The 60,948-nt window shown below is 39.1% G+C and overlaps 1 protein-coding gene across 1 annotated transcript; it reads right to left on the bottom strand.

Moving 5' to 3' along the window:
* Window positions 1–2,967: 2,967 nt before the first annotated feature.
* Window positions 2,968–41,698, bottom strand: Gars1 (glycyl-tRNA synthetase 1). The gene is made up of 17 exons (XM_076836027.1): window positions 41,393–41,698; window positions 34,328–34,429; window positions 33,505–33,607; window positions 31,980–32,121; window positions 30,472–30,560; window positions 30,027–30,103; window positions 24,488–24,633; window positions 22,066–22,215; window positions 17,984–18,146; window positions 16,960–17,124; window positions 14,902–15,009; window positions 13,378–13,523; window positions 10,613–10,698; window positions 8,583–8,692; window positions 5,834–5,927; window positions 4,889–5,079; window positions 2,968–3,261 (listed from the first exon to the last, which is right to left on the bottom strand). The coding sequence occupies exons 1-17, from the start codon at window positions 41,624–41,626 to the stop codon at window positions 3,136–3,138; spliced, it is 2,232 nt and encodes a 743-aa protein (XP_076692142.1). The 5' UTR covers window positions 41,627–41,698; the 3' UTR covers window positions 2,968–3,135.
* Between the last annotated feature and the right edge of the window lie 19,250 nt (window positions 41,699–60,948).

Raw genomic sequence — 60,948 nt, 5'->3', positions numbered from 1 at the left:
AGTTGCTGATGTTGGCTTTAAACTTGTGATCCTCCCGCCTCAGCCTCCGAGCTGCTGGGATTACAGAAGCTCAAGTTAGTTAACACAGAGCCAAGGTTGAAAAAACAGACCTAACTAACATCTTTTAAGGAGGTGACAGGTTTAAAAATGTGTGTCCTTCAACATTCAAGGAAGATAATAAACTAACCAGATGAGAGGACCATGACACTAGCTCAGAAAGAGACCCTTAGGGAGCAGGGTTAGGCCAAAGGCCAACCCTGGCAAAGCCCTCAAATCACATCTGAAGTTCTGGAGAAGAAATTAATTCCACCCACATAGTCTTAACATGATTACCACTTACTGGCAGCCCAATAACCAAGACTTATTGAACAGGCAACAAGAGGGGAATTTTGAGGAGTAGCAATATCATTCATGTATTCACTTACCGAATCTTCAACTAAATTTCATTTTAGTGTTGGCCAAATGCCCAAAACACCTGCCTCACACATACACTATCAGCAACAAAGCTGGTGCCAGGCTGTGCAGCATGACCAGGCTCCAAGCTTCCTATCCTTGCCCAGTCACTCACAGGTGGTCTTCTCTTGGCTCACTCGAGTGCAGCCATATTTAAGCCTAATTCAGATTTATCATCTGGTCCTTTTAGATTCCACAAGACCACTATTACCCTGACCCCAAGGTTATCCTGGCAAGAAGATAGTAAATGAAGGTCTAGAATGAACTGACTTCTTAAATAACTTGGCAAGTTCTTATCACAAAGTACTTGGGACATTGATATCTGTAGTAGCATCTCATGAAATGAGTAAGATCATTTCTATATGACTTGGTGATAGGTTCCTTTTGTGGAATATCCATCTATATTTGCTGTTTGAGCTGTTAAACAATATTAAAGTGCTGGATTCCTGCAAGAGCCAGGTATATGCACCCCTCTCTAGACATAATTGCACATGAAATTTGACTGAACATCTTCAAGTCCAATTAAGTCTTAAAGAAACTTCCATACATTCCACAGAAACTAATTAGGATCTGAGTCTTCCCCATCACTTTTTTTTTTTTTTTTTGGGGGGGGGGAGCAGGGAATAAGAAGTAAGAGTAGCTTTTGAGATACAGTACTTACCTAGCTGTGTTCAAGCAGCCCAATTTGACACAAAACAAAAATAATTTCGAAAGACCTCAGGGGATCAAACCTGTGCTTGGTGAAAATTTTAGGCTTGGGTATAAGTGTGCAAGTGTGTGTGTGTGTGTGTGTGTTCATTCTTGTGTACAAACAACTTCTTCATCTAGAATGTAAGAACACAGCTCTTCCCTCATCTATGCTTGAAGGCACACAGGAACAGTACAGACAGAACCAAGAAGCTCCACTATCAGCCCATGGTCCTCACTTGGTGATAGAAATCTCCTTGGAGACTTGTTCTCCTGGGAGGAATCAAGCACTGCCCCCTAGAGGAGGAAGAGAGTATGGTGGGCCTGCAGATCTAACACCCAGTGTCTACCCCTGACAAATGTGTTTGCCAATGGGAAGTGAAGAGAGCTTCGGTTCCAATCCCTTTAGGAACCAAGGTAGGCAATTCCACTATTTAATATATCTTCCCCATTAATGAGCTCGTAACAATCTGTGGTGATTGTTTCGTTATGGGGGCACTTACTGTAAAAGGAAGAAAATAAATGGGAGAAGCAAAGAACCCCACTGCCACACGAGAACACAGGGTTCTGTGCCCCATTATGAGCTTGATGACAGGAAATGTGAGGTGAGAGGTAATCCTGAAAATGAAGACTCAGTTTACTTAAAATCTCATTTCCTTCTAATTTAATGATGAATGTTTATAAAAGCACCAGATAGACGAAGAATAAGTTTTCTTCCTACAGAGGTTTGTTCAAGACTCTGGGAACTGGGGTGTAGCTCAGTGATGGAGCATTTGCCTAGCTAAGGCTTGAGTTAGATCAAAAAGTTATTGCTGCAAAAGTAAAGATTCATCCGTGGACTATTTACTAAAAACCTACTATGTGCAGCACTGTGATAGGCATCACCGGAGATGAGATGCAAGAAAGAATCCTGTTCTTACTTTGCATCTAAGAAATCACAGCTTTGATTGCTCTTTATACCCAAGACAAAGAAAAGCTTTCTGGAGGCCACCACTCCCCTCCCAGCACCTGTGGCAGGAAGTTAGGATACTAGTTACTAGATAAGGTTCAAACTCTGCAAATACAGAGCTGCTCAAATTTGCAACCTCTTGACTTTTTTCCTTAAAAATAAACATACCTTCTGAATATTCTGTACAAAAATACAATAATAGTAAATGCCTTAAAGACTAAGTAAAAAACTTGCAGAATCAAGATGCAATGATGGTTGAGAAGTGCTAAGTTGGACAAGACAGATGGTGCTTCTCTAGCATCAGGAACCCAACGGTTCCCAGGACTACAGTGAAGCCAAGAATGAAGCACACCTCAAAATAGGGGGTGTTTCTGTCAACTCACCACTTTCCGTGACCCACACATAGGGCCCCAACGCCAACACTGGCAGGCTGAGGCCTCCCACCCATAGCTCCTGCTGTCTAGCCCCACTTCAGCCTTTTCCAGAAGTCACTCTTGTCTCTAGCACCATGCATCACTTTGTCAGAAAAAGAAAAAATAGAAAAGGCCAATCTATAAACACAAAAAGTAGATTAGTGGTTCCTCAGAGCTGCAGCTAGAATGGAAAATGATAGTAAATGGGCATGTGAGTTTTTGGAGTGGTGGCAATGTTCTAAAATTGGATTGAGGTGGCAGCTGCACAGCTCTGTAAATCTATTAAACAGCAGTGAATTACACTTAGTACAGGCTAAATCTATGTATGTAAATTATATCCCAATAAATTATGCTGTTGATTTTTAAAGCAAATTAATCATGTCTAACATTAAGCCACAAGCATGTCTGATGGGAGAAGTAGCTTTGTTGAAAAAGTGGAAACACAGACCAATGAATTATAAACTGTTCAGAATTCCTTCAACTTTAATTGTGGGGGTAAAATCAGGCAGTCACTAGGATACAATACAGTTCCTGGGAGTAATAACAATGCTGCTATTTTGGTAAAGTAGACGTGATAAGAGTTATTTTATTTTTTTATTTAGAACAAGCTGTCAAAAGTTGCCAAGGTTTTTCTCATTCCTCGAGTGTTTCTTTTTTGCCAGTTTCTTGCCCTTCAAAAAGAGGATACCTGGCCTCCACATCAACCCACGTGATGTTGCCATTGGCCAGATCGCGGACAACACTGGGCAGTTCAGAGACCTGGGGAAAAAGGAAAAAGAAGTCCAAGTAGCAACCAACTTATTTAGATTTTTCAAAAGGAGGGTCTATCCTGAAATCAGGAGGTAGTGCACAGTATGGAGCTGAAACAACGTGGATATAATGACAAGGTCCTTTTATAAGCTGGGCCTTCGTGATGTTTCCTGTCATCCCCGAGTCCTTTACTTAATCACACTCACTCTTCTCCCAGGTCTGGATTCATGCTCTTCCTCGGGCTCACAAAGCCCAGGAACTCCCCTAGATAACTCGATCTGCCACAGGCCTTTCTCACTATTCTAAATCTCCACCTTCAATTGAAATGACTTCATGTGCATGTCTGACGCTGTGTGTTCAGTCCCTAGCACCACAAAAAAAAAAAAAAAAAAAAAGAAAGAAAGAAAGAAAAGAAAGAAATATGTGTGTTAAATTTAATTCCAAGAACAGGAGCTCTTAACATCTGACCTCTTAATTAAGAAGAGTCAACCAAGTACCATGTTTGAAGGGAGCCAGGCGAGCCTGCTGTTCCTCAGGCATAAGTGAACACTGGCTGCCACACAGCAGTGGTCCTCAAGCTTGAGTGCCATCAGAATCACATACAGGGCTTGTTAACACCTCCCCTGCCTTCTCCTCTCCCTCTCCAACTTCCTGTTTCTGATTTAATAGGTTGGGGGTAGAGATTCTGCTGATCTACTGCATTCCCAGGTGATACTGATGTTGCTGGTCCAGGGACCACTCTCTGAGAACCACAGCCAGATGGGAATGCGGGTGCTGAGTAGCCAAATCTGGTTGTTTGCAAAAAGACAAGCTAGAAATCCATGACATGCGAAGTAGATCATAAACTCCTTTGGGGAAAAAAGCAGTTTTGTATTTTTCTCTCACTCTCTATCAAGTTGAGCACATAACTAAAAACCTCTTCTAAGCCAGGCAGTTGTCCATTAAAGCGGCCACTTTGTCCTTTCCCCTTTTTTTTGCAGGAGGTAGGGGCGTGGAGGGATGGTAATCGGGATTGAACCCAGGGGTACTCGACCATTAAGCCACATCCCCAGCCCTATTCTGTATTTTTTTGATTTAGAGACAGAGTCTCACTTTTGCTGAAGTTGGCTTTGAACTCGCGATCCTCCTGCCTCAACCTCCTGAGTCGCTGGGATTACAGGGATGGGCCTCATTGTCCCTTACCATGCTCATTTCCCTTCTGTGCTTGTCCCAGTCCATGATTCCCTTCTATTAACTAAAATTCTGAAACATTACTCTCTGTTTCGGATGGACTAACATAGAAATATAAAGATAAAAATGTCTAAGCCCCCAGAAGCCTGGCAATAAAACTATGGCAACAGCTTCTGGGGATCACACTTCTCTCACCTAGTAAACAAACAACTTTAAAAGCAAATAGTTGGAGAATGAGCCCAGAGCAATCTAAATGGCTATAAAATATTACAGAGGTACTAATGGATACTTTCATAATTAAGCCAAACAGATTTGGGGATCTGGGCATTGTCTGATACAAGTCTATCAATAAAAGTATAAAGAAAAAAAAAAGGAAAGGGAACATAAATACATCGAAATCCAACTCACACCAATAGGAAGTAGTGTTCATTCCTAAGACTAAACTGCCAAAAAGAAGACCAATTACCTCTGCTCTTATCTGCCGCATGGAGTCTCGGTCCCTTAGCGTTGCAGTGTGAGGCGTTTTATTCACTGTATCAAAGTCAATGGTGATGCCAAAAGCCACCCCAATCTCATCAGTCCTGGCATAGCGCCTCCCAATTGACCCAGAGGAATCATCGACTTTATGAGACACACCATTCCTAGTCAGGGCTTCCGCTGTCCAAAATAAATACAATAAATTATAAAAAAAAAATGAGGGAGTAAGTTCTGACATCATCTGAATGCTTCTTACAAGCTCAGGAAACTTGTAAAAAGAATCAAGACAAGAGAGAAACAAATTCCACTTATGAAGGAAAGAAAAATCCAAGAAGATGAATAAACCCCTTGCTGGAGTCCAAGTGTGTCCTCTCATCTACGTCTGACACAGCTGTGGGGTAAGGGCTGATCAAGGCACCAGGCCAGAAGGCAGGTCCTGACTCCACTACCTTCATAGGCATGGCCCTGAGGAGTTCAAGGGATTGATTCTTCTGCTCCCTACTCTGAAATACATGGGCAGCATCAGATGACACCTTCATAGGCATGGCCCTGAGGAGTTCAAGGGATTCTTCTGCCTCCCTACTCTGAAATAGATGGGCAGCATCAGATGACACCTGGGTCCAGTTCAGTGCCATGGACTCAGTGGCTGTAGATACACTGGAGCTGCTACTCTTCACTCAGGCTACCTGATGAAGAGAGCAGAAGGGCTTCATGAGAAGCCACTAAATCTGACTCTTGAGTCCTACTGTGACTTACTCAATGTTGGAATAAAACATCTTGAAAAGCACATTCTCTTAGAAATAGGAGCAGAAGCTAAATCGCTTAGATTTATGCTTATTCAATCTATACTTTTATTGAAATAAATGATACATTTCCCAAAATCTAGTCTACTTGATGGTGTTCCCATGGAGATTACCCAATTGGATTTGCTTACATAATTCCTTGACAAATGGCATGAACTCCTGGTTTTGGCTCAGTGGAAGGACGGAACATTTGAATGGAGCAACCACAGCGGGGAAACTGAAGAACTGGAAGGTTTAAAAAGAAATAAATCCAAACGTATTAGTTTATAAATATCTAAATGTCAATGCCCCAAACCATAAGACGTTACACACAGTGGGTGTCCAAGCATAATTTCACTATCGAAATGCCAGAAAATATGGCATGAAAAACAGTGTTATAAAGAGAAACAGGAGAACCAGAATCAAAAAAATTCACTGGTAGCTTTGAATTTGGGTGATCTTGGTAAATTCTCTCTGAACCTTAGTTTCTCCACCTAAAAGCCAATCTCTACCATTTTCTCTAATTCACAAGACCATAGCACTGACTGCTTCTGGAGCAGTGGCACACATCTGTAATCCCAGCAATTCAGGAAGCTAAGGTAGGAGGATCACCAAGTTCAAGCCCAGTCAAAGCATATAAGCAAGACTCTGTCTCAAAAAATTTAAAAAGTCTAGGGACGCAGGTCAGTGCTGGAGTACCCCTGGGTGCAGTCCTCAGTAGAGCAAAAAGAGAATGACACAGATTCCTATTTGGCGCCCCTTTGGCATTAAAGCTTAACTAAACTTTAATGCCAAGCAATGACCAATATTCCACTGTAAGTGAACTTTGTGCTCCAGTAACAAGGCTGCCCACATCACAGAATGCTAGAATTCTCTCTCCTCCTCCATCCTGTGATAATTCTATTAAATTTGAGAGAGAAGGCCTGCTTTTATAGGAAATAATTTCTTGAACTTCACTAGCAATGTTTCAATACCAAATTTATAGGCAAATGGATCATGAGACTAGGTGCTAATAATTTAGAAACATTTTTGGCTTCCCATAGCCTAATCAAATTTCTCTTCATGAGAATATGGGACTCTATGCAATTCATAAAACACTGCAACTAATTTATGCCTATTTAGCCTTTATAAAATGTCTTTTAAAGCTCCAGTTATATAAATATTGTTAGATTCAAAGGAACAGCTAAAAGATATTTTAAAACCCTTTTTATTAGAAAAATAATCAGGAAAAGCATGAAGCAAACTTGACATCTAAAAAGAAGACCTCAGTTACACATATCATCATTCCTCAAAAAGGACCAAGGCTTACACTTGTATGGCTGCTGCCTGGCCCAGGTTCTTAGTATCTGCCCAATGAATGAGGAACTATTCTTCATGTCAGGAAATGAAGATGCAACTTTAGGGCAGAGATTAAAAGAGCAGCTTTATTAGCTACATATTACAATAGTGTGCCGGACCTTTTTAAAACACTGGCACCTACAGCTCACCAGTTCATTCCTCAAGGTTAAATGCCCTGGAATGAACCAGAGTTGAGGTTCAACATTACATACATGCTCAGCTTTACAATGGTCAAGCAAATTACACTATTTCTTTCAGTTTATTTAATATATACACTCTCTCCTTTTAAGCCACTTCTGAGTAGTTTGCCTAAAACCCTCCCCCTAGAAATTAAACGAATATAATTTCTACAAGCAGAGCAGAGGTGAGAAAGATGAGGTAAGGCAGAATGAGAAGATAAAAGTGAAAGGCATGGAGCCATGACTCAAAAGCATCAGAGCCAAAACTAAACTTGCGGGAGCTGATGAGACTTCTCATAAACATCTATCTCCACTCTGAACACCAGGAAAGCTATCTCCCAGATATTGCCTGACTTATGGCCTGTCAGACCCTCACACTGGAATTGTATGTGATTCTTATTTAACAACACAAAATCCCACAGATCCCTGGGTCTCAGGCCTAAAAAAATTGAAATCAATGGAATAGAACCTAGGAATTTACATATTTAGTCCAAAAGTATGCCAGACAACTTGATGCAGTTTGAAAGTGAGGGAGATACAGAAGGACTCAGGCAGTCAGGGCAAGATGGTGAGTGAGGAGGTCAGGGGCAGGGGCAGAACAAAGGAGCATGGAGAGGGTGTTCTGATGAGGTCAACTTCCTGCTCATGGACACAAACAGGGGACCCAGTCAGACAGACACTTCCACACCAGTATTCCTAAGCGGAGGATCCAATAGTAAAACAAAAACAGATGCATGGAAAAGGGGGCACCAATCAATAGTAGTGAGGAGTGTGTGGACAAGGGAGGAGATAAGGAAAGGAGGAAATTCCAGAAACCATTAAAAAAAAAAAAACAGGCCAAAATTTCCCCCACAGGATTCCCAGCTCTGGGGCTCCTTCTCTTGGGAGAAGTCTATCTCTGTATCTGTCGCTTTTGCAACAAATCTACTTCTTGCTTGCTATCTCTGTGTCCTGTTCTTCAATGCTTTGCTGAATAGAGACAACAAACCCAGCACCCCTAGACAGTAACAAAAGAGTTCCCTTGAATGCTTTACAAGTATATACACAGTTTGGTGGTTTTGTCCAATTCTATGAGATTTCTCATCATTCCCAATTTCCTTAAAATGAGTATATCCAGAAAATACCATTCCCTCCACCAATGCAATACAGTTATCCATATTTATTCTTAGAACTAGGAGCACCAGGCAACTACAACAATGGCTTTCGGAATAACCACATGCTAAAATTCAGAATGGAAGTACTTTGTTTTGTAAAGAGTTAAGCAAAGATGAGAGCACACATCACTAGCATATGACAGTAAATAATTCCTGTCTTATTGATGTATTTCAATAAGTTTTATTTTCTGACATTCCAAGGGAAGAGCACACCATACAGGACAGCTTACCGTTCTCTGCTCATCTCCCTCTCGTACATGGAAGGTATGTTCTAATACAGTATACATGATCCTGCCCAGGCCAAAGGAGGGTTCGATTACACTTGGAACAACTTCTTCCACTGTATAAGAAAAATTCAATGACATTCTCTCAAATACCAAATAATGCATTTTGGATCCTCTCTAAACAATTTTTAGCACTACATATATCTCTCTACTCTAGATGGATTTTGATCTCTCTACATCATGGCAAAAAGCAGAACATTCATAAAAGCCATTTTCCAACAGGCATAGTGGCATACACCTATAATCCCAACTACTCAGGAGGCTAAGGCAAGAGGATCACAAGCTTGAGGCCAGCTTTGGCAACAGATAAAGACCCTGTCTCAAAAAAATTAAAAGGGCTGGGGATGTAATACGGAGGTAGAGTGCCCTTGGGTTCAATCCTTAGTACCACAAAAAAAAAAAAAAAAAAAAAAAAAAAAAAAGCTATTTCCTGGTAGGAATATTGTCACCTTGGGGGAAAAAGTTGAAGTAAAGGAAATTTGCACAAAATTTAATTCTTTGTTCATAGAGCATTAAAAATGAAACTTGACAGGAGCATTCCTTCCCCAATAAATAAGCTATAAATGAAAGCAAGTACCATCTGACTCTACTGTCTGCCTTGCCTCTATACAAAGCATCAAAAATGAAGAGTTTTCATTAAGACTTTGACACAATTAAAAACCCATCACTGACAAAATTAATAAAAACAATTATTACATGCAACCAGCATAACAGGGCCTATCTTTGACTTTTTAAGCTTGTAATCTTAGTGAGAACTCATTCAGAGCCAAGTTACTGGCATTATATCTCCAAGTTCTCCCCCGGGGGGGCCCTGAAAGGAAGAGAGCCTGCCCAGGGAGAAGCATCCCATGGAAAGAACACATTCTAGGGGGCCCCACGGCACTTCCCACAGATCAGACACACCTGTGGTAAACCTAAGAGATGAATTAATAATTACTACTATTTGAAAAGAAAGCATCAAGTACCATTAAGGTTTAAAGTTAACCTATGACAATGGGGAGTTTGTTTTAGACATAATAAGTAGGACCAAAAGCTCATGGGTTCTAAAGAGAGGATTTTCTTTCTTTCTTTCTTTCTTTTTTTTTTTTTTTTGCAGGGGGTGGGGGGTGGGGGGATGCAGGTTTACAGGGGATTGAACACAGGGGCACTTGACCACAGCCCTCCTGCCTCAGCCTCCTGAGACGCTGAGATTACAGGCGTGGGCCACTGTGCCCCAGCTAGGATATTCTTTGGTCTGTGATAAAGACTGAGAATATATTTTGGAAATATAATTACAGTATTCTTCTGCCCACTCTTCCATGGCAGCCTAATAAGGAACCACAGCTCTGAAACAACTGCCAGGATGATGGCCAAAGCACCAAGGTACGAGGAGCCCCTGCTTCTTCCCACACCTGGTTGCTCAGGCCTGGCAAGAAGGCAGGCATGAACACATGGAAAGAGAGGTCTGCTCTCTCCAGAGTAGCAGTTTTTCAAACACTCAAAAAACCACCATCATCCTTCATGTCTATTCCAAAATACTCACTGCCCAATTCATAGAATTTATTCTTTAAAAAATAAACATACAAATAAAATCTTCTTAGCTTTTAAAAAAGCATGAGATCACTGACCTCAACAACCTTTTAAAAAGTTGTTTTGCCAAAGATGACCCAGGGTGACAGATGTGAGTTCCCTCTTTTTCTTAAAAAACAAGAGGAACTGTCCTTAAAATAAGTTCCCAAACTCACCACTCCCACAAAAGAAACTTAATAAAAAATATTCTTCAAATGAACCCCAAGCCACAAGAAGTATAAAGGCAGTATCATACATTATTTTTAAATGGGAGTACAATTATGTTAAAAAAAACTCTTAAAGTCACAAAATTTATGGCTGTGGCTAATGCCACAATTTTTCTCTTCAAAATTTCCATAAAATTATGTCATGACTTTTTTTTTAATTCAGGAGCAATATTTGTCGCTTTACTATTTTCATAAATTTACCATGTAGTGTTTTCTGGAATCTCTTCACACTGACCATGTCTTTTGTTAACTGAAATGTTTTCCCTTCCGTTTCAATAGTGAATTCCCTGCAAAAAACAAAAACACATTATATATTAATTAAAATATGCAACCTCGTGCCTCAATTTAAAGTTTTTCAGACTGCTAAACTGTTCTCATTTTAAGTACGATAGAACCTGGTCAACTCTCCAGAAATCCATATTATTTCATAAGGAATACCTAATTATTATCTCAACAATAACATCAAACTGGATTCTGAGGAAATGCTCACATATTGGACTAGCTTTAAAATTTCCACAAGTGACTTAATGACAAATTCCTCTGGTTTTGAGATCAAGGCTAAATAACAGCTTTTTTAAAAAAATCATTTTAAAAATAAGAGATATGTTAAAAATGTGCCTGCCTGCTAGTAAATGACCACTGTTCTCATTACTGTTGTCAACAAATGTTAAAAATGAACCAGCTTGTCATCTTGCAGAAAATAGACCAGCTTGTCGTCTTGCAGAAATAGTCTTAAAACTGCCACACCATTTCCAAAATAGACTGACACTTAATGAAGTTCTGCTTAAAAGAAGTTTAACAATTGTTTCACATGTCAATATAAAGTATTATTTCCCCCCCAAAAATCACTGGCTGCCATGCAGACAACAGCTATTTACACATGTCCTGATATATGCCCATTCAGTTTCAGGGTATAAGAATTCATCTTTATAAAGCACCTCAAGCAATACCTGTATTTCAGCTTGTAAGGTATTTCTCACTCATCTAAGATCAATTTGGATTTCTCTGGCCTTCCAGTAGCTCAGTGCTGAGAAAGAGCGCCCTCATGCGGTTGCCTTGAAGCTATGTAGTTAGTGCACACAAATGCTTTTTATTTTTTTGGTTCAATTGCATTTTGCTAATTTCTACCAATGATTATCTCGTGTTTATCTGCATGGGTTTCAGGGATTTCTTCTGGTTTTAGTATTCTGTCTAAAGTTTGTGAATGCATGCACTAAAGGCTCCACTGCAGACACTGTTACAGGTATTCTGTGTGTACAGTGTCTGTACAGTGTACATGCAGATAACAGCTATCTACACAGCTAACAGCTATCTAAAAGGGCAGGATTTGCAAGGAGATGGTCATTATTGAGAATCAATAAAAGCAAACTATCTTGTTGTGGATGATATCTAAGTAGTGTTATATCGACAGGTTTGATGATGATGGAGCATAAACAGATATTAATTCTAGAAGAACAGAAATGTTTAAACATCTTTCTACTAAAATGGATAATTTTATCTTCAACTTGCAAATGCTCATCTTCCACCAAGGCCCCAAAGGTTCCCTTGGGTCTCTCTCCCATCTGTCCTCCCAACTTCCCACCAACCACTCACTTTTCCGCATTCCATCATTATAAGCTGGATTTGTCTTTCCTAGAGTTTCACATACCATCTTTTGTGTAAGGATTCTTTCACTTAGCCTAAATGAGAAGGGTGCACAAATTGTGATCTCTTGTGTTTTCTAATTTGGGGGGTTTTTGATGGGGTTTTGATCTGATCTGATTTGGGTTTTTTTTTTTTTTTTTTTGTCTTTAAAAAAAACCCTTTGAAAATGCAAAAACCATTCTTAGCTGGAGGGCTATACAAAAAACAATACAATGATGTTTAAAGTTACTCTGAAAAAATGTGCATTTATGAGACTACAAATGTTTCTGCTACCATATCATCTATTTTTTTTAAGGTACTGGAGATTGAACCCAGGGGTGCTTAACTAGTGCACCACATCCCCAGCCCTTTTAAGTCTTGTTAAGTTGCTAAAGCTGGCCTCAAATTTGTGATCCTCCTTCCTCAGCCTCCCCAGTTGCTGCAATTACAGGCAAGCACTGCCATGTCTGGCTTCATCTGATATTTTTTTCTACATACTCCATCTCTCTGTGACTCTCAATTTCACATATTAACTGCTAATCCTGTCTCACGGGATGTTTTTTCAGTCTCTTATTTTCTACACTTTATTCTGAATAGCTTCTGTTGCTATGCCTTTAAGTTCAATGATTTTTCTTCTACGATGTTTAATCTACTGTTAATTCTGCCCAGCACAATTTTCATTTGAGATATTACCTGTTGGTGCTCCATTTGGTTCTTTTTAACATATATTTTCACTTCTCATTTACTACAGTCATGTTTCCCTTTATGTCCTTTATATCATGAAATGTACTTACAATAACTATTTTTAAATCCTTATGTATTTATCATAGCATGTGTGTTATTTCTGCATGTTTTAACTGACTTTTCCTCATCATTGAGTCATATTTTCCTGCTTTATTGGGTGTATAACTTTATTACTTGCCAGACACTGGAAATTTTATATTGTTTAGTGTTGGATTTTACTGTATTCCTTAAGACTCTTCACTACTGTTTTTATTTGTATGCCTAAAAAAATTCACAGAAAGAACTCCAGCTCTCCAAAAACAGAACAGTTACTTTTGAGACAGGAGCTATAACTTCTACTCCTTCCTTAGAAACTACTTTGGACAAGTCTCCTTCTCTAAGAAAATCTTTAGAAAAGAAAAAGATCTTTACCATCTATTTCAAATCATTACCAGGCCATAGTGCCAAAATTCTAGCAAAAGCAGTTCTTTAAATGTAGCCACAAGCAGCACTTACCTGCAAAACATTTCTTGTGAAATTAACATCACCCTAATTTTCAGAACCAGGCAGAGAGGACATATGACTGGAGCCCAGTGAAAAGTGAACATCTTAAATCTTACCCTTTCTCATTCAGTAGTGTCTCCATTTCTGTAATGTAACATTCATCACAGATGGCCAGGTACTCCATCACCAGCTTTGCATCTTTTTTGTACGCTTTACCAACTGCTCCCTTATTGGGTTCAAACTGAACAACATTAACTGTTTTGTATGGAGTAGTCAAGGATCACAAAAAACACTGCCTCAGTACTATGGAAAATGATCTTGAAGTCAGTCATTAACCTAAAACATCACCAGTTCTCTAGTATAGATCCTATGTAGGCTGATTTTAAGTGCAAAATGAAACAACTATCCCCAAAATCACTTCAACAAACTTCACTTAAAAATAAGTAAACACTACCAATAGAGAATTTTTCAATTATACTGAGATAAAAGGAATATTATACCTAATTGGCAATATAATTTAATCCATAACACAAAAACTTTGGGTAACAATTAATTCATTTCTAAAATGCCAAATACAACAAGGTCTATTTCCCGTCACTGTCCTACCCTAAGAAACCAGTTCACAGATCACATCCTCAGCCTCTGATAAGAAAACTTATAGCAAGGTACAGTGGCACACGACTGTAATTCCAGCAATTTGGGAGGCTAAGGAAGGAAAATCACAAGTTCAATACTAGCCTCAGCAGCTTAGCAAGACCCCGTGTCAAAATAAAGAAAAAGGGCTGGGGACATAGCTCAGAAGTAGAACACCACTGAGTTCAATCCTGAATACAAAAGAAAGACACAAAGGAAGAAAGAAAACTTCTATTTTGCTAATACACGAACAATGTAAGCTAAATTATTTTATTTACCATAAAATTGCAATCATCTTTTCACAGAACAATTATTTACCAGATGCACGTAGGGGTCTACAGCTTTAGGTATGAAAAAATGTAACCTCAAACAAAATAGAAATATTCAGAGCATTTTTCTGAATGTGCTTCTTCTAAAGGTCAAATACTGACTTCCCATATCAGACTACAAGTATAGAAAATACGAAAGAAGCAATGAGGGCGATATAACTAACAGGTTTAAACAAACGTTAGTCATCTTTTCATTGCTGTGACCAAAACACCTGACATAAACAATTTAAAGGAGAAGTTCATCGTGGTCCCCAGTTTCAGAGGTTTCAGTCTATCGTCCATGGACTCGATCCATTGCTCTGAGAGTGAAGAAGAGGCCAGTGATAAAATACAGTCCCCAAAAGCATGACCTACTTCCACCAACCACGCCCACTGCCTACAGTTTCTACCTCCTCCCAGGAGTTCATTAAAATTATTATCCTATCAAATAGGTTAACCCACGAATGAGGCCAGAGTCCTCATAATCCAATCATTTCCTAAAAGCCTTACCTCTGGATATGATATTACTGCACTGCCTTCAACACATGAGCCTTTGGGGGACACTTCAGATCCAAACCATAATACTACCATAACTCCAAAACTTCTCCATTCACCCACAGAATGAAGTACAGACTGGAACTTATATATCGGCAAGATGTTTGCACTTAAGCCTGAGTATGCAGTGACCAGAAAGGATATGGGTTCTTTTAGAGGTTTTTCAGCAACTAGAGGGACTTTGGTGGCTCGTGCATGACAGGAGAGGTCATAACAGGAACGATCAGCACATCCAACAATCTCAATCCAGCCCTAAGACAACAGAATTGATAAAAAACATTTATTGCTTACATTGAGTTTGTTCACAAATGCATGCACAGTATAAGCCCTTTTCAAATACTGTAGGATATTCAATCATAGAATTTCTAAGTCGATTTTATAAATTTTTGAAACGGGAATAGTTTCACAATTCACAGAGCTAACAAATCTAGAAAGTATAACTAATACTGTACACAAAGTAGTCTTATTTTCCAGAGATTTACATTGCCCTATCTCAACAATGGGCTAAACTAATATATTCTAGGAGTAAATTACCAAAATTAAATGTAAGCATAGACAAAACATGTAGAATTGGTTCAAATTTGTAATCAGTATCAAAATGAGTTGGGCAAAACCCACTATTCTCTCTGGACAAAGTACCTACTAGCCTCACAAAAATGATCTTCTCTTGTACAAAAGGGAAATATTTTTTTTTGTTTAATCTGAAAATAAAAAGAAATCCCAGAAAATAAGAAAAAAATTAAAGAAATTAATGATACTTATACTCCTGAGATACTACATAAAATTTTGGCATATGTCAAGCAAGCTTGCTAAAAATAATTAGATAAGAAAAACCTGATTATATTCTTTCCTAATTCCACAAAGGAAAAATAATATATTTAAAACAACATCTATAAAAGCCACTATAAGAGATATGCATATTATTATAAATATTATAAATGCAAGTGTGTTTATAATCTAGAAGTCAGGTGCAGGTACATGCCTAAACTCCAGCTACTTGGGAGGCTGAGGCAGGAAGATTGCAAGTTCGAGGTCAGCCTTAGCAAAACTTAGGAGACCCTGTCTCAACACAGAAAAGGTTGGGAATGTAGCTCAGAGGCAGAGTACCACTGGGTTCAATCCCCAGTACCGCAAAAAAAGAAGGAGGAAAAGAAATCTAACTCAGACACACCAAGACCTGTGGGCTTATGGCATTTACCATTTCTAAGGTTGCAAAACAACAAGAAGATATGCAACAGAGACCATACAGGGCCCACAAACCAAAAATATTAACTACTTGATCCTTCATAGAAAAATTTATAAATATACAGAAGAGACACAAATCCCTTTGGGGGACAAGCGTACAATTTGTAAGTCTTCAGAATTATTTTTTCCTTGTAAAAAGAAATCATACTTTAACATGACTATTTTTACTTTTAATTAGAAAAAAAGGAATCCATACAAAAAAAAAAAAAAAAAGCCAGTTTACAAATTAAAATCCATGACTCTGGGTTAACCCACTGATCCCAGGCTAAAGCCACCTCTCTCTAGAGAAGAACTCACGAACATCCAATAAGGGATGTGACAAAAGATTCTCAGGGTCCTTGTTTTGGATATCAGCTCATTACTACTGCCAATAACACAGAAAGAATCTTCTATATTCAAATGCCTTTCATTCCTAAGTTTAGTACTAATGTTCACATACAAGCATGGGAGGGTACAATGCAGAGGTAATCTAGACATCTTGTCGGAATTTTTAGAGAAAAGGCAGTTCTTAAATAAGATGAGAATCTACTAGTATAGCCCCTCAAACTACCAAATAGCTCTCTAATCTAAGAGTACTATAGCTTTCTTTACTCACCCTACCACCATTTCTAACATTTGTTGGGATTCCTGACATCAGGAGGCCACCCCATCTTAGCTTCACTCAGAGAGGTCACCAATAACACTGGACAGCACCAAACACACACACACCGGCACTGCCCCATCATCATCAATCTTTTCTATCTGTCTGAAAAAGCTATCTATGTCTCCAAGCAGCTCCTCCTGTGACACAGAACAGCCCGCTCCTCATAAGAAGACTACTTTTACTGTTTTGTTCAGGAAAAGATCTCTTTTCTTTGTTCCATTATGACTTTTAAGTCCACAAAGCACAACTGTGATAACAGATTTTTTAAGTTAACAATGTGGAAACCAGAGTAAAAACCATTCCATTCTACTTACATAGGACGTTTTAGATTCTGCATCCCAACAGTCACAGGCATAATGGGCCATTTCGTTCTCCATGTGCTGCCGGAAGCGAAGTTTATCTGGAGATACTCCAACCTTCGTGAGGTAGAGGTAGATGCGGCCAATGAAGTAGCCTAATACTGAGTTGTTAATTACACCCTAAATAAATAAGCAAGTAAGCATGGAGGAAAAGAAGGAAAGAAAAAAGATACACAAAATTAATAATGCATGTTAAAGGGATTTTAATGTATTCCTACCCATTGAAATCTGCAAACCCCATTCAATACATGTAATCTTACGATTTTAATACTGGAAGAATCTTAGAAATCATCTAACCCCATCTCTCATCACTGTAGAGATTCTCTCTGCAAAATGGGTAGCAAGTTATCATCCAGCCTCAACTTTAACGTTTTCAGGGCCAGGAAGCTCAATGGTCTGAAGGCAAGTCGTCCAGGCAGCAGCTACTGTTTTTTCACCCCGTCTTATCTCCTGGAGAATATTTAGAGAAATTCTGCTACCTGCAAGGCCTTATCACCAACTGATATGGGTAATGCAGAAGAGCTTAGAATCCAGCAGCCTTGCTTTCCTGATCCAAATTCTGTCTTCCTCGAAGTTACACAGAATGTTAAAAGTGGATCAGTGAGGCACAATTTAAACAAAGCTCAATTTTCCAATATCACTCTGCTAAACTTTTTGTGTGTGTGTTTAGCCCCACAATCCAGAAACTGGGATATTCGGGTGATTTTTCCCTCATTGTGATAATACTGTATAATGAATTCTATCTATAAAAACAAATACTATGTAGGGACCGAAGCAGGGCTCAGTGGCTGAGCACTTGCCTAGCATGCACAATACCCTAGGTTTGATCCCCAGCACTGCAAACAAACAAAATATAAAATGAATGACTGTATAAAAATATGACTGCTAAAATAAAATATTTTATTAGCCAGTACAAAAAGAACTTGGTAAGCCCTGCAAACCCTGTACTGGCAATATCTGAATTACTCCAGCATCTTACCTGTTCAACAGCATCTCCTAGGCGCATTTTCCGAGCAGACTGTCCGCTGACCTGGGCTTTTGCTGAATACAAACAAAGGTAAAGGTCTGCTACATTCTGGAACTTGGGATGGTCTTTCTCACTGGGATCTACAAAGTGCTCAATTTCTGCCATTGTGAATTCTCTGAAAACAAAAATATAACGGATAAAATCTGCATGCTTAACTAAAAAACACTAAACAAGGCCCCTATTTTCAAATGCATTCTATACTGATAAAGGCCCCGACTCTAGGAATAGCTTATTACTAAAATTAATAAAAAAAAAAAAAATGGTTTCTTAAGGGAAGGAACAAAAAATGTTTTGATTGGGTTTGTCTACATAATTGTGTTTGCTTGTTTGTTTTGAAGTAACTAAGGATCAATCCCAGGGACTCACAGATGCTAGGCAAATGCTTTACCACTGAGCAACATCCCTAGCCTGATTATTTTTAAAAGGATTAAAAACTGGCCTAGGGGTGTAGTTCAGTGATAGAGCATGTACTCAGAATGCACAAGGTCCTGGATCTAATCCTTAACACTAAAAATAAAAGCAATATTAATAATAAAATTAAACTTTTTAATTCACTATTTTAAATAACCATAAACTTCTCTCAATGATTTCTTTCACCTAACCAAATCCAAAAAGATGGGGTTAGTTTTAACTGAAAACAATTTTTAAAAGGCAGATTAATAACAAATTTTAAATTTACAACTGGCCATGGTGGTATATGCCTATAACCCTAGCTATTCTGGAGACTGAGGCAGGAGCCCAAGATTGAGACCAGCTTGGGGTACTAAAGAAAGACCCTGTCTTGAAAAAAAAGATAAAAAGACTTAGGGATGTAGCTCAGTGGTAGAGTGTTTGCCTAGTAGTTTAGAGGTCCAGGGTTTGATTCTTAATATCTCTCCCAACATACACACACACACATGCAGACACACGTGAGATATTGAGTAGTGACATCCAAATAAAATGTTTTTCCTTAAAGCATCAGTAAGTCTTTATAAATACACCCTAAATGAAACAACCAATATTGACTTTTCAAAGAATGGGAAATTAAAAGTGGACTGAAATGGTTCTTTAGCTTTTATAACAGTTTGGTTTCTTTTTTTCTTTTAACTGCTCTATACATGATAACAGCACTATGCAGATGGTTTCTTTAGAGTAAGAGCTTCTTAAATAAAGTGTTATTCATGGAAAAGGACAGCAGACAAAAATTGAACAAGACAACATCAAGCTCAATGCATAACGATGAAATAAATATGCACACAGTAATGGCTTCTCAAAAAGATTTTTCTGAATGGCAATTTAATAGCTATTGCAGGGGGAGATGAGGGGCCGGGAGGTAATTGTATGAGGCAAAATCAAATCTCTCTTCTTTTAAAAACAACAAATCACATTTACTGGTGTACTTTCAAGACTACTTCAGATGTTTTAGAAGCAATATAAAATTCTTAAATGGGTCCTAAAAACACACGAAATGCACTGCAAAAGAGCTTTATTTTTTGAATTTTATTTTTTAATGGTACCCCTTATTTAGTCCTGTAGCACCTATGTCTTAATCATCTTTGAACAACTATCAAACATCTGTGCACAAAGCAATATGAGGGACAAATGTGGTGTTTGTCTGCACAGTTTGTACCTCGGCTGACAGGAACTGCACATCCTCATGTGGGGCAGATTAATTAAAGTCCCTACTCAGAATCCTCAAAACAGGTGCTGCAAAAATGATGCTGTGAAAATGGCATATTTGGGACTTTTAGGACATCTATCTAGAATTTCAGTTTGGGAATAAAGGCTTAAAAATTTTTTTTAATTTGTTCTTTTTAGTTATACATAACAGTAGAGTGTATATTGGCAGAATATACATATATATACACACACACACAAAGAATAAACCACTCTTGTGGTTACACATGATGTGGAGTTACCATGATTGTATATGCAAATATAGGGCTAGGAAAGTTATGACCAATTAATTCTGTCTTTCCTATTCCCCTCCCACTTCCCTTCCCTTTGTTTCCCTTTGTCTAATCCAATGGATTTCTAATTTGAATGCTTAAAATTTGCTAAGAAAATAGATCTTGAGTATTCTTACTGCCAAAACAACAAAAATAAAGGTAACTATTCTTGTGAGAAGTATTCCAGTCTCCTGAGAGAGACTTTAATTAGCCTATCTGTGGTAATCACTTCAGTGTACATATAAAAACATCACCTTATTTATCTTGGGGAAAAAAAAGGCAACCTTAGTTCACAGACAGGAGGCAACATTTATTTGACTAACTCTGTCTCTTATCCATAAGTTTAGAGACTGTATACACAAGCCAGGAAGACAGAACTAACCAAACACAAAAAATTTTAAAAAGCTTCAGATGAGTAACCTGATACTTCTGAAAGAGTTAATATTTTTTTTTTAAAGAACTATTTAAAAAAAAAAGTAATTACCGTTATAAAAAGACTCATCACCTGATAACTGATCAAGAAGAAATCTTAACACTGAACAAACCAATCCTAGTGCTCCCACGGGGGATGTTGATGATGTGCATAACCAAACTAGTCAAAACCAGGCAGGATACTTTGAAGTGGAAATGAGCCACTAGTCATTTCCCACTAACCCCTGTGATCACACAATTCTGAGCTAGTTTTCCCACTCTACAGGCCCCAGACTCTTCTCCCAAACACTAGATTTAGACAAGGTCAGTATAAGTACTGGGGAAGTGCACGTGTCAGGGTACCATTGGAACAGGAGAAACCAAGAGACAAAAAGAAAAAAAAAAAAAAAAAACCCAGACCTTGGGAAATAACAGACTCAAATCTCACACATTTTTCATTTTCACAATACCTTAAATTTCTGATTACCTCTCTTTCTACATGAAACCTAAAAGGGGCCCTTCCCACCCCTTTCTTTAGGTTGTACATACATCCTCCATGACATCTCTCATTTCTAAACCACAAGTCTGAAGGGACTACAGCTCTGAAGACAGTTTGGTTAACAGGTAGAGGTATTTCCTCACAGACGGCACCGTGGGACTAACAAGATCAGGCAGGTGCCTTGGGTACTTTGATCTGCAGTCAGTGGCTGGGACAGGCTATGGCTATGTCTGTAATTACAGCAAGTAAGAAGAGAGGAAACGGTGGTGCCTTGGGACTAGGAGAATACTTTCAGTGCCTAAAAAAAGTTCAGTATGACTATTCCAACCTATTTTTTTTAAAAAAAGGTGTGGTGGTACATGCCTTTATTTTTTATTTTTTAAGATAGAGAGAGAGAGAGAGAGAATGAGAGAGAATTTTTTAATATTTATTTTTTAGTTTTCGGCGGACACAACATCTTTGTTTGTATGTGGTGCTGAGGATCGAACCCAGGCCGCACACATGCCAGGCAAGTGCGCTACCGCTTGAGCCACATCCCCAGGCCCCCAACCTATTTTTTTATAGAATGAGTAACTCTAAGAGATGACATCAGGGAGAAAATGTACAGAAATCACTAAAAGCTCAAGTCATAAACAACTAAGTCATAATACATGTCTAAACAGTAGAAGTGAACAGTGCCTATATGCCTTCCCACATATTCCTGGATATAACGGACAAAAGCACATTTTTAGAACAGAGGCAAGCGGGTAAGTTTGTTAAAGGCTTCCCCAAATATCTAGAGGTTGTATCCAAAACACCAACTGATTACTGAAACACTCTCCAGCAAAGCTGTCTGCACTGGACTAGAGTGACCCTCTTGTCATAACGCCACCCCATCTGCCCCCACAAAAAGCAGCACTGCCCAAACTGCAATTGGTTCAGAAAATCAAGAGCTTAACATCCTCAAAACATATGATGAACATGGAAAAAAAATGATCTTGGAGCAAGGAAGAAGTTTAAGCTATTTCCCACCTCTTACCTTTCCATTCAAACATACTTCCATTATTCAAAACCGCCAATTATCCCAGGTATTACACTTGGAGATTACAAAATATAAAGAACACAGAGAAGACAAAAATAAATCCATAATTGGTACTAACACAGAATAGTTTCAAAATGGCGATCTTTCACTTCTAACTCAATGTCAAGGGCAGTACCTGACTCTGATGAGTCCGGATCGAGGGGAGATCTCATTTCTAAAAGAGTTTCCAATTTGGGCAGCAGCAAAAGGCAACTTTCCTTGGTTGAATTCCAAAAGTCGCTTGAAATTCAGGAAAATCCCCTGTGCAGTTTCTGGCCTCAAATACCTAAAAAGTTAAGTGGATCAGTCTGTTATCAAGAAAAAAATAATATTTTATAACAAACATAAAATTTTATATATAAATCTCAAAATTCTCAAATAAACCATTTCACAACAAAACCGTACAGGCCCGAAGACAAAGTTTTAGAAACAGATATCTTCCTCTGTAGCAAATATTCTCATAGAAGTATCAGAAAATAGATTAAGTAACTGGTATGGCAAGACTACTGCAGCACTGTCATTTTATTGGATTATTCCAGTTGTCAAAATACCCCCTCTTTCACAGTGCCCCTAAAACCTCTGATGATGTCCTCTTGAGCAAACATTTTCATAGAAGTATAGATTAGGATAATTTTGGTTCCCTCCAAAAATAAAACCTCTGTTAATCCACAAAATGAAACATAACTGTGAGATCAAAAAAGAAGTCAGTATGGGCTAAGGCTTAACATTAGAGTTCCCTAAACACGTCCATCATTCCACCAAGCCAGGACATTTTCAAGGATTCCCATACTATTTTATCCTCTGCAGTATTTTCTGTTTTCAGCCAAAGGCTTCTTTATTTCTTCATATTTTAAACAAATGGTTAAAAAAAAAATGCTATCATTATTGCCCTCACCTCAATTTCACAGAAGATACTCTATGCAAAACCCCCTTTAGGCAAGTGTTCTCAATAGCCTACTTCCAAATAAGTGTTATTAAAACAACTTCAAAACCAAGGAAAAAAGACATCTAAAATTTCACCCTCTCTTCATGTACATGACCACTCTTTCATTCTTGTGGTTCTTTACAGATTTCATCCAAGTATTAACAACTACAGTTTATGTATGTATTAATACATGATGTGAATAAAATTATGTGTTACTTCTTTTATTTATTTTCTAAATAATTGTAAAAAAAATCTTATATTTAACAGTGGCAAAGTATTATATTAAAATGATCTACTTTATTATAATTCTTAACCATTCTCAAATTAATGATAAGTAGATTATATATACTTTCACTTTATATGTTCTTTATAAGCATAGTTTCCTTTCCTTTTGAATTATTTCCTTAGGAATTCCCAGGAGCGAAATGTCTGGGTCAGAGAATACACATCATTTTATAAAATCTCTATGTACTATCAAAATGCAAAGTTTACCATTTCTACAAAATATCCCAAATCAACCTGGCATCTTTTCCTTTTTTTTGGTACTAGGGATTGAACCCAAGGGCATTTTACTACTGAGCTACATCCCCATCCCTTTATTTTGAGATGGGGTCTAAAAATAAGTTGCTAAACTGTCTAAGTCTGGCCTCAAACTTTTGATCTTCTAACCTCAGCCTCCTGAGTGTCTGAGATTATAGGCATGTGCCACCATGCTTGGCTCATCCTATTATCTTATAAAAGAATAAGCTGTGAACATTTTGTCACAATTAAAATTAAATTAAAACATTTTTACTCTAAAACAAATCCACAGAAAAAAATATCTGACACTACGAAATGAAACATTGGCTGTGTTTGTTAACAGTGGACTGGAAATCTGGAGAAAAAGCTTCCAATTCCAGATTACTTTATAAACTATCCAGATTTGTTTATTCTGTGAAAAACTTCTTTTTTCTGATCAATGGGCCATATCTATGCTGTTCAGTGATAGGACATTAATAACAGGCCTATTTAAATTTAATTAAAAAGCATTAGGAGTGATGGCACACACCTGTAATCCCAGTAACTCTGGAGGCTGAGGCAGGATCCCAAGTTTAAGGCCAGCTCTGGCAACTTGGCAAGACCCTAAGCAATTGAGTGAGACCCTCATCTCAAAGAAAAGGCTGGGGATATGGCTTAGTAATAAACCACCCCTGGGTTCAATCCCCAATACCTATCAATCAAATTAAAATAAATTTAAAATTCAATTACTCAGTAGCACAAGTCTCAATTCAAGTTCTCAACAATCATACATGGCTAGTGACTAACATACCTAGAACATCTCCATTGCTGCAGAAAGTTCTACTGGACAGCTGTGCTAAAGTACACTTCAGCAATCATTCTTTGCCCTTCCCCTATACAACTATAACTAACAGATCACAGTCTGTTATGTTTGTAGTTTAAAAAAAAGGAAAGTGATTATATTAAGAATTATAAGAAATAAAACTTAAGAATATGGCTGTCATTTTTTCTCTTTAGTATATTCATCTGTACTTTCTATATATAACTTCAAATTTTTTCCTTCCCAGCATTGATATTTACCTTTATTACAAGCTATTTAAATAACTTGGTTACACAAATAAACTGTGATACATACCCAGGCATGTTTCCTCCAGGTCCAATGAAGGTCTTGAACATTAAATTAAAAGGTACTGGTGGGGACAGATCATTCCCAGTAGTGGGGGATTTCACATTATAGTTCACAAAAAGATCTCCAAGTTCTTGCTGTCCATAGTTATCAAGCTAAAGAACACATCAAGACAATAATTAGTGCAAAAGACAAAACAAGGCGTAAGTAATATAACTTCTTCAATCCATTGCTATGACTCACACAAAATTCAAGAACATAAGAATTTACCTAAACTTCAGGATATCCACATTAAAACCATAAACAGTTTACACACTTTTCGTTTACCAGCAGAAAAATGGAGACGTTTCTGGGACTGACCTAAAACTAATGCCTTCACCATTTCACAATGAACAAAAGAAAGGCACACAGATAGAACTCCTGTTTCATTATAATAGTTATTGGTTGGTAAGAATCTAAAATCACATAAATAAGTTTAAAGGTTGTATTTTACCACTCTAAACAAATTTAAGAAGCTCATTTCTTATGTGTTTATAACTTTTTTACACTAGGTATTAAGCTCCTTAGAGGTAGAAGCTGCACCTGATCCACCTCTGGATTTTCCAGTGTATTGCACATTCTATATATTCAATGACAATCAATGTCAAAGCTATGTACGAGCACCAATTCAAGAATTTCAAATGAATGACAAATCATCTAATAAAAAAGCATACTTTAAAAGCCTTTTTAAAAAATCTCCTAATAAAAATAAAATAATTTAATCAATAGACTCATGGCATGAGAACTGAAGCTATGCAGTCAGAAAGAGCTGGACATATCTTCCAACTTTAACTCAAGACCAAGTTTTTCCTAATCTCTCTGAATCTCAATTTGCTTACCCATAAAATGAAGATTAAATAAAGTATGCAAAGGGCCTGATACACAGTACCTACACAATAAAGGGTGACTATTAGAAGTTTTATTTGTATCCCTCAATTTCCACTCCACAAAAAGTCAGCTCGCACTAACCACGTTCCACAACTGAATGAAAAATTTAAAAACTAAATCTTCTAGGTTCTATTGTCACACAACTTCTAAGGAACATTCAGAAAATCATGCCACTACCCAGAAAGCTGGATCACTGAGATAAAAAGGTCACTTGAGTGACCTTCAAGATACAAACACCACAAATGTAAGCTGGTCCTCCTACTTAAAGAGAAAGTCAAATAGCTTAAAGAACATCTCTGTTTCCCAGAGAATTCAATAATACATACTGCTTTTCAATAAAAGACATAATGAAAAAAGAATCAGGAAGAAAAAGATTCTGAGGATACAGAAAGAAATTTATTGGGTATAAATTTCAATAAATTGCATTTGCATTTCCCATTTGATCCAGGAATGCCATTTCTAGGAATCTATCCCAAAGATGAAACAGTAAAAACATGAAACATATAAGCACAAAGCTATTCAGTGCAACACTATCTGTAATGGTAAAGAGAGGAAATAGCCCAAATGTCCACTAATAGGGAACTAGTGATATAAATAAACTACAAGCACACAATGCAGAATTATGCAGCTATAAAATGAAATAAGGAATACCTTTTTTTCTACTATTAGAATGGGGATCTATTGTTATGTGAAAAAAACATGGTAAAGTATATGTGGAATCCTATCATCTACCTAAAAAGGGGGTGCACACTATCTGTCTTTAATTAAATGTGGCTTAAAATTTTTTTTTAATTTTTTTTTTTTTAGTTGTTGATAGACCTTTTTTTATTTATTTGTATGTGATGCTGAGAAGCGAACCCAGTGCCTCACGCATGCAAAGCAACTGTTCTACCAGTGAGCCACAACTCCAGCCCCCCCCAAATTTTTTTAAGTTAAAACCTGCTTACCTATGTGTCAAGAAGAGAATAAGATAAAGGGTGCGAAGGGAATAAAATAGAGAGAAGAGAAACACACACTATTTCTACTTGAATATACTTTATATTTTGCTTTTAAAATTTAACTTTGGCGCTAAAAGGATTTGGTATAATTATAAAATGAACTTAATTTAAAAAAATGAAAACCTAAAAATTGAGAGGAAAACAAAATACACAGACTGTGTATCTAGCTTGTGACCTAATGACACAGAATGACCGCATGTGAATTTAAACACCCTTGTTAGACCGCAGGACTGACTGAAAACTTCTGGTGTATCTTTGAAAAGAAAGAATAAAATGAATTTTTATATTGTTTTCAATATTCATATTGTTGATGTTGGTGTTACTGTTACTCTGAGGCTGTTGATGCACACAGTGGGGAATAAAACGTTAATAATTGTGTTGCAGAGAACTGGTATTTTTGGTGTGGGTAAAGAAAACAGAGATTTAAAATTTATAAAATAAAAATACTATAATATCTTTAATTAGAAGTTTCAAATCAATTCATGATGACTTTACCTTTAAAAAATAAGAATTCCCTGGCTCAGTTCACCAAAAAGGTCTAGAATCAACAACTAATACCATGTTCACTAATAAGGACCACAGACCCTTGGAGAAATGGTCCAGTCCTGTTCCAAGTCTGGGACAGGAAATGTACAAGATGAGCCTACAGTTGTCATACTAAAAAGCAAGGGAGTTATCAAAGACCACCACAGGGTCACATCAAAAGTACTCAGCAGACATCTCCTGATAGCCGAAGACTGGACAATTTAACCATCAGTAAAGATAATAACAGCAATTAACTGAAAAAGATCAAATATTTTAATCTATAACACGGAAGGAAGGAAAAGAGGGAAGGCAGGCAGGAACTCACTGTGCATTTTTTAAGGATGAAAGGGAATCAATAAACAGGTTAAAATAAGATGTGGAAATGGATCAAGCACATGTTCTCCCTTTTCTTCACAAATGGTATCTCAGAGAAACAGTGAATAAGAATGTTTTCCCATTTTCTGCCATCTAGAATAATAACAGAATGACCAAAAAAAAAAAAAAAAAAATTGGAACCTCTTAATCAATTAATGGATCTAGACCAGGGTCATCAATGGCCGAACCTCACAGAAGTGATAACCATTTGAAGTACATAAAATCACTAAATATCTTGCCACAAATACCTGGTCAAGGACTGGGGCGCGGACTCAGTGGTACAGCGCTTGCCTAACAGGTGTGATGTACTGGATTGGATCCTCAGCACCACATAAAAAATAAACAAAATAAAGGTATTGTGTCGATCTACAACTAAAAAAGAAATTCTTAAAAAAAACAAAAACAAAACAACAAAAAAAACCTGGTCAAGTCTCTATTACAGAAACTGATAAATATGTTTAACATCACTTATAATAATGCAAGCAGTCAGGAAAATGTGAACAATAATTCATATTTGATGATATTTAAATAATTAGTATTTACTAAGGCAAAAACACTTATCTAGGACTGGAGTTGTGGCTTAGTAGTAGAGCACTTGCCTAGTATGTGTGAGGCACTGGGTTTGAATCTCAGCACCATATATAAACAAATAAATAAATTAAAGGTCCATCAATGTTTTTTTTTTGTTTGTTTGTTTTTAAAAAGCAGTAACTAGAACATTCAGAGGTGTATTAGCAAAAATAGACAGAACCAGGTGCAGTGGCATAGACCTGTGATTCCAACAACATGGGAGGCTGAAACAGGAGGATCACAAGTTAGAGGACAGCCTCCAAAACTTAATGAGATATTGTCACAAAAAGTTTTTAAAAAGTGGCTAGGGATGTGGCTTGGTGGTAGAGCATCCCTGGGTCCAAACTCCAGTACTGCCAAAAAAAAAGAAAGAAAAGAAAAATAAACAAGAATCAATTCTATGCTGTTCTACACACATAACAGAAGAAGAGCTTTTCCTATCACAGAGAAAGATGCAGTGCCTTTAAACAAGCTTCATAGGGCTGAAAAGGAGTATCAGGCATGAACAAATGCAGCAAACAATATTCTATGCTCAGCAACAGTGAGCTACTGAGGACACTTTTAAGTACTATACCATTTTCCATCGGTCCATTGTTTTTCATGGAGTATTATACAGCTGTGTACATATGTACCCACAGCAAATCATAAAAGAGACAGACTGCTCTCCTAGACCAAGAAACAGAAACTCAATGTTCAAACTATTACTTATCAAATCAACTGTCTCTCTATTTTGACAATTTACTTGGAAACTAAGGAAACTAAGATCAAAGACCCTCAAAGACATATACACAAAAAATCCAACTCTGAAATTCAGAATGGAAAACAGAAGAAATTGGGAATAATGTGAGAAATATTTCCTTTCTTCTAACAGAGGCCATGACTTTGGAAAAGGAGTAAATAAAATGAATGTGTGACCATAACAGCATCAAAATACAAGAAATTATTTTCTAAATCATGAGTAATAATACTAGAGCAATGAGCTTCAAACAAGGGATAAAACACACTTCACAAGAACCGAAATAAATTGGCAGACGATTCATCAGCCAGATTAAGAAAGTTTTCAATTTAAATTAAATTAAATTAAATTCTCTTCAGAATTTCTCTATGTAGGAAATCTAGGTATCTCAGGATGTTTAAAAAAAAAATAAGGCAATAGTAGAAACGTTATCCAGTAACTTCCAAGAGTAAAAGGCAAAATGTAAGGACATCCTAGATTTAGCTTCAGATACATTAATGTAAATAGATATAAATGAAATGCTGTTTATTTTTCATCCAATGAAGCAAATAAATTTAAAAAGTGAGCCGCATGACCAAACATGGTTTTGGACCAACATACTTTGCTTAAGTGAAACAGCTAAAAGAGGGGGTGAAAAACCAGCAGCATATACAAACAGCTATACGCATCTTCCTAGGAAAATGATGATGCAGTTTTCATCCTATCCTTAAACTTGTTTTTACCTTTAGTGTTGGGGATTGAACCCAGGGTCTTGGGCATGTTAAGCAAGCACTCTGTCACTGAGATACACTAATAGCTTCCTTATCATATTCTTAAAGTGGTCTGTGACCCAAAAAAAGGATTAAGGACCACTTCTGATATAGAATGAACTCTTACACTTGGTAAAAGGTCAGAATAAATTATCTCTATGTCTTTCTGCCACCCCTAAAATTCATCAAATTAAATAATTATAATACTTTAAGTCCACAGGCAAACTGGGGAAAGGGCAGAAAAGCAGGAGTCTTGTTCATCAGGTTCTAGGAATGGCACAGAGTCAGGGACACCAACCTGAAGCAGATCAGGTGGCTGACAAGGGAGTGCTCATGAAGTTATCTGCCCCAAAATCGCAACACCAACACGGAACACTATTCATCACCAGTAACTCTTCTGGTTTTAGCTTTTAAATCCAAAAACATGTTTTAGAGAAGACACAAACTGAATGTCTACTTACACTGACTTGTCAGTGTTGCTTGAAACAAAGGCTTAAGTCAAAAAGACAAGAAAACAAAAACCTAGATGTTATTAGGGACAGAGTTAAATTCTGCTTCTTCACGACTGTGTCCAGGGTCTGCACAATGTGGAATTCAATAGTTATCACAGGCGGAACGAAAGACAGCTTCTAGACAGGTGTTTCTGATAGCATCTCTAAAGTTCTCACCTGGGCCAAGACACTTTCCATCTCTGATTTCTTCTCAGCAGAACACTTTTTATCAGACATCAATTTCTGTAAATGAGCTGTAAGAGAGGTGTTGACATGTGAACTTCAATCAATGGGTAAAAGGAACAATGCATTTTGAGTTTCAATGCTGAATAATTAAAAAACAAATATAAGGATAATGTTCTTAATTTAAATGAATCTTATAGCTGTTTTTATGGGGACAGTCAAGCTATTATCTAGATTCATTTACTAATTAGAAAAACTATTATCTGCATACTATTTTTTTAAACTTGCTCTGTATACTTAAGATCTGTTCCTTTTACTCTTTTTTAAGTTTTTATGCCCCAATAAAAAAATTTGATGGAAAAATTTTTGAGAAAATAGTTTAACCTAAACCCTGTATCTTGAACACTAGTACTGTTTGACAGAGATAAAAAAAACAGACCTTTTAACAGATGGTCAGCCCGAAAACATTCTCCATTCTTTACATCTTTCACCATGAAGTCTGCAAATTTGTCTACATGGCCAGAGGTCCTAAAGGAACAAATGCCAAGCCAATTTGTCATTTTCATACAAATTAATACACATAGATAGAATAACAATATAAGATGACCCCCCATAAGTGGTAGAGTGTTTATCATATGCAAGACCCTGAGTTTAGTCCCTGTTGCCCATCCCCCCCACAGACAAAATGTAATGTTATGGAGGGTATATAGCTCAGTGGTAGAGCACTTGTCTAGCATGCACCAGGACCTGGATTCAATTCTCAGCACTGAAAACAAAGGACAATATCCCTACAATATGTTTACCCATATTTGTGTATCTCAAAGTTGGAAGCTCCCACATCAGTGATAGTAATGTACCCATGAGAAATAGTAATGTATGTCACAGGAAACTCTGCCTCAAATCTATTCTCATCCTCTCCCAAATTCTTCCTTCCCTTATGAAAAAAGATATTAACTAGGTCATACTTTTGCACAAACTGCCATAAAGTCTATATTATGTTTCAAGATCAATTAGTACATAATATGCCATTATTATTAGTGATCTAAGCAAAGGCCAAAACAATTCGAAGTTTTACTAACCAAGAGTTACTTAATGATAGCATAGCATAGAACAATCTTAAGGTAAGTTTTCTGCCACTGAAAACTGTGCTGACACTGGTATTATCACTACCCAGTTCCTAACAGTGGAACAAGTAGTTAAAAGACATATTAGGCAAACACTCCACCACTGAGCTACACTCCCAACAATTATGATCTTAAAGATCTATCATCAGGTATTCCTCTTATCATAATTGGCTGAAATTAAAAGAACTTAAAAGATTTTGATAATAAAAAATTACCTCTTTGCCATGTAACATTAAATGAATAGCAATGATACAAAGTGGTAAAAATTTCTCTTTCACAGTAACTGAAATCCTGCCCTTTCAATAATGTTGTTAGGACTGCACTGAAACTTTAATATACACCATATTTTATTGAAAATGTATACAAACCTTTTCTCAGAACTCCTAAGAAATTACACTAAGGAAATAATCAAGGATATACATAAAAATCTATCTATCAGTATGTTCAATGCCATGAAAATTCACAAACACCTTACATGCCGACAATATAGCACTAAATTATGGCTCATCCATAAAAATAGAACACTCTGCTGCATTAAAAATACTTCAGACCAGTATTTAGTGACATGAGTAATGTTCACTTACATTACAAGATGAAGCCAATGTGTTGCTAACACTCAAATACATAGGAATGTACAGAAAGAAAAGTGAAAGGATAAACCTAATGATGTTATAATTAACATGGTTACCGGAGCGGTAAGCATATTCTTTGTTTCAGTATTTTACAAATTTTCTACAAGAACATGGGTGGTTTTTGTAATGAGAAAGTTACTTAAATATGTATATTAAAGAACTTCCCCCTTCAAAGTAGAATCTTATCTTACTTTAAAACTGGCTCAGGGGTGAGCATGGTGCAATCAATCTCCAGAATCTGCTCCTCTTGGATAAAGTGTTGTCTCCAGGTCTGGATAATATTGTTTTTCAAAGCACACCCAACTGGCCCAAAGTCATACAAACCACTAACACCTGTAAAATACAAGATGTTATTCAGAACAAATAAAAACAAGGAAACATGAGAAACTACTACCTATAAGACTTAACATATACCCCATGAAAAAGTTTTAAAGTCAACAGTTCAAATCTCTCAATATTTAAAGTCTTCTTTCCAGCCAGCTGACAGAAGTAGAATTTAAAAATTTCTTAGTTCATTTACAATTTTTTACATTTATAATTTCAAGTAGGATTAGTTCCAAATTGAAAGCAATAGAATACACAGAAAGCAGACCAAAAAACAGTTTATAGTTTTCTGTCATAGCAATTGTTGCTGGTATCTAAGTCACCAACATGCTTGAACACACGTACACTTACATTTTTGCACACTTGTATGCTCACACACACTTCCATGGTTGCACATTGGCATGCACGCACACCTACATACATGTGTTCATACACATAAATGCTTTCACTCACGTGCTTACATGCATACATGTTTACATTCACACATTTGTACTTATACACTTACACCCACACACTTGCAAAATTGCATGCTTAAATACACACTAACATGCTTGCACACTTACACTCATACACACTTAAACAACTGCATACTTGCACAGATGTGCTTACAACTTACATGCTCTTACATTCACACATTATATATATAGGCATGCACACAAAGAACACACACATGCTCACACACATTAACACATGCAAAGTTATACATACATTCACACTTACAGGAACACACAACTCACACCCACTCACATGCCCACACAAATACACTTGCACAAATACACTCACATACACCCAGACACACACATACATACACTCATATACTCATAAAATATACATCCACACCCCCACACACATACACATTTGCCCTCACATACAAAAATATTAACATTCTCACACATAGGCTCGGACACACACAAGTACAAACTCACGCAAACACACTCACACATCTACACTCACACTCATACATAAACACACATTCATTCACACATATCCTCACATATGCATACACACACACACACACACACACATACTCAAACACAGAACAGAATAGAATAGAATCCAGTGCCCTTGCATGGAGAGGCACCTTACAGCTAGCCAGCACTACCAGATCAAATACATGGCTTGTAGGTATTTTACTTGTTTGTTCAGAGTTGCCATTTGGTGTAATGACTCTTATTTGTTCTCTCTGTCCTATTTATTCTTGAAGACTACTTTATTCTTGTAGTACATAGGGATTGTTGGTACCTACGTATTAAGCATTTGATATATCTATATATTAATGCATTTATACACTCTTCTTAAAATGTGGTAGAGACTTGGGAGCAGTAAAGGGCCAACTGGCTAGCTTAGCTTAAAGTCATTAACCACAAAAGTGTTCTTTTATTAATCCCCTACCTCCATAAATAGCAAAAGCTTGATCATAGAAAAACCTTCTCTTCAAGGTATCTTCCATTTTTGACCTGTCAATAATGTCATCTTTGGGCTGTAATGCCAGCTCCTGTAAAAGGAAAAAAAAAAAAAAATTGTGTGATTGTACAAATGAATGGTAATTTGAATCTATAAATCTGAATTTAGTTTACTCCTCTGTAAAATTCAATATGAAATTTATCAAACAGATAACATTTTGATAAGTTAAAAAAAATGGAAGCCTTATTTCCTCCCACCCTTTTAGTAACAGAAAAGATACCTTTACTTAATTATCTAGGAACATACATGATCATTTTCAAGATTATAAAACTAAGATTAGATGTAGATAATGACAAGCAATATTAGCAATATCTGAAATTTAAGTGGATCTGTAAACTGGAGACTTAAAAACTTTAAACTACCAAGTTTCGCTATGGGAGGTTTACTGTTGGGGTGGGTACAAGATGGATCAAAAACATTATTTTTAGACATAGGAAATTTCATTTAAAAAGAGCACAATGCTTTTCAGGAAATTCAGGAAGCATATTGAGTACAGGGTCTGGGAGGCAGGTTCAGGTGCGGGGAATCAGGGCTCAGGAGGGCTTTGTAGAAAAGATGATGCTTTTGAGTTACACTTTGAAAGGATACGGAGTTTGCAAGGTAGTGGAGGAAAAGACACTCTGGATAAAACAGATAAATCAAGTGACACTTATTCAGAAACTTTTCTAGGTCTCTCCCACCCAAAGAGATTACATAAAGATCAACACTCCTATACCTACTTATGTTCCTATTTTAACACCCCAAGACTCACCTTTGCTTCCAATACCCTCTTACGGGCCTTAAGCTCAGCCACTGCTTTGTCTACATCCACTTGGGGTGCTTTATCTTCTTTTAGCTTTCGCACAAGATCTCCCTAGCCAAAAAACAGAATTTATATTCAGGACTGGTTTCAGGAGTCAAGATACGTTAGAATATTTTTTCTTTCAATCTTGGCAACGGAACCCAGGGTCTTGCACTTAGTGTTCTTACCACTGAACTTCACCCCTGGAAGGAATGTTTTTAAGCATGCTTTTAAAAAAAAAAAAAAAAAAACCTGTACAAGAACAATGCAATTAAAGTATTTATTATGTAAGAGGTCATTATGAATAACTGAAGGTCTCTGCCCTTTGTATTTATAATCCTGAAGAATACAGAGATGAATTAACAAAGATGAGCTCACATGGTGGATTTTTAAGAGGGAGGGGATAAAGAAGGTGGCAGTTTTTTAAAAAAATCATATAGAACATACAGAAATGAATCACTGAAATTGAAAACTGATAGAACAGGTCAAATAGCAGATCAGACAGAGCTAAAGAAAAGATTAGTGAGCTAGAAGACAGCACTAGAGAAATTACCCAGAACAGTATAAAAAAGCAGTTTAAAATACGACAGGTAAGTAGTCACAGAGAAGAAATAGTCTAAGAATTATCCAGCCAAAATGCAGAATAAAGAAATTATTTAAGAAGTAATATTTGAGAAGACAATAGTTATGAAATTTTCTGTAACTGCTCAAAGACATGAATTCTCAGATTCAAGATGTACAAGAAATTCAAATACACAAAACAAAAATCCATGTGTAGACAAGCTGTAGTAAAACAGAGTATTTAAGAAGTGTTAAAGACTGAATTTAATCCCAAGCAAGTTGAAAACTTCTTTGAGCTTCCTCAACTATAAAATTAAGATGATAATAATTGCTAATTGGACTGTTATAAGAAGGCAATGAAGCTGGGTGTGGTGACAATGTATATAATCCAGTGGCCTGGAAAGTTGAGGCAGGAAGATCACAAACTCAAAGCCAGCCTCAGAAACTTGGTGAGGCCCCAAGTAACTTATCAAGACCCGTCTCAAAATAAAAAAATAAAGAAAGAGCTATAAATGTAGCTCAGTGGTTAAGGGCTCCTGGGTTCAATTCCTGGTAGAAAAAAAAAAAAAAAAAAGAGGAAGAAAGGAAACACTTTAAATAAAGTAATTTTGCAGCACCTAATAGCAGAAATATAAAACGTAATAGCTGTTATTATGCTAAAAAGCAACTCAATTATGTGTGGCGACAGATACTTCACACCCAATTTGTTTCAAACTGAATTATTTCCTTCTACTATGTTCTGTCTGACAATGGCTACAAAATCTACTACTTTCAAAACAAGATATATCAAGTTATCCTTCTTAAGCTTCAACATCTGGTAACCTTCACTTTAAAATTTCCAATATAATCTCCCCCTTATGCTCCTAATAAACTAGGTTACTACAAGATTACAGTTCATCTCCCACCTAAAGGTATCCAGACTAACATGAGGCCTGGCTCCAAGTTATCCTAATTCATGTTATTTCTCTGTCATTTAATAAGTCTTATTTCAAAATAGAAAGCCATCCCTGATTCGGTAACTGTTCCTAATTTGTACTTTCAATGATTATTCTCTAACCCAAAAAGAGTTTCCTCGCACTTAATGACATTATACTCCATCTTTTATGAAGCATTTCCAAATATCACAATCTGACAATTGCTCCCTGGGGACATTATTCCCCCTTGAAACTATCTCAAGTAGAGGCTGTTTTTCCCCCCACATTCCTCAAGGCCTGGAGAATGGACAGATGTAGTCCTTATTACCCTCTATACTAAGTTGTTCCTCTTTTCTCCCACTGAAATCCCTGCTCCTTTGAAGGAAGGACCTGTTATCACACTTTTTTTCCTGGGCTGGTGTCATTTTCTAAGCTCCCACTAACTCTCTTCCTCCAATGAGTCTCCCTCTTGCACAGCCCATGCTCTTCAGAATGTCCAGCTCAGGAAGTGAAGAAACCATCAGAAGTATCCTTCCACAGTTTTAAGATGCACTGCATCTTCCAGGAATGCATGTGTGTGTATGTGTGTGTGTGTGTGTGTGTATGTGTGTGTGTTACTGGGGATTGAACCCAGGGGCGCTCTACTTCTGTACTACATCCTCAGCCCTTTTTATTTTGAGACAGGTTCTTGTTGAGTAGCTGAAGCTGATCTGGAACTTGCAATCTTCCTGCCTCAGTCTCCTGAGTTGCTGGCAAGAAAATGTAATTTAAAAGAAGACTATCTTGTTTGAGAATTTTACAGAGTTGTTCATTCTTCAAGGAAAATGTCATTCATTATTTAAAAAATAAAACACAAGATATCACCAATGCAGCTGGTATCTAAGCCACCAACAATCTACCTTATCAATACACATTTATAGCAACTACATTAACAGTAAATCTATGTACAGGTATAAGGATCTGCTTCCTGCATTATAACTCTCAGTGGAGTCACACCCAGAATTTGTATATCAAAATACATATTACTTTATTGCATTTATAGCATTATTTGTACATATTTTTATTAGAGCACTATAATTATACATAGTAGGTGGATTCATTTTGACAAAATTATACACGCATGGAATTTCATTTCGATCCCCTCTCATCCTCTCCTCACCCTGTTCTCCTTTCTCTACTCTGATGATCTTCCTTGTGCTCATTTTTTGGTTCTTTCTACTTATACATAAAAGTATAACTCACTATGGCATTTTACATATGCATATAATGTGATTTTGTTAAATTCATTCTGCATTTCCTCTCCTTTCTCATCCCTCCTCCCTCCCTTGCAATCTCCTCCTCCTACTCACTGATCTATCTTCCTGATATCAGATACACCCCTCCTTTTTTCCTTATTTTGCTCTAGCTTACACATAATAGATAATTTTGACCCTTGACTTTTGGGTCTGACTTATTTCATTTAGCATGAAGTTTTCCATTTCCATCCTTACCAGCAAATGCCATAATTTCATTCTTCTTTATGGCTGAAATCACCCTATGGCTTATTTATTTACATGCAATTTTATCTGCCCATCTTTTTTTTTGGCAGGGCAGTGGGTACCAGGGCTTGAACTAAGGGGCACTCAACCATTGTGTATATATATCACATTTTCTTAATCCATGCATCTATTCACAGGAATCTGGGCTCACATAATGGCTCTTATGCATTATGCTGCTCTAAACATTGAGGTGGCTATATTGCTACAGTATTTTTTAGTCCTCTTAGATAAACAACCAGGAGCAGGATGGCTGGTTCATGTGGTGATTCCATTCCTACTTTTTTAAGGAATCTCCATACTGCTTTACAGAGTAGTTGTAGTAATTTGCAGTCCTATCAATAATGTATGTTTTTCCCCACATTCTCAATAGCATCATGACTGGTATTCTTGTTGTACACATTTGTTTAATTAAATTTAGGTAGATATTTTGCATGAATTTCACGAAGAACAGAAATGAGAAATTCTAAAACATTTGGTATAAAGAGGACACTGGAGTCTAATATAGTCAAGAGCCATGAATTTAGTTATACCCCATTCTCTTGTCTTATCCAAATTAGTCTGGCCTGTTATTTTGCAGTTTTTATTCTATTATCCTGATCTCTCTGGCTAAAGCAACAATCCCAGTCACCTTCTAACTTCATTGTATCTTATTACAATACCTGAGATCACCCTACAGGTTATTTATTTCATGCAATTTTATCTACTCATCTTTTTTTTTTTTGGCAGGGCAGAGGGTACCAGGGATTGAACTAAGGGGCACTCAACCACTGAAACACATCCTCAGCCCTATTTTGTATTTTATTTAGAGACAGGGTCTCATTGAGTTGCTTACTTTTGCTGAGGCTGGCTTTGAACTCACAATCCTCCTGCCTCAGCCTCCTGAGCCTCTGGGATTACAAGCATGTGCCAGGGCACACAGCTTCTACAATCATTTTAAAGTAGGCTTGTTTAGGACAGAATGGTGTAAAAGTGATATGTATTCAATAGAAACAGTCCTTTAAATTTTGAGTTCCTATCTTTTCCTGGGCCAAGATGCTGGGCAAAAACACTGAGTTGCAGCTCCCAATCAAAGAATACAAGGGTAAACAACCTACACTCCACAGCACATTGTGTTGCTAAGCTAGGATATTCTTAGGTAGGGTAGCTGTGTATCGAACACATTTTCAGCTACAATATGTTCGGCTTATGATGAGTTTATCAGGACACAGTCCCATTGTAAGCAGAGGAGCACAGGTGTTAGAAATTAAAATGGAAATTTTTACAAACATTAATTCACCTAAAATAATAAAAGCTCAATATATGCTAATAAACAGCATGTTATGAAAAATAACTATTTTCCAGAACAGTGAGAAATAGTTTTATAATTTTGCAAATTTCTAAATTTCTAACTTAATAGAAGACAGCTAGACTCTCACGTCTATTTTTTTTGCAATATGGTATTTTGAGTAAATAATATAAGAAAATCACACAGAGTTAGAAAAGGGAGTAGAATTTTAAAAGTTTCTTCAGATGTGAAAAGAATTCACTATGATTATTCTTCTTTGATAGTACATCAAAATTCTGACAAGTAGTAGCTTAAGTTATTTCTAACCCCCAAATAATAGAACTAAACTTTTCATACTGTTACATTAAGTTCATGAATGTTATCTTTGAATGCATCCTTTGGATAGATACTTGATTTCATAACATCATGCATTCACTGGTCATTTGGAAAATATTGATTAAATGACTTATGCAGATCTTCCAAATATTAATCCAATTTTACAATATTAAAAAAATACCCATTTGTTAATACACTTATTTTTACTTATTTATTTTTATATGGTGCTGGGGATTGAACCTAGTCCCTCACAAGTGCCAGGCAAGCACTCTACCACTAAGTTACAACCCCAAAATTTAAGCTAGGTGCTGCAACTCATGCCTGTAAACCTAGCAATTTGGGAGGCTGAAGCAGGAAGGTGGCAAGTTCAAAGCCTGCCTGGGAAAGTTGGCAATTTTAGATCCTGTCTCAAAAAAAAAAAAAAAAAGTACTGAGGATGCAGCTCAGTAGTAGATTCAATCCCCAGTACTGAAAAAACAAAACAGGAAAAAAGGTCAGATTCTAATAATGGGAAGCTGCCAAGCTTGAAGTCAAATTTCCCAAAATTCTAAAATTTTCCCAAACTTTAAATTTTATTATTGGGCACAAATACTATCTGTTGTTTTCCTGAAGTGACAGGCTCACTTCATTCATCTTCCACAGTAGCAGATTTATATGAAACATATGCCACTAACCAAAACAGTCTTTAAGCACCTTAAAAAGCCCACTCATCTTTAACTGTACAAACTTCACAAACAGAGGTGACAGTGTCTCATTTCCCCAAATCCAAAAAAGGGAGAAGGGGTTAATTAGATGACTTTTAAATTCCTTCCAGCTAGCACTTGTCTCAATATGATTCAAAGTTACAGGCAATTAATTGATTTTATGTGGTCCTAGAAAATTAGAAAAAGAATCCAAACCAACTTACACAAATTAACTCATTCAGAAAAAAAAAAAATCAAGCCAACATAAAACAATACACAAAATTCATAAATCAATACACAAGATAAGAATAGCCTGGGAAGACTGTTCCATGATCAAAGTTTACTTCAGTTAACCAGACCCAGTCTAAGCACAGATGGATAATTTGCACTGCAGTTCCAGGCAAACGTGGCAGAGGGAGGGGTTTGGGTTGTGCTTTTTTTCTAAATTAGATGTATTCTCTCTTCTAAGAAAGGATATTAAAAAAATTGAAGAGTTATAGTAAAGACAAAGGAACCACACCTAATTTCATTTAGGGAGGAGAGGAAGGATGAAGGGAGGATAAGTTTATAATGTTCTGATACCTATAAAAAAGGGAAAAAATTAAGCCCATAGTGAAATTTCAAAATAAAAGGACAATAAAAACAAGTCAGGTTCAGACCAGAAATAAGTAGAAACTGCAAAGTAGCAGAACTTAAAGAATTTGTGTCTGTTGTACCCCAAAGAATTATTTATGAGATGGGGTTCCACCCTCCGACGCTAAGGCAAATTATTGCATCAGGCGCCAGTGCAGGAGAAACTCGTTTGGTGTTTACTACTTGTAGGTCATAGATCCCCGGGATTCTATTGCAAGCTTCTGGTTTTACCTAGCTGGATGTGAGAATCGTCTGAAATTATCTTTTCCTTATCCTCTCGAAATTTTGATCTCCATGCTAGAGCTCTAAAAGAAGAAGGCCTGTATCAAATCCCAAGTCCTCCAGCCCATGAAACCTCCCCTCCCTTCCGCAACGTGAAATTGAAAATGTTCCATACTAAGGATGGCTGACTTCATCTAGAAACTAAACACATTCTCAGTCTCCCAGGTTTCCGATCTTAAAACCTCGCTGCTTCCAAGGTGGCCTTTTCAAACGCCGGAAAAGATGACAAGAGCAAAGGGTGAGGGATTCACGTGGTTATTAGAAAAGCAAGTTTGACACCTCCCTACACCCACGTCTCTCCACTCTGGTTCTTTTCCCAGCCGGTCATTCGGCTAGCTAAGCACTGGAGCTTCCTTCAGAGATGAAAAGAAGGAAACAACATCCAAAGCATCCTGAAGATCAGGGAGTCTGGCCCCAGGAACCCGCACCTTCGGCTCATCACTGACCTGGGAAAGAATTAGGAAGCTGACCACCCGGGGTGCACAAAGAGCACAGAGCGCCTGGCAAACTGAAATTAAGGTTACGCGCGGAGGACACGAGGAGAACCGAAGGGTCACAGATCCCAGACACGAAACGCAGGCAGGGAAAGGAGAACAGGTCGGGAGAAGAGGGGGTTAGCCATGGACCGCAGACGCGGGTCCGCGGAAGGAAGGTGGCTGACACACCGGGACTTGGGTCCTAAGTGGAGGAGGCGAGGAAGCCGCCTGTGGATGAAGGAACAGGGTGCCAGGCGCGGTGCGGCTGGCCGCGGAGGAGGGAAGGATGAGCAGGAGGGGAGCCGCGGAGGAAACCGGGGGCTAGTAGAGGGCGTAAAACGCCGGTACCTGCTGGCGCACGGCTAGCCGGAGAGGTGCCAGCACCTCCTCTGCCCCGGTGCCGTCCATGCTGCTCCGAGAGGCGGCGGCGGCGGGGACCGAGGTCTGGGCGCTGGCGGGCGTGCTGAAGGACCGGCGGGGCGCGGGCGAGGGCCGAACGGGGGGCCGCAGCGCTAGCGGCGGCAGCGACAGCAGAAGAGCAGCGCGGAGGGGTCTAAACAGCGCCGGGAGCAGAGAGGGCATGAGCCGGCGGCGCTGGGCGGTCCCGAGGGGGCGGCGGCGGAAGCGGCGCGCGCGGCCCGACCTGGAGCATGATGAAATCGCCGCGTAAACGCCGTGGCGCGCGCGCAGCCGCACATTCCCTATCCCGCGCAGCAGCGTCGATCCGCCCCAGCAGATTCGACACAGAACCCGGAAGAGCCGGCGAGGTGATTTTTTCACCGCCCAGCACTGGGAGGGCTGGGAGCGGGCCGAGAAATGCGTGAAGCCGCACCAGTAAGGTGGACCGTTGGAGCACACAGCTCTTCCCGAAACTTGCAGACCCAGACGCACAAGAACCTTCAAAGCAAGAGCTAGTCCAGCGCACTCCCACGCTGAGGCAGACCTATTTGGATACAGGCTTCTCTTTCTGTTCTTTCCTCCCCGACCCTTAGACTGATTTGCAAACATATCGAATAGGGATTTACACTTAATGTTGCCCAAGCTTGGGTGCTTCTCGATTTTTACTGGAATTAAGGTCCGCCAACACTTCATATTATGGGAGTCTCAGGCCAGAGACCCGAATGTTAGGGTCCCAACCAATCAGATCCCACCACTCACCCCAAAAAAGTGAATGGAAAAAGTAATGATGAAAATCAGGAAGGGAACTTTAATAGATGTGACCAAATTGAGAAGGCAAGTGAGACCAAGTATATCATCCCTACCTTTGGGCTACTAACATAAGCTTTACTTTTAAATAGTGGGAGAATCAGGGGAGGGTGTAAAAGAGGCATAATTAAACAGTTTTGATCAAACTATGGTCTGGTTGATCATTATCTCTATCTCTATTTGCTGTTTAGGATGTTTATCAAACCTGTGATCCTGGAAAGGGGGTGCAATTCCCTTAGGGGGCCAATCTTATCCTGGGTGGATCTATCTGCTAAGTTCCATTGTTCTGAAAGATGTAGAACAATGGAAATGTCTAGGTGCCACTCCAGGGGTCAGGAACAGGACACTGAGAAAACTGGCAATGGATTTCCATGCAAATTTTGAAAATACTCTTATCTTGGGGACAAGATAGGTAAATTTAGGAGTAATATACCTATATACCTACATGCAGAGCTGAAGGTAATAAAGAAGAAGATAAGGGCTGGGGATATAGCTCCGTTGGTAGAATGCTTGCCTTCCATGTACAAGGCCCAAGGTTCAATCCCTGGCATCACGTTAAAAAAAAAAAAAAAAGATACAAAGTAGAGGCAGAGATACCAAGCCTTACCCTGCGTTTAGTTGCCCATTGGGCAGCTGCAGGCCCAAGTAAAGAGTCCGCTTTTCAAAAAAGCAGCCTGAATCCGTTTACATTCACTCGGGCCTTGTTTTAGTCAGCTTTTTCTCTGCTGTGAACAAAAGACCTGACAAGGACAATTAGAGGAGGAAAAGTTTATTTGGGGGCTCATGGTTTCAGAGGTTTAAACGTCCATAGAGGGCTGACTCCATTCTTTGGGACCCAAGGTGAGACAGAATTCATGGTAGGAGAGTGTGGCCGAGGAAAGCAGCTCTGGACATGACATCAGGGATGAATTCTCCACTTACCAATTACAAATGTGTACCCCAAAGGCACGACCCAATGACCCACCTCCTTCCTCAGTACCCTACCTGTCTATAGTAACCACCCAGTTAATCCCTATGTGGGAGGGGTTTAATGCACTGATTAGGTTAATACTCTCATAACCCCACCATTTTATCTCTAAACTTTCTTGCACTGTCTCACACATAAGGTTTGGGGGACACTTCATATCTAAAACATTACAGGACTGCACAAGACCACAGACCTTTTGGTATCAGAGAGTAAAATTTCCACCCTCAGAGCAGCTAATAGTGCCATTTTATGAATATGGTGTCCTATGAAGAGCCATGAAGTTTGGTTATGCATGTGCAGATCACCGATTATTTCAGTTTTCTTTACTTTCAATCACTTTTCCTCATACCCTCAGATCACCTTGCTTCTTTGTCCCATAAAAAGTTCCCCTATAACTTACCCCTGGGAAGATAAGGCTTGAGACTTGCTTTCTCATATCCACACCCTTGGCTTCCCCATATATAACCTTTTTCTCTTTCACAAAACTCGTTTCAGTGATTGACATACTGTGGGACAAGCAGAAACAGGCCTGCTTTGGTAACAATTTGGAGAGCCTCCGGGGCACATCCAGATGGGCTCATGAGCCTCTTGCCCTCACTATTGAGAACTATGGACAAGTCTAAGCAGTTTACCACTTGTCCCATGGACCACCTCAGAGTCCATCACAGTGCTACTGACCTTCAGTGCACAATTTCACTTTGCAAGAGGCCTATTTCTGGGTTTGGAAGCCATCTTACTCCATGATTAACTTTGACACAGGTGACTGGATTCCCTGTGATTTGGCCTTCATTGTGAGGGTCTGAACTCAACTGTCTTCTTATTAATTGGTACTCTTTTCTCTCATAAATTTCTTTTTCTCTCAAAAAAGTTTGGCTCACAGCCTATGTAAAATTCTCAATGAAAACCTTAGAGGCTGGTCATATGACAAGGACAGGAGGAAGACTGAGAGCTGAAATTAATTTACATGACTTGTTTCATTTTATCAATAAGCATAATCTGAACTCAACTGTCTTCTTATTAATTGGTACTCTTTTCTCTCATAAATTTTCTGGTAAAGTAAAAACAGTCTTTAAAACAGTCCCCCTCTTGCTCTCACAGCCCCCACCCCAGCTCTTTGTGTAGACCTTTTTTACTTAGGAGTCATACCTTTGGATGTGTAAATTTAGGATTAAGGGTTATTTAGGGCAATGGAGAAGGTAAAGGAGAAGATTGATAGCCCAAAGGTAGACCTCCCAACTCCACTCTAATGATAATTCTCAGGGCCATATCTTGGACTATATTATTATTCAGAACTGCCTCATTTCTGAAATATTACCTTAAAAACCCAACTCTTGGGGCTGGGCATGTGGCTCAAGCGGTAGTGCGCTCACCTGGCATGCGTGCGGCCCGGGTTCGATCCTCAGCACTACATACAAACAAAGATGTTGTGTCCACCGAGAACTAAAAATAAATAAATAAATATTAAAATTCTCTCTCTCTCTCTCTCTCTCTCTCTCTCTCTCTCTCTCTCTCATCTCTCTCTTTCTCTCTAAAAAAAAAAAAAGTTAAAAAAAAAAGTTTTAAAAAACCCAACTCTTTAAACACAAGCAACCACCCTTCTAGATCCCTAATGCACTTCAACTTCACCTGTCTGTAAAGTTTTGCACATGGGCTCATAGGTTTGTAATGTGAGAGGAAGAGTGTCAGGATCTCCTCAGAGATAAGGAGTTGAGATCCCCCCAATAAAAGTGGAGGTCAATGTGGATGAAGAGATTGAAGTTAGAGGTGGTTGGGCTTTGTAGGGCCCTTAACTGGAATATGTTGATGTCACCCAATATAATGGGGAATGGGTGAGGGAGTGGACAGAAAGCTGAGCGCCCAGGCAGGGAGCAGGAGGTTGGTAGATAGTGGGTGTTGATGTGAGCTGGAAGAGCCAAGAGCCTCGGTGAAGCTGGGTTTACCCAAGCCCAAGGAACAGCATTCAGGAGCAGCCCAGGGATGGAAGAGCACTCAGAGTAACAGGAATGAGCAGTGACCAGCAGAGAAGGCTGTGGGGAAATGGGTTCCTCTGGGAAGAGCCATCTTTAGTTAAGACCAAATGGTTAAAATCATATATACATTAAATCACTTCCAGGGACACTGTACTCTTGGCTACAAATGCTCTCTCTAGTTTGTTTCCACCCCAAATTATACCCCTCCAAATGGTCTGATGGAACTGAGAATGAATTCCACAATGAGATGAAATGACATCAGGGTGCCCCAATAATACAAAACCAATGTGTTGGTCAGCTTTTCATTGCTGTGACAATACACCTGAGAAAAGTTAAGGAGGCAAAAGTTATTATGTTTCCCCACTTCAGAGGATTCAGTTGTGGTTAACTGGCTTCCTTTTTTTCTGAAACTGTAGTGAGGCAGTATGTGTTGGCAGAAGAATATGGTAGACTAGAACTGTTCATCTCATGGTGGTCAGGAAGCCCAGAGAGGGACAAGATATAGGGCCCAAGGGCACAACCCCAAAGCCTACTCCCTTCAACTAGATCCCATTCCATGCTATTTCCACCACATCCCAATAGTCCATTCAGCGAATATACCAATGGATTAATCCACTGAAGAGTTTATAGCCTTCATGATCTAGTCACTTCAAGATCCCCATCTCCACATTACTGCATTCTACGTCAAACCTTAGAGGCTTGGGGGAATATTCCAGATGCAAAACAGCTACAAGATACCCCAACATTTCATAGAAATAATGAACCATTATGAAACTCCCAGTAGGAAATGAAGATTAAATTCACTTTCCATTTCAAGATAAAAAGAAAAATTCAGTCGAAAATTTCTTCCTGCCTCAATTTCTTATTCTGAGCCACAGGCCATCTTAGTATTTAGACAATGGAGAGGTTCTTTTAGCACCTTCATTGCAGGCTTTCTCCAATGGCAGCTATAATATTCTCAGGGCAGAGAAACTGAACTCAGCGTTCACATGCTCTCTCTTTAAAAAGTCCAGATATCAAAAGGCACCAAAAGCATCACAATACTGATACTATGTCCATCACATTTAAAAACAAACCAGTCTTCAGCCCCAGAGCTCAAGAACCCACCAGGGAGGATCAGCACAACATCTGACAGGGACCCGGTGAAGAAGGGCTGCTGGAGGCAACCTCATTTCAGCCTCCAGACCTATGGCAGGCAGCTCCACTGGCAGGCAGCCCATCCTGAGGTTAACTGGGGTACTGTCCATTTGACTGGACTATGTTGATGTCACCCAGGATAATGGGGAATGGGTGAGGGAGTGACCCAGGCTGTCTCTTGTCTCAGAAAGCTGTGCCGAGACTATGTCAGCTCCTTACCACATGGGGCCACTGTGATCATAGCAGCCCAGGGGCCCAGTTTCATTTGAGTTCTCTCTCCCTTCCAGCATATTAAAAGAAAGAAAAGAAAGAAAAAAAAATCTCTTCATTCCCATTTCCTCTTCAAGCCCCAAGTTTCTGGAGCCTTCATCATTCCTTGAGGGTGGGCTCTGCCTGGTCGTGTGGCCTCTTGGGTCCTTCCATGATGCCTCCTTTGGGAGCCTCTGACTTTGAATTGCTCAGGCCTGTCAAACTTGTTTGAAGGGAAGTTTCTCCTTCAGGTGCTCATCCCCCAGCAGATCCCGGAGGCATTCCTCTCTCCTAGGCTCCTTCCTCAGGAAGGGTGGACCTCCAGGGCTCTATTTCCCTCTGCTATTCTCTCTCCTTTCCAGAAGCTTCTAACAGTTTAACACACACCTTAACTTGGTCGTTTTCCTTCTCTAGCACATATTTGCTGATGCGGAGTGGCTCTTTTCCTTATATTTTTCCCTTTGCTTTTTGGCCCATAGATTATTTTTTTCTTATATCCTCTTCTAGATTTTATCCTTTGGAGTCTCCCATTGGTAGAGACATGAATTAGGGAGCTCTGCATTTCCGCTGAGCATCTTTTGTCTTTAAAAAGTGTTGTCCTATTCACCATCTGCACTAGATGACCCTAACCAGTTGGAGAGTGCCAAAATACTAGTGAGACGGAAATCTCAGTCCTTGTCTGATCCAATAATGAGGACAAGGTTTTGAGAAAAGGAAAGTTTTATTGATTTGCTAGCAAAAGAGAAATACTATAGTGAAGTAAGCCCTCAAAGCCTGCATTTCTAACTGCTAAGGGGAGTACAGGACTTTTAAAAGAAGATAAAATAACTGTTTTCCAATATCCTTATGTATAATTAATTTTTAATTTGCATTCTTTTAAAATATACTTTTAGTTGTAGATGGACACAATACCTTTGTTTTATTTTATATATATTTTTATGTGGTGCTGAGGATTGAACCCAGTGCCTCATACGTGTGAGGCAAGCGCTCCACCACAGAGCCACAACCCCAGTCCCTCAACTTGAATTCTTTTTCTTTAATTTTTTTTAAATTTTTAGTTGTAGTTGGACACAATCTCTTTATTTATTTATTTTTATGTGGTGCTGAGGATTGAACCCAGGGCCTCACATGTGCTAGGCAAGTGCTCTACAGCTGAGCCACAACCCCAGTCCCTCAATTTGTACTCTTGAGAGAGCCATTGCTTCAGTTTCTAGGTCCAGAGTTTCTTTATTCTTATGGGCAGGGAGTTGTTGGCTTCTCTGCAGTTAGGGAGGGGAAGAAAAAGAGGAAGAGAAAAAAATATCAATTTAATAATAAGCCACCAGTTGTCAAGCAGTAAGGTTTATATTTAAAGCATGAAGTGGACCCTTTACACCAGGAGGTAGCCTCCTGTGTTCGACTGGCTCCTCTATGACGCTGACACCAAGGCAAGTGAGTGGCCAAGGATTATATTAGGGAAAGAACGTGGGAAAAAAACAGGAAAATCACCAGATCACACAATAAGTGTGACCCTGAATGAAGGAGAGGGAGAGATATTGGGCTGGACACCCACCAGCCTAACACATGGTATAAGGAAGGTTCTATAAAAACACCAAGGAGTTCTTGAACCCAAATTGGCAAGCATGACCATTCCCGGGCCCCAAAATCTCTGATGCACTCAGAAATAAGCAGGGAACATCCTGTAGGAGGAGGTACACTTGGGCAAAAGTTCTATCTCGGGTCTCATGGAGCAGCAGCAGGGAGCCCTGGATTGACAGGTCTCCCTGCAGTATGAGGACCCACATCTTCCATCCGATCAACACCTAACCAGGGTTGACTTTAATTGTTTATTGTTGTTTTGTTTTGTTTTGCAGTACTGAGGATTGGACCCAGAGGCTAGTGCATGCTTGGCAAGAGCTCTACCACTGAGCAACATCTCCAGCCCTATTTTTACTTTTTTTTTTTTTTTTTTTGGAGACAGGGTCTCAACACATTGCTGAAGCTGGCCTCAAACTTGAAATCCTCCTGCCTCAGATCACGAGTAGTTGAAATTATAGCACCAGGCTCTTGTTCTTTCTTGACCCTTTGAGCTCTGGCCAATGGAGCATGACGATATTTGATTCCCCCAGCACTTCCCAGCCTGGCTTATAAGAATGCCCAGCTGCCATCCTCCATGCTCTTTGCTTTTCTGCTAGTTGGATGCCCAGGGACAAGGCAACGTGCAAGCCATATATGGTAAAGATGTCAGAACCCAGGTGCCCAGATGCCCATGGGGAACAGAACATGCTGCCCCTCCCCTTTGAGATAAGCTCTTTGAACTGTTGACACAGCAAAACCTAACCTTTATTGCTTTTGAGCTATTAGACATGTGGGGTATAGTACTCAACTTACCTGCTGTACAGTCATGACCTTGTATGATGAAGATAGTAAAAGCCACAAAACCTGCATCTGGAATACAGGAGAAGCTAAAGATCATCTGGTTCACAAAAAATCTGTTTATACCTGACTTTCTAGGTGTATAAAGTTGGGAAAACCTGGGTTCACCTTCCTCGCCAGGTGGGGAGTTATCCTTAGTGGGTGGGCTGATCCTGCTTAGCCTTCTCTTGAATCAGAATCTCCTGGCTTTCTGGTGTCTTTACTAGAATTAGGTGCCCAGCCCTTCTGTGCCCTTTCTTTCTCCAGTCTGTCCTCTAGCGTAAGGTATGTGCTGCCTTCTGAGGAACCCAGCCCTGGTTTTCTTCCAGCCCATACCCGGGAGTGATGCTTCTCAGACCCTGGTGTGAGAGGAAACGCAGCCCATTTCTAGCCCTTCTTCTGTTCTTTGGCTTTAAACAAGGCCTTTCTCTGGCCCAGTCTTTCCATCTATATCATCCCTAAAGAAAAGAGGGAAAGCAAAACACCTGATTGTCCCCTTTCTGTTCCCCAAAACCTAGCCACGTTAAGGGAACAAGGAAAGCAAAGTTGGGCTGGAGTGTCCAGATACATATTATACTGAAGGACACCGGCTTTCTCTCATGCACACTGGGAACTAGGGCAAGCTAAAGTCATCTGTAGATGCTGCTCTTGCTTGTTCTCCAGGACAGATGCTCCTTGGATGCTGCTCAGACAAGCAAAATGAGCAAGCTAATGCTGATGACGCCACTGCTTCTGCAGCCTAACATGTAAAACCCCTCTGTCAGTGACAACTGGGACAGAACTGAGGGCATTATATTATTCAGCTGGCCACCCCTGGATAAAAATGCTGTCAGGGAGAGGTGACAGTTCTTAAGGGATGGAGGTGCTGACTGTTCTGGTCACCACTGGACCTTTCCTGTAAGCATTTCTTCATAAAGCCTTAGGCCTCATGTACCATCTTTGCATATTTCCTTTGGTCTCTCAGCAACCAATCCCTCTACTCTGGGACAACCGGTCTCTGGACATGATATCATTGGAACAAAGGGGAGCTGGACCTGCTGACCTTCTAGAGGGCCTCTTCCTGCTCTAGTTGCTCCTTGCAACTTAAGGAGACAAAACTCTGTGAGAAAGAGAACAGGTTCCACTCTGTCCAGCAGAGGGGAGCAGCTACCCAGAAACCAGCACCTCCGCAGAGCCAGGTTTGTGAGGCAGGGCACGGCTCTGATTCAGAGGCCTTCAGTGCAGAAAACTTGCCCCCGAGCCAAAGAGTTCTAAGCAGAAGAGACCCTGCCCCTGGAGAGGGACCCCAGGGAAGTCCTCCAAGCCTTTTCCACTCTCACCTGAGGCGTCCCAAAGCTCCTTCTTCTGCAGGGAAAATGTGGGTCAGTCACTAAATATTACATATTATACTGAAAGACACTGATTTTCTCTGGCCTTATCGGTTTGGAGGAAATTATTCAAGCTAGGAAAGCAAGAGAAACCAAATTAGACAAATAAACAAAAAGCTTCAAAAAGCAAGGTGTTATTCCTAGGTTGACAAGTCTCCAGCTCCAGGGACTCAGACCCTCCCTGTTACTATTTGAACTGTGCACCCCCCCAAAAAAAAGATAAGATTACCTCAGAGTGTGACCTTACTTGGGAATGTTCACCACAGATGTAATTAAGAAGAGGAGCACATAATGGAGTGGTGTGGGCCTATTATTCTTTTTAAAGAGAGAAATCTGGACACAAAGAGAGAGAAAGTGACCACCCATCACACAAAGATGGGGTCTCAGTGGAGCAAGGCTGCCACAAGCCGGGAAATTCCTGGTCTACCAGAAACTAGAAGCACCATCCCTAGAGGCGTGAGGAGGAGCTGGTCCTGTGGCATTTGGATCTTGGACTTGCAGCTCCAGACTTGTGATTTGGTTGGTTTCTGTGGTTGAGCCACACCTTGCTGCAGCAGCCCTAGGAGATTACTAGGCTGTCTCCACTCCACCTCCCACAGCAGACTTGCTCAGGGCTGGTCCCCTGGGCAGCAGGTCTTGTTTGGATGGCCCATTGTTTGTTGTTGCTGCTGTTGGTTTCATTTGTAATTTGCATGCCTTCAGCTTGGCGGCCCCAGTTCCCAGGGGCATTGGAGTTATGCTCCTCACTCCATACTTCTCTGGGTGGGTAGGGAGGGGGACTTCTCAGCCTCCTCCCAACCTCCTCCAGGATGAGCTGTTCCATCCCTCCCTGGGATTCTGGTTTACACAGAGCAAATCTGACCTAGAGAAAGTTCTTTGTGCTGGGTAAATCCTGCCTTCACAAGCTTTGGCCCACCAGTCTGGCCTAGTGGTCCAGGCCCAATGGAATTCCATGGTGCCGTCTGCTTTGGATGTTTGCACATAGAGACTTTGGCTTATCTCATCTGATCTCCTGTCCTGGGAACTGTCTGGTCTTACCTCCCTGAGAATGTCCTCATTAATGTGGTTTCCTGGTGGTCATTTGACCTGAATAAGCTGCAGTTTGTTAAGCTCTCCCACGTGGTTCAGAGACCAGGACTGGTGTACACTCTAACCAGAGTCAAGAAGGCAAGAGCATCACCCCCCTAGCTCTGAACTCAATACCTCTACTATTACCATTACAACTCCAGGAGAGCAATGAGGAAGATGAATTGTTTGACCATCAAAAACTCTTCCACAGGTGCCAGGGTACAGTGTGAGGATGATAAACTGGCTGCTGGAGGAAACAGTAGTATCAACCTCAAATCTTTTATATTTAAATTTGATCATGTGATCACCGTACACCCATGAAAACCACCCATGACTTCTATAACCTTCATGTCCAGCCGCGCTGCGGCCTGCTCGCAGCCTCATGCTTGATGTTTCAACCCCTAAACCATACTCTGATCTCAGTCCCTCTCACCTGGATTATACCCTCTGTCAGTGAGGGTTTTGGCAAACAAACAAGAGCCATTTCAGGTAAGTCCAGCTCCCTCCCGCAGGGCACTGATAGAGAGGCATCAGAAGGTCTCAGAGTCAGGGGGCCATGTCTGAGAATGCTCAGGCCCTGCAGAGCCCTGGATGGCCAAGAAGCGGAATTATTTAGGAACTGTGTTTGGTCCTGAGGAGCAGACACACAAAGAACAGAGCCCAAGAACAGGGTGTTCTGTTTTTCTCATCTAAAGAGAAGCCTGACGTGGGGGAGTCCAGAAGGGTGCAAGGCCTAAGGGTGTCAGGCTTGAATTCTTTGAGCTACTCTGTGCTTCTCCCTCAGTTCCAGATGACCATGGACCGCCAGTCTCTAGACTCGTCCTTGGGGCATGAAGGGTGAGAATGAAGTAGCAGGGCCATCACTCCCTCTGCCTGGGGGAAGCCCCTCTCCATTACTGCTGCCCTCCTCTTGTTGACCAGACTAGGTCATATTGTATGATGGTCGATTTTATGTGTCAATATGGCTGAGCCTCTGTACCCAGATATTTGGTCATATGATCTGACCTTTGCTGTGAAAGGTCTTTTTTAGATCAAATAGGCATTGAAAGCACTAGAGTTTGAGTAAAGCACATTACCCTTCACAGTGTGGGCGGGCCTCATCCAGTCGGTGGAAGCCCTTAAGAAAAAGACTGACCTTCCTGAGGAGAGAATTTTGCCTGCCTTCAGATTCCAGCTGCAAGGTCAACTCTTCCTTCCGCCTCCAGCCTGCCAGCCTGCCAGCCTGCCTGGCAGACATCAGACTCCCACACCTCCACAGTCACATGAGCAAATCCCTGAAAGCCTCCTTCTCAATTCCATTTCTCTGAAAACCTTGAAAAATATAAATGGGAGAAGTGATTTTTAGCTGAATACATGGTTATCCCCTCCCTTTTTAAAAAAAATCCAGGGTTCAAAGGAAAGGAAGGAAGGGGAAGGGATATTTGGTGGGTGTTTCAGTTTGCCTTTTCACTGTTGTGACTGAAAGGACCCAACCACAACAACTGTAGAGGAGGAATGGTTCATTTGAGGGCTCACGGTTTCAGAGATCTTAGTCCATAGAAGGCCAGCTCCGTTCCTCAGGGCTCAAGGTGAAGCAGAACCATGGAGGAAGAGTGTGGCAAAGGGAAGCAGCTCACATGTTGATCAGAAAGTGGAGAGAGAGACTCCACTTGCCAGGTACAAATATATACCCCATAGCCACACCCCCAGTGAACTGCTTCCTCCAGCCACACCCCACCTGCCTCCAGTTACCACTCTGTTAATCCCATCAGGGATGAATTCACTGATTAGGTTGAGGCTATAGCCCAATCATTTCTCCTCCAAACCTTCTTGCATTGTCTGTCGTATTTAAGTACTATTTTCTTCCAATTCCAGAGGTTCTGTCCTAGTTTTCCTGAAGCCCCTCTCCCCATTGGTGTGTGGTGCAAGACAAGGCACATTTTCTCCAGGTGGTTAGGGGAAGTGGGGACGCTGCCGATCACGGCCAGGTCCCTTTTCCAGAGCGCTGCATCTCCAGTCCACGTGGCTTAACAGAACACAAAGTGGCAGAGGGTGAGAAACGCTGGGACAGTTGCTGGCCTAACCTCTTCTCTGTATGCAGCCCACACCGTCAACACACAGCCTCAGTTCCTCAACTGTGGCTTGCAACGGGCTGCTTGCCTGAAATGAAGGCTAGTTTGCTTTTAGACAGTGTTTCTGTGTCAGAACTTCTTCTCAGAATTTCTCAGGAGATGCATGTTTTTCTGAACCCTGAGTCTCATGAAAAGAATCACTTCAGATATCAGGAAAATGGGGGAAAGCACTAAAATTCTGCAGAAATTCAAGTTTAACAATAAACCTAGAGACATCATGGAAGAAATTCACTGATGTCAAGTGGAAGCAAAAGCATGAAATACTGGTACTTAGATAAGCTAAGTCCAAGGCTAAGAACATCTGGGAACACACTGAGTGGAAAAGCCACTTTTAGGTCCTCATAAGCCAGTCTGGCTTGTGGGATTGCACATTCTAAGTGTGTTCTTGGCCCTGACAGTTGCTAACAGTGAAACGTCTTACAAATATGAAAACTATTAATGAGTTTATGTGCACAGTATATCTTATACAAATCCTATAAGTGGCAGTATTTTGAAAGCAAAATAAGTCCTTAAACTGGCAATTTGGACACCTCATTCCATGTGATGGTTGACCTTGCCAGGAGGTCCCAATACTATGTTATCCTAATACTCTCCGATAATGCTCACTGGAGCTTTTCACTCTTGGAATCTTTACTATAGGTAACAGTTTTTATAAAGCACACAGAATATTTTTTGAAAGATAAGAAAGTATATGAAGAAAGATTTATCTAAATTAGAATTTCAGGATTTCCCATGGTTCCCTGATTTTTTTTATTTCTTGTTCCCAATTCCCAAAGACTGAAAATACTGTACCAAGGGTCAGAGAGGACCAGGGGTCGTCTTGTCATTCATTCAATAATTTATTCATTCATTCAACAATTATGTATTGAGCAACTTCCTATTTTTCAGGCAATGAGTCACTTTGAGACCATTGTAGTGAGTAAGTCAAAGTGACTACCTTAGGGAATTTATGTTTCAGAGGAGAGAGACAAACAAAAATGTTTAACACAATCTAATATCATGAAATGATAAATCCAATTTTAAAAGTGAAGCAGAGTCAGGTTAGAGTGAGTGGCAGGTGTTGTTTGGGGACAGCAGCTGAAGGCCCAGCTGAAGAGCAGAGAGCTGAATGTAGTTAAGTACTTGAGCCAAAAGAAGCTCAAGGGAAGATTCTTCCAGGTAGTCCAAAGGTAGGACATTGCTTGCTGTCTTTTTTTTTTTATTGGTTGTTCAAAACATTACAAAGCTCTTGACATATCATATTTCATACATTAGATTCAAGATGGTTATGAACTCCCAATTTTACCCCAAATACAGATTGCAGAATCACATGGGTTACACATCCACATTTTTACATAATGCCCTATTAGTAACTGTTGTATTCTGCTACCTTTCCTATCCTCAACTATCCCCCCTCCCCTCCCCTCCCATCTTCTCTCTCTACCCCATCTACTGTAATTCATTTCTCTCCTTGTTAATTTTCCCATTCCCCTCACAACCTCTTATATGTAATTTTGTATAACAATGAGGGTCTCCCTCCATTACCATGCAATTTCCTTTTTCTCTCCCTTTCCCTCCCACCTCATGTATCTGTTTAATGTTGATCTTTTCTTCCTGCTCTTCCTCCCTGCTCTGTTCTTAGTTGCTCTCATTATATCAAAGAAGACATTTGGTATTTGTTTTTTAGGGATTGGCTAGCTTCACTAAGCATAATCTGCTCTAGTGCCATCCATTTCCCTGCAAATTCCATAATTTTGTCATTTTTTAGTGCTGCGTAATACTCCATGGTATATAAATGCCACATTTTTTTTATCCATTCATCTATTGAAGGGCAACTAGGTTGGTTCCACAGTCTAGCAATTGTGATTTGTGCTGCTATGAACATTGATGTAGCAGTATCCCTGTAGTATGCTCTTTTAAGGTCTTCAGGGAATAGTCCGAGAAGGGCAATAGCTGGGTCAAATGGTGGTTCCATTCCCAGCTTTCCCAGGAATCTCCATACTGCTTTCCAGTTGGCCGCACCAGTTTGCAGTCCCACCAGCAATGTACAAGAGTACCCTTTTCCCCACATCCTCGCCAGCACTTGTTGTTGTTTGACTTCATAATGGCTGCCAATCTTACTGGAGTAACATGGTATCTTAGGGTGGTTTTGATTTGCATTTCTCTGACTGCTAGAGATGGTGAGCATTTTTTCATGTACTTGTTGATTGATTGTATGTCCTCCTCTGAGAAGTGTCTGTTCAGGTCTTTGGCCCATTTGTTGATTGGGTTATTTGTTTTCTTATTGTTTAATTTTTTGAGTTCTTTGTATACTCTGGATATTAGGGCTCTATCTGAAGTGTGAGGAGTAAAAATTTGTTCCCATGATGTAGGATCCCTATTTACCTCTTTTATTGTTTCTCTTGCTGAGAGAAAACTTTTCAGTTTAAGTAAGTCCCATTTGTTGATTCTTGTTATTAACTTTTGTGCTATGGGTGTCCTATTAAGGAATTTGGAGCCTGACCCCACAATATGTAGATCAGAGCCAACTTTTTCTTCTATCAGACGCAGAGTCTCTGATTTGATATCTAGCTCCTTGATCCACTTTGAGTTAACTTTTGTGCATGGTGAGAGGAGGGGATTCAGTTTCATTTTGTTGCATATGGATCTCCAGTTTTCCCAACACCATTTGTTGAAGATGCTATCCTCCCTCCATTGCATGCTTTTAGATCCTTTATCAAATATAAGATAGTTGTAGCTTTGTGGATTAGTCTCTGTGTCCTCTATTCTGTACCATTGGTCCACCCGCCTGTTTTGGTACCAGTACCATGCTGTTTTCATTACTATTGCTCTGTAATATAGTTTTAAATCTGGTATCGCTATACCGCCTGATTCACACTTCCTGCTTAGAATTGCTTTTGCTATTCTGGGTCTTTTATTTTTCCATATGAATTTCATGATTGCTTTCTCTATTTCTACAAGCAATGCCGTTGGGATTTTGATTGGCATTGCATTAAACCTATAGAGAACTTTTGGTAATATCGCCATTTTGATGATGTTAGTTCTGCCTATCCATGAACAGGGTATATTTTTTCATCTTCTAAGATCTTCTTCTACTTCTCTTTTTAGGGTTTTGTAGTTTTCATTGTATAAATCTTTCACCTCTTTTGTTAGGTTGATTCCCAAGTTTTTTTGTTTTTTTTTTTGTTTTTTTTTTTGAGGACATTGTGAATGGAGTGTTTTTCCTCATTTCCGTTTCAGAAGTTTTGTCGCTGATATACAGAAATGCCTTTGATTTATGCATGTTGATTTTATATCCTGCCACTTTGCTGAATTCATTTATTAGTTCTAGTAGTTTTTTTGTAGACCCTTTTGGGTCTTCTAGGTATAGAATCATGTCATCTGCAAATAGTGATAATTTAAGTTCTTCCTTTCCTGTTTTTATGCCTTTAATTTCTTTTGTCTGTCTAATTGCTCTGGCCAGTGTTTCGAGAACTATATTGAATAGAAGTGGTGATAGAGGGCATCCCTGTCTTGTTCCAGATTTTAGGGGGAATGCCTTCAATTTTTCTCCATTGAGAATGATGCTAGCCTGAGGCTTAGCATAGATAGCTTTTACAATGTTGAGGTAAGTTCCTGTTATCCCTAGTTTTTCTAGAGTTTTGAACATAAAGGGATGCTGTACTTTGTCGAATGCTTTTTCTGCATCTATTGAAATGATCATATGGTTCTTATCTTTAAGTCTATTGATGTGGTGAATAACATTTATTGATTTCCATATATTGAACCATCCTTGCATCCCAGGGATGAATCCTACTTGATCATGGTGCACAATTTTTTTGATGTGCCTTTGTATCCGATTCGCCAGAATTTTATTGAGGATTTTTGCATCTAGGTTCTTCAGAGATATTGGTCTGTAGTTTTCTTTCTTTGAGGTGTCTTTGTCTGGTTTCGAAATCAGGGTGATGTTGGCCTCATAAAATGAATTTGGCAGAGCTCCCTCTTTTTCTATTTCCTGAAATAACTTGAAAAGTATTGGTATTAATTCTTCCTTAAAAGTTTTGTAAAACTCCGCTGTATACCCATCCGGTCCTGGGCTTTTCTTGGTTGGAAATCTTTTGATTGCTTCTTCTATTTCATCTATTGATATTGGTCTGTTTAAGTTGTGAGTATCCTCCTGACTCAGTCTGGGCAAATCATATGACTTAAGGAATTTATCGATGTCTTCACTATCTTCTATTTTATTGGAATATAGGTTTTCAAAATAATTTCTAATTGTCTTCTGTATTTCTGTAGCATCTGTTGTGATATTGCCTTTTTCATCCCGTATGTTAGTAATTTGAGTTCTCTCTCTTCTTCTCTTCGTTAGCATGGCTAAAGGTCTGTCAATCTTATTTATTTTTTCAAAGAACCAACTTTTAGTTTTGTTAATTTTTTCAATAGTTTCTTTTGTTTCAATTTCGTTGATTTCCGCTCTGATTTTAATTATTTCTTGCTTTCTGCTACATTTGCTGTTGTTTTGCTCTTCCTTTTCTAGGGCTTTGAGATGAAGTGTGAGCTCATTTATTTGTTGGTTTTTCCTTTTTTTGAGGAATGACCTCCAAGTGATGAATTTCCCTCTTAAAACTGCTTTCATTGTGTCCCATAGATTCCGATATGTTGTGTCTGTATTTTCATTTATCTCTAAGAAATTTTTGATTTCCTTCTTTATGTCTTCTGTAACCCATTGATCATTCAGTAACATATTGTTCATTTTCTATGTGATGTAAGACTTTTCCTTCCTTCTTTTATCATTGATTTCCAGTTTCATTCCATTATGATCAGATAAAATGCATGGTATTATCTCCACCCCTGTATATTTACTGAGGGTTGCCCTATGGCATAATATATCGTCTATTTTTGAGAAGGATCCATGTGCTGCTGAGAAAAAAGTATATCCACTTGATGATGGTTGATATATTCTATATATGTCAGTTACGTCTAGGTTGTTGATTGTGATATTGAGTTCTATAGTTTCTTTATTCAACTTTTGTTTGGAGGATCTGTCCAATGGTGACAGAGGTGTGTTGAAGTCACCCATAATTATTGTGTTGTGGTCTATTTGATTCTTGAACTTGAGGAGAATTTGTTTTATGAACGTCGCAGCACCATTATTTGGTGCATAAATATTGATAATTGTTATGTCTTGTTGGTGAATGGTTCCTTTTAACAGTATATAAGGTCCTTCCTTATCCCTTTTGATTAACTTAGTCTTGAAGTCAATTTTATTCGATATGAAGATGGCCACCCCTGCTTACTTACGAGGACCGTGTGCGTAGTATATTTTTTCCCAACCTTTCACCTTCAGCCTGTGTATGTCTTTTCCAATCAGATGTGTCTCCTGGAGGCAGCATATTGTGGGATTTGTTTTTTTAATCCATGTTACCAGTCTATGTCGCTTTATTGGAGAGTTTAAGCCATTAACGTTTAGAGTTACTATTGATATATGGTTTGTACTTCCAGCCATGTTTGATTATTTATCATCTTTTTTTTTTAATTTAGTTTGTTTCTCCATGGTTAGCTTTCCCCCCGCCCCCTGTCTTTATAGAGGCACTTCCCACTGATGGTTTTGGTTATTGTTTTTCATTTCTTCCTCGTGTAGTGTTTTGCTCAAGATGCTTTGCAATGCTGGTTTTCTGGCTGCAAATTCTTTTAGCTTTTGTTTATCGTGAAAGATTTTTATTTCATTATCATACCTGAAGCTTAATTTTGCTGGATACAGAATTCTTGGTTGGCATCCATTGTCTTTCAGTGTTTGAAATATGTTGTTCCAGGATCTTCTCGCTTTCAGCGTCTGTGATGAAAAATCCGTTGTTAACCTTATTGGTTTACCCCTGAATGTAATCTGCCTCCTTTCTCTTGTAGCTTTTAATATTTTCTCTTTGTTCTGTATATTGGATATCTTCATAACAATGAGTCTTGGCGTTGGTCTACTGTGATTTTGTGTGCTCGGTGTCCTGTATGCATCTACAATTTGTATATCCGTTTCCTTTTTTATTTCTGGAAAGTTTTCTGTAATTATTTTCTTCAGCAGGTTACTCATTCCCTTGGTTTGAACCTCTATACCTTCCTCTATCCTGATGACTCGTAGGTTTGGTTTTTTTATGTTATCCCATATCTCTTGGATGTTTTTCTTGTGATTTTTAACCAGCCTTTCTGAGTTGGCTAGACTCTTTTCAAGATGATATATTTTGTCTTCATTCTCTGACGTTCTGGCTTCTACTTGCTCCACTCTGTTAGTGATACTCTCAATTGAGTTTTTAATTTGGTTTATCATTTCCTTCATTTCTAGAATTATTGTTTGATTTTTTTTATAATCTCTATCTCCTAATAAAGATGCTTAACTTCTTCTTTTACCTGTTTATGTAATTCATTTTCAAAGTGTTCTTTCACTGTTTGGATTTGCTGTCTCGTATCCTCTTTAAGGTTCCATTCCATCTGTCTAAGGTATTCCTTGAGTTCTTTATATGACCATTTTTCTGCTGACTCTAGGTCCTCCTGAATATTTAGGCTGTCCTTCATTGTTTGTACTCCTTTTCTTCCTTGCTTTTTTATGCTGCTCATGTTACTTCTTGTTCTGTTTAATTGCTGAGTTACTGTTTACTCTTATAAATTTATTTGATGCTTGGGAGGAAAGATATTAGAAGGGAAGGGAAGAAGTCACTAAAGAGAATGAGAGTAGGCAGGTAGAATTCAAGGAAAGGGGAATAAGAAAATTGAAAAGAAATGAAAAGACAAAAGAAACAAAAACAAAAAAATAAGAAAATAAAGAAAGAAAGAAAAGAAGAGAAAAAAAATTTTTTTACAAAAATAATAATGATAATAAAAAATGAAAATTAAAATTTAAAATAATAATAATAATAATAATAATTTTTTAAAAATTAAAAACATTTAAAAAAGTTAAAGAACAACAACAAATAAAAATTGAAAATGAAATAAAAAGAAAAAAATGATAATAATAATAATAATAATAAATGCAGTCCTAGAGTTCGATTAACTTCTCTTCCAGTAGGTGGAGCTGTGCCCACTGGGCCAAGCTTCTCCTCTCAATAGGTGGGAACCATTCACAGTACAGCAGCTCTTTCTCCTAGACTGGGCGGGTCTCCAATCCTGAGTGTCTAGGGCCTTCTCTTGTGTTTCCTCAAGCCAGGCCGCGCTCACCTGTGACGCTCACCACAATACTGGCTACATGCCAGGCCTGCTGCTCCTGGGAGCCCTGTCGCGCTGGTTTCAATGCAGTTATCTCCTCCGCCCGTGACCTCAGTTCTCTGCCAAGGTGGTATCCCATGCAAATGGTGACCATTCGTTCCCTATGCCGGGTGACCAATGCAACGGGCAGGTCCTGACTGTCTCTCCCAATCCCCGTTTCAATCCTGTGGCCACTGCCTATGAAGGCTCGGTTGGCTTTTACCTCTGTAAGTTCATAAGGGCCGACCAG

Source organism: Callospermophilus lateralis, chromosome 1, assembly GCF_048772815.1.
Source record: "Callospermophilus lateralis isolate mCalLat2 chromosome 1, mCalLat2.hap1, whole genome shotgun sequence".
In the NCBI taxonomy this organism is placed as follows: Eukaryota; Metazoa; Chordata; class Mammalia; order Rodentia; family Sciuridae; genus Callospermophilus; species Callospermophilus lateralis.
Note: the sequence above shows the minus strand (reverse complement) of the source record. Positions and strands in the feature narration are given on the sequence as shown.

Bases quoted from the DNA above. Each gene is read 5' to 3' on its own strand.
- Gars1 (XM_076836027.1), bottom strand. From the start codon at position 41,626: ATGCCCTCTCTGCTCCCGGCGCTGTTTAGACCCCTCCGCGCTGCTCTT. The intron at 24,634-30,026 runs GTGAGAACTTTA...TGTGTTCTTTAG, and splicing joins TGGAAAGTGTCTTGGCCCAG to CTTGATAACTATGGACAGCA. The intron at 18,147-22,065 runs GTACTGCCCTTG...TTTTGTTTTCAG, and splicing joins TCCGGACTCATCAGAGTCAG to AGAATTCACAATGGCAGAAA.